Here is a 71,930-nt window from a genome sequence, read left to right on the forward strand (position 1 = left end):
TGATAGAAACCCGATACGTCTCTCAAGATTCTAGTAAAGATAGCAATAGAAATAATCACACAAGTTAATCATCAAATTTAATACTCATTCCCTAAATCTAACCAAGGAGCCCTTCAAATTCAATCAAGTGACCTGAAATAGAAGTCCCCTCCTTATACTTCAAACTTATGACGCTATTCAATAAGAACGATTTATTATTCCCTTATTTATAGGCATAGAACTCAGCTTTGCAGAACAAAACACCGGTAAATACAATTTCTTCATACATAGTAAGTTTTTCATCTTGCCCTTTTATAAATGGTAATTAGAATTCAACAACACCATCTTCATATTTGTATTTGACTCCATTATTCAAACAAGTAAAATAGCTCTTAACAAGAGCTCTAATGCCACTCTGATAGGTCATCACAAGGAGCATCCAAGTTGGGTCAAAAGCAACACAAGTGAAAGAGACACCACATAATCACTCAAAACCTTAAGGTGATAGATGTGTGAGTCATCTCACTTATAAAGTGCTCAACCTCCACTTTTTCAAACAATGTGGAACTTATAAGTCATTGTGCATAACAAATTATGCAGACTGGACCATTGATTGGAGGTCAACTACATAGTACGGTACATTTCTCAGAGGAAATTTTGTAGCTTGAAGGAGTAAAAAGTAGAATGGTGTGGCCCGATCCAGTAAATTTTGAGATATGACCACTAGTACAAAAATGTTAATTTACACCCGTTTTTTATTAAATTTACACCCATTATTTTTAATAAAAATCGGGTGTATATCCACAGGGTGAGAAATGTCTAACGCATTTACACCCTATTTTAAAACGGGTGTAAATACGTTCGTAATTACTCCCTATTTTAAGAATATCGGGTGTAAATATGTTCTATGTTACACCCTATTTTAACAAAAATCGGGTGTAATTTGACGTAATTACGTTTTTAATTACACTCTATTTTAACAAAAATCGGGTGTAATTACGTGTTTAATTACACCCTGTTTTAATAAAAATCGGGTGTAATTGGACGTAATTACGTTTTTAATTACACCCTGTTTTAATAAAAATCGGGTGTAATTGGGTATAATTACATTTTTAATTACACCCTGTTTTAATAAAAATTGGGTGTAATTGGGCATAATTACGTTTTTAATTACACCCTGTTTTAGTAAAAATTGGGTGTAATTGAGCGTAATTACGTTTTAATTACACCCTGTTTTAATAAAAATCGGGTGTAATTATGTTTTAATTACACTCTGTTTTAATAAAAATCGGGTGTAGATATGTTCTTAATTACACCCAATTTTAATAAAAATCGGGTGTAAATACGCCATTTATGAATGAACAATTATATCTATTTACACCCGATTTTTTTTATCATCATTAAAAAATTGAGTAAGACAATAAGTAAAGTTTAGCACCTATAGACTAGGATAGAACACCAACTTGACCAACAGATAAATTAGTGACTAATGTTATTAGATCCGCACAATTCACACACAGAGAACAACAAAGAAAAATTGCCTAAAAGTCGTGACTCCAACATAGAGCATTCCCTATTCAACAAAATTATAACAAAGCTTATATTTTAGACACTACTACAACGTATATTACTAATAGACTAGTATGTAACTGCCTGTAACTACCATAATAGCTTGATGGATCATTCTATGGATCATACTAGTATGAATAATTCAAGCTACTCATGAACAACACAGACTCAAATTGGATCACAAGTAACATCAGCTATATCAAATCAAGACATCAAGTAACCAAGCATTCCACACTAAAATTGATATAATAATACCACCGTGTAAGAATACACAAAACTTGTAATTACTGTGAAGTTTCTTAAAGGTACAAATCATACAATTAGTGCAATTAGAAACCCTAAAAACATATCAACATTCTCAATTAATGAATAATTGAGATCTCTGCATACCAAGACCTAATCGATCTGCCTCATCTGGTTCATGCAACCATCTTGCACGAATTCCTGAACTAGAGTTTTGATTATTCAAACTATTTGATTCACTAGAATCTGGACACTTGTGGCTTTGTTCCTCCTCATCACTCAAAGAATCATCGACGTCACTTTCCTCATTCTCTGAATCACAGGTTGATACTAAACTAGATGATCCTCTTCTGTTTAACATGTCACCATTTAATAAGTTAAGATGCAAATCAGCATGTGTTGAACCCAGTATGGTGAAAAAGAACCTGCACTGTTGACGCCATGTAAGTTTCAACTCTGGAAGGAAGATGCTGCATAAATTGCTTTGCAATATCTTGTAGAAAGTCCTCATAGTCACTTCTAACAAACCAAGACAGATGCAATATTATATCATAGGACGATTCTTAAAAACATTCCATTTATAAAAATATGCCTAACAGTGCCGGTGATCAGAAAGGAAACTCAGTGTGTTTAGCAGGGCAAGCAATCCTTCAATTTCTATCAATGGGAAAACTCGTCTCAGGGTAATCTGTCAAGTATGTTTCAAAAAGAAATTATTTACAATGTTATTCACTATGAATATCCAAATGGATTCAAATAATTGATACCTTTATTAGCCTTTTGTAGTTCTATGGCAGAGAATCGCAATAAATTGTACTTTTTTGACAAATATATGTGCGACCCTTTTTCCGAATAATGATTGCGGATCTTCCTATGACCTCGACACAACATGCATCTAGTTCTGCCATTTGACCTGCTCTCAGAAAAACTTTTGTCTTTCCTATCTGCAAAGAAAAAGGTTCATCGAAGGTGTTTCTCTTTCTTTTCTATGCAAAAGTATTATGAAGGTGAGACCATTTTCTGACCCATGCCTTAATAGAATTTATCATACCTTGATTAGGAAGAGATATTGTAGCATCAGTAAAGCGAAATGCAAAGGTGAGACCCTTTTCTGATCCATCCCTGCAATCAATAAGAAACATTTATCATCAATTAAATGATACAATTTTGACTCAAGAGATAAATATTTGTATTGGCATAGAAAAATAAAATTTCTAAATTATTTTCTCCTGGCAGTTGTGAACCTGACTCATCTTTTTATCTGTATCTACCATTGTAAATATCATCTACCCTAATTTTTAATATTAAATTATGAAAGAAGCTTTCATGAATTTTTGTTTATTAAATATTAGTTAAGAAAGATATTTCATTATACATTTTTAATGTACTTGTACCTTTGTTTTTTCTATATAATTACTAGAAGCTCCATAAGATTCTCATTCGCAGGGGGACATGTGGGCTGCACAAGAAACACATCACACCCTCTGACACTCTCTTGCAGTTGGACATATATTTCACCATCAGCAAAACGCTTTATCTTAATTTTTCCCAAATCCAGGCCCATATAGCATGCAATTTCCTATTTAAGTACATATCAGAAATTTTAGTAAACAAACATATATTATCTAGTGTTATAACATAAATTTTTAAATATTATTAGTAAACAAGAAACGTTTATGTATTCACAAGTTCGTTACACATTCTTTATTAACCAAAATCATATTACATCATGATTCAGTTTAGAATCCAAACATCTCTACGAGGACATGGTATTTTTCTGGCCTTATCTACTAGTATAAGCACTTGATAGGGAATTTGGGAGACCTTATGGAAATAAAACTAATGGCTTATTCACAAGCTATTTTCAATAGGCTAGGTTATATAACAGCTTGACCACATTTTATTGGATATAGAAATAGCTTGGACATAAGCACTTATTTGATAAGTGATTAACCTAGAAGTGTTTAATTTAATTTGTTGTTAGATATCGAAAATTTTCCTAGAATCAAAATTGAAGTACAAGAGTGACAAAATTGGAATTATAGATATAGATACCTGAGCGAGTGCGGGATTGGCGGTACCGGAGAATATGCGAAGACGATTTATGTTAACGAGATCATGGATACGAGTGTTAGGCGCCACGAGAAAACTCGGAATGGAAGTTGAACCGTTAGCTGAAAGTTCAGCGGAACGATATGGAATTCCGTTCGCCGAGTTCAAAAAGACTACGGCATTATTGCATCTCTGAAAATGAAAATGAAAATGAAAATTCAGTTAAATCAAAGAAAAGCGGAGGGAGAGAGTGGAGAGAGAAGGTTGCTTACGACGGCGTTACGGAGGGAGACTTTCCAGGGTTTGAACCCTAGACTTCCTTCTTAAAACTCATTCAATGTCCGTTAGAAAACAAAGAAGGTTTAGTTGGTTATGAACAACTCACAATTCGTCTATATTAGGATGGTAAATTTTGTTGACAAAACCAATAGAAGGAGACTTATAAGGATAACCATCAGGTAACTCCACTCTTATCTTCCACACACCTTCTTGATAAATACCTGCAACAAGTCCCAACAAAAGTGAGTCAAAAAACAGAAGAAGAAAAACCCACTTCAGTTCCACCATTAAAATTACAAATGTGATATTCAAACATCAAAATCTCTTTTTTTTTACCGTTTACAACTTGCACACATATTAAAAGTAAACAGAAAAACCAACAATAGACCCTAATGCAATTCATCCTCATTGAGGAAAATGAGCAAACAATTGAGCTACAAAATTGAAGCACAACTGCAAGACCCTCATAATCCATATATCAGAAGCACACAGTACTCAGTAGCAACTGTTGAATACTGATCCAAACACATTGAATTCAAACACATACAATCTAAAGAAAAACATTTCAATCATTCAATGGTGAGACAAAAAAGATTGAAAAATTGATACAAAGATGCAAAAGAAAAGAACTTTACTGTCTTTAGGTCCGTGAAATTCAACAAAGAATTCTTGCATGCCATCATTGATGGTCTCCACTTTGTAATCAGTCATCATCCTGATTCATACAAATTCATCACACACCCATTAGAAAATCAGACAAAAAAAAACTGTGTAAGAAATCAGAAAAAGAAAACAAAAGAATACAGACAGCTTCATGACATCCATGTCTCGGCGTTTGCTTGACGGAGCCGCTGAAACGTTTATCCTTTTGTGGATCGTAGTTCTTGAGGCCAATTTGAAGCTCAATAGTTTCAACAAACTTCCTTCCTTTGTCCTTGGATTCACCATTCTGCGAGTTCGGTGTACCGGTAGCATCGGTCGAAGGGATCTTTTTGACAGTTAAAATTCCAAATAGTGTCTCAAATTCAATAACATTGTTATGGACCAAACCAGATGAAAAAAGTGTGTGTGAAGCTGCTAATGTGGCATGACCACAAAGTTTAACTTGGAATATAATAGGATCCAAATGATATTAATAATAGTAATAAGCCATGTTTAAGAGAATTGAAAAGTTTATAATGAAAAGCTAGATCCTAACCTCAGTAGTAGGAGTGAACCATCTGAGACCAAAACGAGGAACAGAAGTACCATGAATTGGAGTTAAAAAACATGTTTCAGAAATATTGAATTCATCAGCTAATGATTGCAACCATTCCTCGTCTCTGTCTTGTTCTTATAAACACACTGCTGCTGGGTTTCCTTTGAAAGCTGAATCTATGATACCAAAAATAATAAATAATATCAAATCGAAGAACATGAATCGAAATCTACAATCTACATATTGTATCCAAAACTTGCAAAATGAAATGCCATGATACGATCTTAAGTGAATTACGAAAAACAAATGAAAGAAGAAGGTGACAGAATGAGATTACATACCATAAGAGAAGCTTCTGTGTAAGACAGAGTTCCTGAGGTATGATGCAGCTCTTGAAGCCCATAACTGCCAGCAAGCCATCTTTTTTTTTGAACCAATAAAAATATGTTGATTAATTCAAAAAACAGTTGAGGTACAAGGTGACCAAAGGTCCAACCTAACAACACACCTAAAGCATCAATTATGCAACATCAAGTGTGCGGTATACTCACGGTATTTACGACTATGCCAACTCCTATGTATGATGGCCTCTATAATATTATTTACAATGTCTGTAGTATTTCTATCTATTCTATTACCAAAACAAATAGCATTTCTAAACAGCCAACAATGGTATATTGTCTCAGCAATTGCTATCTTCATAATCCATGCTTTCTTCCCTTTCCCACTACAATAGGTGGCGAGCCATTGAATCTCCACATTCCAAGTAGAAGGAAGGTGATCAACACAAAGCCAATGTAAAACATCTTTCCAAATCTGGTTGAGCTTGCTACATTCAAAGAAAAGGTGATCTATATTCTCAACACCATGGCAGAGGCAGCACTGCACATCATTGATGATCCCCCACTGATCAGTGCATTTTAATGCACGTTCTTCCATGTTTGTACTCAAGCATTTATTTGTTTTGTTTTATTTATTTTTATGTTTTAATATGTTTTTATATTTTATTTTATTTTTGCACTTATTTGTTTTTCGTATTAATTTTTCAGCAATAACAGTCTGCACGGAAACGATCATATCTGGAGTTCCAGGAGTCCGATTGAGGCGTTCTAATAATCGCCGGAAAGCTAAGAGAAAGAGCTACAATTCTTATGTTTGAGTCGAAGTCAGAATCGGACTGTAGAAGGGCCAGAATATTCGTTGAAGTTGCAGCACTAGTTTTAGTTAAGTTTCGGGTCAATTGGTTTTGGGCCTGGGTCGTATGTTTGACCCAGTTGGATTGTAAAACGGGTCATTCTCTTTCCCCTTAGGTTAGGCAGCCGCGGACTGTAGCATAGACATCACCATTCACGAATTTTGAAAGCTTGTACGAATTGATCCATGGCGAACTAATCCCTTCGAGTTAATCTTCCGTATTCAGGTTCCAAAAACTATGAGATTATCATAATTTTGCAATAAAACTTCCTTCAATTATATATGTTGTTTATCTTTTGCTTAATTTGATATTCATAATATATATTGTTTGGTTCGATTGATTATGTTTTCCAATTTATCTGCGTGTTTATCGTATGCTTAATCGTTAACCCGCTTATCGCTTAACCGAATGCTTAATTCGGCAAACGGGAAATATAATTGGTATAATATTGTTGCGCTTGTTGATCATATTATAATCGAACGGGAACGGAATCCGCTTAGGATAGTGAAATTATAATAGTCGATGATTAGTAGGAACCGGATTGGTAGATTGACTTATTTCATAATCACTTTTTCAAAACAGCTTATTTCAATAATCGCTTTTTGTTAATCAGAAACCACCAACCCCCCAATTTGATTCCAGTTAATAATAACTAAGAATCCTTGAGAGACGATATTCGAGTCACTTGTCGCTATCTACAGTTTTATTCAAAACAACTCGTTTTTGATTCGCGCGCGACAGCGGATCAAATTGGCGCCGTTGCCGGGGATTCTTGTTAATATTAACTGATTTTAGAGTCTTAGGTTTAGTGTTTGTGCGTTTAGGCCGTAGATTCCTCGCAGTTTCGGCCATAACGGCTTTTTGAGTCGAAAAATCGGTTTTTTTGGAAAATTGAGTCTGATCGATAATCTGTTTTTGCCTACTGGGAGCACAAAAATCGTGGGATCAGTACTCCCTTACTCTAAAAGAGTAAGGGAATTCGACCTCAAATCTCCAAATTCATCATTTTTCTATTTTTAATTAATTATTTACTGTTTTTGCTGTTTCGAAAAAATCTAAAAAAATTTCCATAATTCTTATTTCGTCTAATTAGATGAAATTTTATGTTTTTATAATTTTATGAATTTATTTTAATCATTTTTCTTCTTTCTATTTGTTTCTGCCTGTTTGGGACATTGTTGGTATTTATGTGTTTGTTGATAACATGGATGAACAAAGAACTTTAAGGCAGTTGGCTGCCCCTGATGCGAACTATAATGGTTTATGCATTGAGTATCCTGATGGTTATGTACCTTTTGAATTGAAATATGGTTCAATACATTTGTTGCATAGGTTTAGTGGTTTTGCAGGTGAGGATCCGCATAAGCATTTGAGTGAATTCCAGGTTGTCTGCTCTGCACCTTCTGAACCTTCACTAGAGGATATTGTCAAACAAATGGCTGCAAATAATCTTCAGTATCAACAACAAATAGATTATACTCTTCAGAATTTGCAAACACAGATTGGACAGCTTGCCACTTTATTGAATGCCATGCAGCAAGCTCAAGGATCAAACCAACAACCCTTGGAAGAGCATTCTGTTTTTCAAATAGAGTTGCTTTCTGAAACTGTTGATGATACTTGTACTGATTTGCTTGCATCTGATTTTCCATCACTGTCTGATTTTGATGATGTTTACTCATGTTCTGATTGTACTGACACTAACGTTTGTGTTGTATGTGCTGAGATTGATGCTGCCTTGCAGGGTAACATATTTACTACAGGTGAAGTTGTTATCGATGAAGCTGTTCATGCAACTGATACTCTTGACATCCCGGCAACCCCAAACACTCCTTCCATTGAGCAGCCACCTTCCCCCGAGCTGAAGCAACTTCCTGAAAATTTGAAATACGCTTATTTAGAGATGAAGGAAAAGCTACCAGTTATAATTTCTTCTAACCTTGATTTTGATCACAAAAATAAGATTTTGCAGGTTTTGAAGAAGCATAAGAAGGCGATTGGGTGGACATCGGCCGACATTCTTGATATTAGCCCGTCCATGATTTTGCGTAGTATCTCAATTGAAGTGGAAGGTGAAACAAAAGTAGTGAGGCATCCCATCAATCTTTTGATCTCTGAGGTTGTGGAAAAGAAGATCACATGCCCATTCGACACTTTCACTTATCGAAGATTCTTCTTTGATCCTGGAATAAACGGCAAAGACACTAATATAAATTCCAAGTTCAGTGGACATTACCCAAAGCTACTCCATGAGAGCCCCACTTTGGAAGAAGAGAATGTAGAAGATCTCTCTTTGGGAAAGTCTGCTTATGTGATCACCTATCCTCCTTGACTACTCGGGTGTGTTCTTTCCTTTCTCTCCCTCTTACTTTAATAATTATGTCCTTTCATTGAGGACAATGCTTGTTTTAGTGTGGGGGAGGGAATTCTTTGTTTTATTTTCTTTTGTTTTCTTGTTTTGTTTTTCAGTTTAAAATAATAAAAATAAATATGCATCGTTTTGAAAGTTTTAGGCTATAGACTGAATTGAGTCGAGTTTGCGGAGACTTGGAAAAATTCATAAGATCGGTATCGTTCTAACACCGTGAGTCTCCTGCATATGGAAATTGATTTAAATTTGTTATTATGTTTTAGCCTTAATTCTCATTCTCAGACAGCTCTTGAGTAGTTTATTTCAGCAGTCGGCACCATCTCTCACACACTTTACGCAGGGAAGCCGATGAATATAAGTGAATGTTCCGGAAAAAAAAAAAGATAATACACCTTCTAAGTTTGGTGACCCTCACCCGGTCACTTAACCCAACAGTTGTGTAATCTTCAAAAAAAAAAGATTTCAAAACTCTTTGTTAGTTGGTTTAGCGGTTTCTGGTGCTGAACTTGGTAGGGAGGATTACGGTCCGATCCCCCGCAACTACATCTGAGTAAGCAAAAGGGTTATGCCACGTAAGTACCAGAACCCCATGCAAAAAAGGGATCAGAGTCACTAACCGGTAGCCTTGCTATAAGTGTGTGGAGATAACGGGCTTAATGTGATTGCGCCTGAATGAAAAAGAGCAAAAAGGATGAGTAAGTTAGGCTATGGTATAATAATATGATTTGAATTGGTTTGTGTATTTAGGAGCCTTATGTCTGCATCTTTGTGGTTAGTGTTCTTACGATGTCCTTAGTGTGCAAGATTAGTACCTGTCGATGCAAACTCACCCGAAGAAGATCTGTAGCCTAGGATGAGTAACTGTTGATGTTTTTCTGCTTTCTTTTCATTTTGCTCGGAGTGCAAAAGTTCAAGCGTGGGGGAATTTGATCAGTGCATTTTAATGCACGTTCTTCCATGTTTGTACTCAAGCATTTCTTCGTTTTGTTTTATTTATTTTTATGTTTTAATATGTTTTTATATTTTATTTTATTTTTGCACTTATTTGTTTTTCGTATTAATTTTTCAGCAATAACAGTCTGCACGGAAACGATCATATCTGGAGTTCCAGGAGTCCGATTGAGGCGTTCTAATAATCGCCGGAAAGCTAAGAGAAAGAGCTACAATTCTTATGTTTGAGTCGAAGTCAGAATCGGACTGTAGAAGGGCCAGAATATTCGTTGAAGTTGCAGCACTAGTTTTAGTTAAGTTTCGGGTCAATTGGTTTTGGGCCTGGGTCGTATGTTTGACCCAGTTGGATTGTAAAACGGGTCATTCTCTTTCCCCTTAGGTTAGGCAGCCGCGGACTGTAGCATAGACATCACCATTCACGAATTTTGAAAGCTTGTACGAATTGATCCATGGCGAACTAATCCCTTCGAGTTAATCTTCCGTATTCAGGTTCCAAAAACTATGAGATTATCATAATTTTGCAATAAAACTTCCTTCAATTATATATGTTGTTTATCTTTTGCTTAATTTGATATTCATAATATATATTGTTTGGTTCGATTGATTATGTTTTCCAATTTATCTGCGTGTTTATCGTATGCTTAATCGTTAACCCGCTTATCGCTTAACCGAATGCTTAATTCGGCAAACGGGAAATATAATTGGTATAATATTGTTGCGCTTGTTGATCATATTATAATCGAACGGGAACGGAATCCGCTTAGGATAGTGAAATTATAATAGTCGATGATTAGTAGGAACCGGATCGGTAGATTGACTTATTTCATAATCACTTTTTCAAAACAGCTTATTTCAATAATCGCTTTTTGTTAATCAGAAACCACCAACCCCCCAATTTGATTCCAGTTAATAATAACTAAGAATCCTTGAGAGACGATATTCGAGTCACTTGTCGCTATCTACAGTTTTATTCAAAACAACTCGTTTTTGATCCGCGCGCGACAGCGGATCACCCACTTTGTCAGTCGATCCTTTGTTGCCAGCCGACGATGACACGCTAGCCAAAGATAGGTGACAGCCCTTGGTCTAGCCATGTTCCCTGCAATCAAATCATACCAGATAACAGTAGAAAGCTCACTATAACTCATTTTATATGCATTCCCCAAACTGAATTTCTGAGAGGCAGAGCTACTGTTCCAGTAGTTTTGAATATTGTCAATGCAGTCTCTAGCTTTCATAACACCTTTGATGATCCACGAAGCACCCATGGTCACTTCAATGCTCATAAGATTTCGCTCCTTGATGAAATACGAGTGCATCCACTTCAACCCAAAGGCAGAGTCCTGTTTGTTACTCAGATTCCATAAAAGCTTGAGCATGGTAACTTGATTCCACATCTCCAGATTGGTAACTCCCAGCCCTCCATATTTGATTGGCTTGCACACAGTGTCCCAAGCCACAGGGCTCTTCCTGCTATGAGTTTCACCACCTGTCCAGATAAAAGAGCGGCAAAGAGAATGAATTTTATGTATAACACATTTGGGAATCAAGAAACATTGCATCCAATAGCTAGCAATAGTCGTGCAGACAGACTTTACAAGTTGTATCCTTCCAGCCATGCTAAGCAGTTTGGCACTCCAGTGATGAACTTTACTGAGGATCCTTTCAATTAGGGGCAGATAGTGATTCAAGGACATCTTCTTACTAGTGAGAGGAACACCAAGGTAGCGGAAGGGTAGCTGTCCTTCATTGAAACCAGTGCTCTCAAGAATATTCTGTTTCTCCTCATCACTGACAGCTCCAAAATAAACATTGCATTTAGTGGGATTAACCCCTAAACCTGTAGACTTGTAGAAAGTGTGCATAGTATTCATCATCATATCAACAGAACTCTTCTCTCCTCTAGCAAAGAGCAAAATGTCATCAGCAAAGGTAAGGTGGGTCAAGGCTAGCTTTGCACATCTGGAGTGGTGGTTGAAATTAGGATTTTGTTGCATTCTTTGGAGCAATCTACTCATGTATTCCATGACAAGCACAAAAAGGTAAGGGGAGATAGGGTCCCCTTGCCTTATACCTCTCTTAGCCATCATGAGCTTGGAAGACCAGCAAGCCATCTTTCTCTGTGAATAACGAGAGTGGTCTATCAATGAATAATTTTAAAGTTAATTTAGCTCTTAGTTATAAAAGAGATGGAGGAGAAATAAGCTTGAGTATTGAGAAGAAGTTAATACCTGTTACTATAGAGAACAGATCCGAAATTGAAGGCATTTCATAAATGAGCTCAAGTACTGAACCTAACCACTCAGTCCATTCCCACTCCCTAACTTTTCTCTGGCTTCACACGTACAAGTTGCGGTTCCTTTCACTGTATAATTGACCCGACAACACAGAGAACATGGAGATTTTTTCATCTGCAGCAAATAACCCATTTCACACCCTTGCAGAACCGAGATTCACACGCTGCAAAACCCACAATAATAACTTCTATTCTCACCCTGCAGAAAACCGCAAAACAACACGAAATCACACTACAAGACAACCCAAAATCTGACTCTGTAAAAATGATCCCTAAGACTCAAGAAAAGCTCACTCAAAACAATTTCACTTCCTGAATAACTAGTAATGCTTAAATTTACTAAAATAATCATACACAACACAAGACATTCAAACAATAGGAACTAATTTCTGAACCAACAGTCCATTTTCAGGAGTATAAAACCCTAATTCTTCAGCTACCAATGCATGTGCTCAAAGTATAAAACCCTACCTTCGTTTTACCAATGCGATGTCGTCCTGTGAAATGAGCGATGGTGAACATTCTTCAGCTTCGTTGTCGTCACTGCGATGGTGAAAAGGGTTTGGTGAAATGCGATGAAACTGGGTTTTGATTCTCTATGAGAAGAACTCAGAAATTCGTTGAAAATTCTGATGCGACTTTCTTCTTCGATTCTGTTTTCGGTGAAATTGGTTGAAAACTGGGGTTTAGAACGAGAGTTTCTGAAAACTGGGTTTAGAATGAAATTAGATTATTATATTCAATTTATTATACCATTAATATTCATAATAATGTTTAAATTATCTTATAAATTTAAATTTTCATTAATTTGTTAATAATATTTAAATTATTTGTTAACATGTAACATAGATTAAAATAAATAGATTACATATTTTAAGTTATAAAATTAAATAAAAATTTGTAGTTTATTTAAATTTACACCTTTTTTTCAATTAAAGGGAGTAATTGAAATTTGATTATAATAATATTTTTAATTTAAACCCGTTTTTAGAAAATAGGGTGTATATTGTCATATGATAATACTTAAAATGATACTTTATTTACAAAATTGTCATTGCGTTTTTCATTTACACCCGTTTTTAATATAATGAGTGTAAATTTAAAAATTATATTAATCTTTTTGCACTAGTGGACACAAGGTATTTGTGAATTACTTTGGTTGAAGATTATTTTGTAAGATTTGAAGATTAAATGAGATGAACATATGAAGCTCTTTTGTGATAATAAGTCAACAATTAGTATAACTCATGTTCAGTTCAACATGACGAAATAAAACTCATATTCAGTTCAAACAATGACGAAAGATAAGCTTGATTGCGGTTCGATTTGCACTCTTTATGTTTCTTCACAAGGTCAACTTTATGAAGTCTTCACCAAAGGATTGAGCTGCCTAGTTTTTAAAAAGATTGTATCCAAACTAAAAATGAAGAATACCTGGCTTAAGGGGGAGTGTTGGAAATTAAAATAACTTAATTATGCATTTTCTAAATAGTTAACTCATTGCATACAAAGTTTTATGTATGTTAGTTAATTGTAGGGTTAAATATGTTTGTGGTCCTTATAAATATAGTGGTTTTCAACTTTAGTCCCTCTAAAATTTTCCTTCAAACAATGGTCCTTATAAAGTTTTCCATCCACAATTTTGGTCCTTGCCGTCAACTTTCATTAACGGAAGCTGACGTGGCATGCCACGTGGAAGACAGCTTGGCAAAAATTTGAAAACACTAGAAATTGCGGGGGTTTTAAACCTCCTCTAAACAAACCCATAAAATTTTAGGAACAAAGTTCTATCAGACATTTCATCAAATACCTTAGATGCAACATTTTAAATTACAACATTCACGTTTTCTACCGATTCAATTGTTTCAACAAACATTAATACACACATCCTCAACATAAAATCTGCTTCACACGCTTATTGAATATTTGTTTTGTCTTCAACAGTCTGAAAAGTTGTGAGCCTGAGTTTCTCATTGCTACTCCAGAGAGGCTCTTGGAGCTTGTTTCAATGAAAGCAATTGATATTTCTCACGTTTCTATAGAAAGTGACATTCTTTATTATTCAAATTAGTTATTATGTAGATGCTCGTTGTTTTTCTCTAAGCTTATTGACAGTTGTTAAATGACTTCGTGCATGCCTTGTTTATTTTCATGTTAAAACAAGTTCTATTTTGGAAAATTTGGTTAAATGAATTTTTGTAAATTAAGTTATAACTTTTGTTGTTTCAGTTATGTATTTAACTAGGCGCTAACAAATATTTTTTCCCTGACAGAACCAAGATGTAACTGATGCAATTCAGAAGGTTGCAGCTGCCTATGATTGTAGGATTGTTGAGGGTGCTCTTAGCCACCAAATGAAGCAATTTGTGATTGATGCAAATAAGGTTGTGCTAAATCTAAATGTATCTAATCCGGATTAGAAGCTTGATGATGTAGAGTTTGAAGAGAATGAAGTTTACCTAATTGATATTGTAGCTAGCACTGAATTCCTCTTGAACAACCAATTGTATTCCTTCTTATTACCCATCTCACACAAACAAGATATGATTCATATTTTCCTGCTCCCAGCTCCATGTGAAAATCTTCTAGTTTGTTTGCATGATATGAAGCAACTTTAACCAATGCTTGATCTATTATTCTACTACTATGTTTGAATTTTACCAAATGATTTTATTTTCAGAACTTTCACAATTTCATCTTTCATAACCCTATGTTTAAATGTTTATAATATTTAAAAGCATACATGCTCATTATTCTTTTGCCATATCCACCCTTAAACTATATTTTCATTTAGTGTTTATGGTCAATACTGCTAAGGAAAATGCTTGCACGTAGCTATGCATTTTTATTTGGATGTCAAGTTTTAAAAGCGTTTGTTATTACTATTATTCTTACAAAGCATTGATGTCCTATGTCAATTTTGGAGCAGCCAGAATCATAACTCAAACCTTCTATATATTTTGAGGAAGGATGTCAAGTGCAATAAATTGGTCAAGACTCTCAAATCCATGGGCTGTTCCACGTCCCTTGAATCTGCAGCTACTATTAATGATAGGTAACACCAAATAAATACCTTTGTGCACATTTTGGTTTAATTTTTTTATTATGATATTTTGGTCAATACAGCTTTAAGAAACCTCTTGCAGATGTGTCATTGGGTTCATTTTATTGTTTTGGTACTTCGACTGTCTAAATGACAATTCTGTAGCAAACTCATTTTCATACCAGTATCACAAAGAGAGGTATTTCATATACCTGCAAAGAGAGGTCACACAATGGAGGTATATTCATATACCATTTCACGATATGTGTCCTTTTCTTTTCCAAGTGGTTCGAGATTTTATAGCCTGTCTAATTTTAATGTTTTTTATGAAGGTTGGAGCTCAAAATGATGGTGGAGAAAGGAGTGATGAAATGATGTTGGAGATTTTATAGCCTTTCTAGTTTATAGTTACTGCTATTGATGTTGCTATTGATGTTGTCGTTGGTGAAACAAATTTGATTGTGATTGGGAATAATGTTGCAATTTTAAATGGTGCATCTAAAGTGTTTGATGAAATGTCTGCTAGAACTTTGCTCCTAAATTTTTTTGGGTTTATTTAGCGGCGGTTTAAAACCCCCGCAATTTTTAGTGTTTTTAGATTTTTGGCAAGCTGTCTTCCACGTGGCGTGCCACGTCAGCTTCCGTTAATGAAAGTTGACGGCAGGGACCAAAATTGTGGATGGAAAACTTTATAAAGACCATTGTTTGAAGGAAAATTTTAGAGGGACTAAAGTTGAAAACTGCTATATTTATAAGGACCACAAACATATTTAACCCTTAATTGTATTAATTTAATTTCTTTGTTGTAAATTGCACAAATTATTTATTACCCTTATAAGTTGTAAGTTGTAACTACCATCGTGATCGTAAATTAAGCCTTGTCAAGTTGATAGTAATGTACCTCAAGCTCATAAAAAAATTTCTTTATGTTTTTTCACATGTTTTACCCTCAACTCTTGAGACTCTTATCCTCTCAAACATTGAATTAACTACATCAATATCCAATGACTACATTTATTTACAAATTGTTGCTCAAATCAAGTAGATTTTGAATTTCAACAGTTTGTTAAACATGGTAGAGAGAGTGATAGATAGCACATCTTTTACTACAAGTCCTCAACTAACAAAACATGCCACTCTTGATCATCATGATGCCACTCTTGGTTGAGCTAACACAATGTTTACTTGAATATCTGAATCAGGACTCCTTGAACTGTTGAACTTAGAAGAAGAAGAAAATGAATTCTCTAAAAGTGTCACCTCTTCACCTTGGTGTAACGAACTAGTCGTGCTATGGAAAGATGACCTTGAACTTGCATGTCCAATTGACGCAAAGCTCACGGTGGAAGCGGTTCGGTTATCTCGAGTATGCCTAGTATAATTGATGAATGGTTGTTGTATTGGGATGGGAATATTGTAGTCTTTTTTTGTTAGCATTTGAACTACTTCTGACATTGATGGTCTAAGAGGAGGAGAAGATTGTGTACAAAGAAGTGAAACTTGGAGAGCATTTGATGCCTCTTCTGCCACAAAATTTCCAAGTAGAGCAGGATCAACTGATGTTGTAATGTTGTTTGCCTTGTAATTCTTCCACGCCTGATCAAGATTGTGCAAGGTTATCAGATACAAAGTTCATGTGTTGAAAATAGTAAACAATAGACTATACCTATGTTTTCTGAATTCATTAATTATCCCTCCGGAGAAAATTTACTTTTTAGATTCATTGAACTGTCAATTTATCTGGTCTATATATAATCCAGATAGATACATTGATTATTCAATTAATCTTAAATTTTCTCTTATAGTAAGGACCAGATGAAATATCAAGTAAGGATGTTAAGTTACAAGGGAATGCAAATCTTACACATTGGAGTACTGAATTTGAGCTTTGTGGGAAAGCACTGTTCTTTTTACCACTAACAATTTCAGTAACCATCACACCAAAAGCATATACATCTGCCTTCTCTGTTAATTCTCCTTTGTTGAGACACTCTGGAGCCTTATATGTGATTCTAGTGTTAAGATGAGATGTATTTTCAGCACTACCAAGAGAAAAACCAAAATCAACAATTTTTGGATTTAGAGCCTCATCGAGTAGAATGTTGCTAGGCTTTATGTCTCTGTGAATGATCTTTGTTCCGGATCCTTCATGAAGATATGCTAAGCCCTCGGCTATCCCGCATATGATTTGAAACCGTTTCTCCCAAGGTAGCGCATGTTCTGAGTCCTTATCTGTATATCAATAAGAGAGATTTATCATCTGCAACGAAGATTACCATTTACCGTAACAATTAATATACTAACATTTGGACGAGCTAGTACTTACCGAAAAGGATTTGATCAAGACTTTTCCAGGGAAGAAATTCATAAACCAAGAGGCTTTCAAGGCCATCAATGCTGCAACCCAAAAGTTTCACCACATTCTTATGTTGAGTTCCGTTTATCAAATTGACCTCGTTGAACAACACGTCTGTCCACTGTCTTGTATCGAAAAACAAACGTTTGACAGCAACCATTCTTCCTGAGGGGAGTGTTCCTTTGAACACAGAACCCTCGCCTCCACTTAGGCCTAATTTGTTTGCAGGATCGAAATAACTTGTCGCCCTTTCTAGCACGTCGTACCTAAAACTAAAACCAGTTACGTTGGCAAAACTAGGCGACGCGCCAAAATTGTTGTTTCCTGAAGAATGCGCGAGAGGAAGATTAGATTGATTGTATCATTTAAAGATACTTTATAAAAATTACCATGGTTTCAATTTAGATGAAGTATTACTTACTTTTTTCATGCGGTGTTGTACTCTTCTTGCGCCTAAATATGAGTGGGACGATAAATAAGATTACCACAATTACTGACATTATGCATGCAGCGATTATCCATACGCCCTTTTTTTCTGTAAAGAACATGATAAGAGAGAGTAAACATGATCAAAAACTATACCAGCATAATCAAGTCTTCTAATTTATGTATCCGATGAGAGGTACTCATCGGATACATAAATTATAATGATTGAATTGAAGTGATGGTTACTAGTTACTACCTCGAGGAGGAAGAGGAGGAGGAGGAATACCAGTCCAAGTATCATTCCGCACAAAGATGCCGTTATAGAATTTACGCGTTGAATACCTCATAAAACAACCGGTAAACAAGCTTGTACCCTCAGAACTAGGAATACATTCCTGCACTCTCTTCCCTGCTTCTCTCAAACACCTCTGGCAACTCCATTTATCAACCGTCTCCCAACACTGCGCCAATCCGAAAACACCACCCTCCTCGTTCACCGCGAACATATGTTCCCCGGCACCTTTACTCACATTCCCAATCACCACTCCAACATGTATCGGACCAACCGTCCCCCCCTTTTCCGCCGAACACGTTGTGGTATCATGCGTGAAGTCCACACCCTCATCAAAGAAAGTATAGTTATCATAACGAAGAAAACAACCGTCGAGGTAAATTCTACCCGAAACCTTCGGCATGCACCTCGATAACAACTGTCTTGCTTGTATGAAACAAGTGTAGCATTGCGCTGGATTGAGATCGCGACGACATTCGCCTAACGCGTACATCGGATGCCAATTTCCGACTAATGTTTGTGCTCCCCATCCATGTTGTTTCACCTGGAAGGATAACGCGTCCATTGTAACCATCAAGCTTTGCATTAAGCTGATGCCAGCACTATCACCAGGGTATTGATAAGAACCACAGGTGAGACCAGCTTCGTGCACCGCAGCGTCATTGTAGAAGCAAGTTATACATGACAACAATGAGGATATTATGATGATTCCGCGTAAAATGTTGATATTTTGCATTTCTTCTTATTAGGAAAAGAATGAATGGATTTTCTTTTTTCTATGTTAGAGAAATGAAAAATGAAGATATTGGCTATTTGGTTTCAATGAAGGGATTGTGAATCCACCATTGTGGCGGGAGTGATCCACCATAGAGGTAGATTGGGAGAGACCGTTACGGTTACCGGTACTCGGGTAAATGGTTTTGTTTGTTGAATTTGTAACAGACATAATGATCTTTTTAGATTCTTGTTATTTGCAGTTAGGTAAGAGAGAAAAATGATTGTAAATATTATTATTATGATTATTAACGGTGAAACTAATGAACTGGCTTAAATTTAATTTTATTCCTTATTTGGGTTACCGGTATATAGCAGTTACAGTTAATGCCGCATAGCAATAGCATGCCATATTAATTTGTTATAGTTAGATAACCAATTTCATGTCTAAAATAGTCAAATAAATTTGAGTATTTTTTTTTATTTCAATGCATTAATTTGGGGACTATGGTGCACCAAATATGTCACTGTGTTGTAATATATATAGGTAATGTGTGAAATAACCCTACGGTTAGAGAACGACACTTCACACGGTCACTGTGATGTAGACTTTACAATTGAAATCAAATGGTGCAAATTTAAAATTCAATTAACATATTAAAATTATAATGACATTTTAATGGTTGGACACTATGTTCTCAACTCCGTTATCATTTGCATGTAAATCAAGGAATATGGTTAAAGTTCAACTAAACTAATAATTGTCATATACATGAGCTTTTGAATAAAAACTAAGCCAGTCTTTCATAGGGAAATAGGAAATACAAATCAAAACTCTCTTCACACTCATTATATTAGTATATATGTGCATGTTCTTCATACTTTTCAAATCCAGCTGGCTGTCATCCATGCTAGCAAATAGGTCAAAAATCCTGCCCAAAAGGAAAAGTTACATTCAACACAATTACTCTACAAATCTTATTTGATATGCTAAAATGGGCAAGATGGAAAATTGTTCTTCACTTGAATACTTATTAGTTTGTCTAAATTACTATGAAGCACTAACACAAACATGTCACCAACACTGACATGTCGTCACTAGTAATAATTTGAAAAAAAAAAAGAATAAATTGAACATGATTGCGTGTTTTGATGTCGTAACAGTGTCAGACACGTGTCAGACATCAGACACAAATTTGTTCAGATGTGTCGACGCTACATGGTTAAATTTTAATAATATCACAATTCGTAATCAATTTATCATATTTCAGTTAATAAAAAGGACACACAAGCCACTAGCTAGGATCATCTATGGATTCAATGCCACTTTGAAAATATAATAACTGTCAGCACCAGCAAGCCTAACTCAATTTACAGAGAAATGAATTAGTAAAGCACACACCTGCAAACATTTTCAGCTTCATAGACCTCGCTCCCGACGATACTAAGCCCACTATAAAACATGTAGAGAAACAGCAACTTATAGATCAACTTAGAAAACCAAATATCAAAGCCAACAAATCTTTCATTCATCACACCAAAGATTTGACTCATGTGACGTGAATAGCAAGAAAATGGAGGAAAACAAATGTTGATATGTAGTTACTAACCTGAATCACAATTTGAAGTTGAATTGAAGCTCCCACACATACAAACTTGTCTAATCCCATCAGAACCATACCCACAACTTCCACCAGTAGCCTGACATGCCCCACAAAACTCACCACTCCCTTGAACAGAATACCTCACACGAATCCCATACGCCCAATCACCAGGCCCATCAACCTTCAACGGCGCAACACTATAAGCACTACTATAACCCTCACACTCCAGCTTACTTAGATTAATCCCCTTAATAGACTCATACGGAACCGCGCAGCACTCTGGGGGACCAGACCCGAAAAACGACGACGAGCCTATCTTTTTATGGCCCATTATATCCCAAGCAGGACAACCATAATACTCTTCACAGCCCATACCAGAAACATTTCTACAAGGCAAGTGTTTACCAGGGAAGCCTTGAAACAATGGTGAGCTAGGAGAACATGAAATGAGCATGAATACGTTGTCGGATGTCGGGTTCATGTATGGCGCCCGCCATGGTTCGACTGAGAAACCGTTACCTTTGGTTCCTAGGAAGATTGTTTCGCATGTTGACATATGTGGCTCGTGAAGTGTGAGAGCTTGATACGCGTAATCGATTTGTAGGACTCTGTAGGAACCCGAGGTTATATGGAACATGAGAACATTGTTTATGCAGAAGAGTAAATCACGAAAGCCTGGGTGGCCGCATCCGTTTTGCAAGGCGAATGGGTAATCTATAGTTATGTTTCCGCAATATGATCGACATGTGTTGTTGGAACAATGTGAAGGGATAATAAGATAGGCTAGTGCTGATGATAGAATGATTAGGTGATGGAATTGGAGGGTAGGGAGCAATTTGGACATTGTTGTGTTTGTTATCTGATGATGTTTTGTTTGGTTACTTGATGAATGTGAGGATTTATTGCTATGAGAATTGTCTTTTAATTGGAGTAGCTTTATTCACATGAATGGTTACTTTGTTCAGGAATCTAGTTTGATTGTGTAAGGGTTTTCCTTCACTTTTTGTTGGGAGCTTTTGAATCATTAGTGTTTTCTTTTTCTTCTATTTTAGTGGACACTTAGACAGCTTTTGGAATTCTGTTTCACTTTAGTGTGCTTTTTTGGTTGATAAGGTGAATGATAGTTTGCTTTAGAATCAATGTCATATATATATATATATATATATATATATATATATATATATATATATATATATATATATATATATATATATATATATATATATATATATATATATATATATATATATATATATATATATATATATATATATATATATATATATATATATATAAAATAACAGCACGTATTGTATATATAAGTGGTTGTTTTAATTATAAACCTTGGTTTTTAACTAATTAAGGAAACAGTCCTTAAAATTAAAATTTAGTATCATATGTTTTTTAAAGTTTGGTTTTAAAATTTAGAAAATCTCGTGCTTGGTGCTGAAGGTTTAGTCTGATGCTGAAGGATAAGCCCAAACAGCTCAACCCATCCACTATCTAACTCTTAAACGACATGAACAATATTTGGATAATAAGTGGCTAGATCACGCGGAGAAACGATGAAGCTCGCCCTATCCCTTATGTGTTTCGTAGAAGAACGTGTCAAGCCACGTGTTAAGCGAGTCAAATGAAACCCTAATAAGTAATTAAATAAATAATTAAGTAACAACGCTAACATTTTCATTCCTCACTTAATCCCATAAAGAATTCCAACTTTAAAGTTTTTGTGAAGTAAATTGATCTTGATAGTTGCAATGCTTTAATTCAAAGTTTGTTTGTTTTGACTTTTTTTTAAAATGATTTTTACGATGTTATATAAGGTCTGTTTCAGCTTTAAAAAATGGATTTTTTTCTTTGTATTTTTTAAAATAGATTTTCCAAATCCGTTTTTCAAAATATTACAAGTTTTTTATATTTGTTTTTTCTAAAATGAAACACTAATTTTGACATCCTAGAACATAAACATAGATTATTTAAGACCAAAACTTAGTCAAAATCGCATTTTTTTCAAAAAGTCATATTTCAAAAATGATTTTTATGAAAATCTATTTGAAATAGCTTCAAAATTAAGTGATTTTTTGAAATTTTGATATCCAAAATTTTTCTCCATAAATAGATGAAATACCTAAAATCACATTTTAAGAATAATTATTCAAACAAAAATTTTTTTCACAAAATTTTGTAACACTGTAAAAATCATTTTAAAAAAAGGCCAAAACAAACGGGCCCATAATTTTGTGTAAATTTTTTTTAATAAAAATTTGATTTGAATAACTATTTTAAAATGTTATTTTAAGTATTTTTATCATTTTATTGAAACTTTTTTAGATATCAAAAATATTTAATTTTGAAGTTATTTCAAATAGTCTTTCATGAAAATCATTTTTAAGATACAACTTTTTTTTAAAAATTACGATTTCGACTATGTTATAATTTTTAATAATGTATATTTATGTTACAGGACGTCAAAATTACTCTTTCAATTTAGAAAAACAAATATAAAAAACTTGTAATATTTTGAATTTTTTTATAAAATTCATTTTTAAAATTCAAAGAAAAAATCTATTTTTTTAAAGATAAAACAAAAAGGCTCAATCCCCCTCCTTCCCTAATAAGGTATGTTAGAAAGTGATATCAATGTGCTTGCATTTTGCATGCATGATTGAATTCTTTGACAAGTTAACTGAGAAATTGTTACCACATAAGATTATTATTCTTTCTTTTGAGTTATAAGTGAGCCAATACATTTCTTAACCAAACTCTTTGGAAAGCATATGAAGCACGAGCCACAAACTCTGCTTCTATGATAAATAGTGCTATGATAAATAGTGTGACTATTAGTTGTTTTTTAAGGATCACGAAATTGAACCAAAACAAATTTTGAACACACGTTATGAAGTGATTTTTCTATCATCACTATCACCTCCATAATATGATTCAGTTCATCCCAACAAGTGCAGACCATTTTCTATCATCACTATCACCTTAGGATTCTTTTAATAGTTGCTACATGCATTTTAGTATGTCTCTATCTAGCTACTAAAAAATTGAATAGGCCATGTTAGACCAGATATCTAGGAAATACATTAGACTTTCTACCATTTATTTTTAGTGAAATATTGTGGTGAGCATCATTTTATTTTAATGTTTTGTTTAAATTTAATTTGTGTGTGAAATTTGATTTATCGCTTGTTTATAATTCATCTGTAATTTGATAATCTTAATTATTTTATTAATCTTGTATCTTGAGACACTCTTACATTAAATGTATTAGATTTAAACTCATGTCAATATATTTTGTAGCTTATGCAATTTAATGTAAGTCAAAATATTGAGTGTGTTAGGTGAGAATATGGACTATATTAGCGGTCTAGAGAGGAGGGGTGAATAGACCTACCAAGTTAAAAAGTCATTTGAAAAGGTTTTTATCAAGGTTTCTAGAGTAGAATTTATTTTGCACGGCGAAAGCAAAATTAGCGTAAAATAGATTATGCTTATGAAATCTTAAACAAATCTTTAAAAAATGTTTAAAAAAATGTTAAATTCAAAACAAATCTCGTCAATCAATCACGAATCTTCAAAAATAAGATTCAGATCCATATAATAATGGATAAAGAATGAGATAGAAGATGAAAGAAATCATTTGCAAGTTCAAGAAAGATTCAAAACTATTTTAAAAATGAAAGAACCCTTAGTTTATGAGTTTTCAAATCATCAATGGAAGTGTGTGTTTTCTAACATTCTAAAAGGTTTAAGAGAGAAAATGATTTATAGGTGCTCGAGATGAAGCACAAAAATGAGTAAAAAACCATGTTTGATTCTAGTCATGAACACTTGGTGATTTGAGTCAAGTGGAAAAGTAATGTGGAACAAGATTTGCACTTAAAGAGAAACTCATTTTGTTATGATCCGAGTCAAGCATATATTGTGATTCGAGTCATGCAAGTTGTAAGTCGAGTCATGAAGAAGCCATGATTCGACTCAAACAAGACGAAGAAGCCATGATTCGACTCAAACAAGACAATGGATGACATGAACTTTGTGATTCGACTTATGTAAAAGTTGTGATTCGAGTCCTTGGATTCCATGATTCATGTCATATTTAATATATCATTCGAATCTTGTTTTACCAAACCAAACGAATCAGTTTGGTTCAATTTTGATTTGTTCGGTTGATCGGTTTATAATTTTTTTCAAACATTATATTCATCTGTGTATTCTCCATTATCGTGTTTTTTCAATGCATTTTATGCTTCTTTTTTTTTAAATAATACATTTCATGCAATTTATTTCATGCTCTATTTTTTTCAAACAAATTACAAGTTGCTCTTAATCAATACGAACAGTGACATAATTTCCATTGCATCATGAAATAAGTTCGCTATCAAATATAATAGTTGACACTTGGCATCAAAAGGTTGGGAATGGATTTGAAAGCTTAACAAACAAAACACAACAAAACACACTTCAATTAACAAGTTTTTGTGACTTATGGTTTTTACTTTCTATGTTTTTGAGCTTGGTTATATATACGTGTTTTGCAGGAAGGAAGAAAGTGTAAACAAATATGGAGAATGGTTGGACTTTTCCATGGGCTTAATGATGGGTGGAATAAAAGATTTAGAGCGTAATTATATCCATTGGTTCAGTTCATTGATTGGGTGGGTCCAAAAAAACTAAAATTGAGAACGGAACCAAACAACATCGATTTTTATTTGTTCAGTTTGGTTTTAGAATCAAATTAGAAATAATCGATTTTATTTCGATTTGGTTTTGTTTAGATTGTTGGTTCAATTGGTTTGTTCTGATCCGCTTACATCCCTAGTCACCGGTCTAATTTGACTGTTGGATCGAGTAAGCTATTGAACCAATAGGAATAAGACAGAACCGACCAAAACGAATAGAAAAAGATAAATCGACGATTTTAGAAAATCGACACGTTAAATGTTTATTTGTTTTTCCTTAAACAAAACGATGTCGTTTTGATAAGTTTTAAAAAAATTAAAATTAAAATATAATTTGATTTTGTTCAAAACTTAATTGGAATAACTTTCACTCCTTGGAATTAAATTTATTAGACAGTACAATTATTTTGTTATGGAAAATACTAACGAGTGCCCCATGGACACTGGTTGTGCCCAGGGGACACTGGTTAAGAGTTTAAAAAAGGTATGTTTTGTTAAATATACTTGTATTTAATACATTAAAAATAGAAATAATTGACTTCCTTTAAGGAGCAAAAATACATGTTTCACTGAAAAAACTTGTATTCAATGCATTGAAAATTGAATTGTTTGATTTATTTAGAAAATATTTTCTTTATATGGAAACTTTAAAGAGTGTCCCGGGCACTCGTTAGCATGACCCTTTTGTTATTTAGTTTATATTGTAATTAGATTTTGTTTAAAATTTATTTGAATTTGTATTATGTACTATTTTGCTGTGTGTGATGGCTATGTTTAAATTTTGAATTTATAGAATGAACAAGTCAGATACACGTGCGACCGCGCAGATAAATTTATTTGATACAATATAAATAGTATTTAAATTTAAAATTATCTATTAATTTTAAAATGAACAATGATTATATAAAGTTAATTATATTAAATTATAATGGAAAAAAAAAGGACTTATGAGATGAAAGGAAAAAAATTAATATTTGAAAATAAAATAATTTTCAATTAAGATAATTATTAATTAAAAAATATATATTATGATGATATTGACTCGTAAAATAGAAAGTTTATTTGATACAATATATATATATATATATATATATATATATATATATATATATATATATATATATATATATATATATATATATATATATATATACACGAAATAAGTTACTTAATTGCAAAATTTAAAATAATTATATAAACTCAATTATATTAAATAATCATGAAAAAAAGAAGAAAAAAATTACTCGTAAGAAGAAGAAAGAAAAAAAGAGAAAATTTTGATATTTTAAAATAAAGATTTCGTCTTCCAAATCAATGCATCTTGATTAAAATAAAATAAACATTGTGTTGATAATGATCATGAAATAAAAAAAATTATTTGATAAGATATATGTTGTGAAAAGGATGCCTCGAACAGAGTATAATAGGGAACACAATGGGAAACAAGAAGAACAACAAGGATTAGATATAAGTTATAACTACTATTCTTTACTTTCTCTTTCAATCAAGATTACAAGTTACAAGAGTAACAAATAACCCTCTCACCCTAAATTAGGATTTGCACTATGCAATTATGAGAGACTAGTATGTTATTTATAATAAACCTAACATACTGGGCTTTTTTACAAATACCCATTACAAGCCAACTTAGGGTACAAATTAACTTAAACAATTGGACATAACAAATAGGCCTAATTCGAAATACTAACAACCCTAGCATTTTGACACGCACATACTAGAACACACTTCGACTACAGTATTTAGGTCTTCGACATATTCTATGTCGAAACAGGAAGCTACTCTTCGACCCACTAGAGTTCGATCTAATTCTCACAAATCTCCACCTTGGAACAAACTCTGTAACATCAAAGAACAAACTAGATTTCTTCATGCAGCTTTATCAACTGCATATAGTAGAAAAACTTGCAACGGGGCAATGTCTTGGTGATCATATTTGCATTATTGTGATCTGTCGAAAAACCTTCAGCACTTAGACTTCTCCATGCTCGATTACCCCTCTGATGAAATGCAACCTCACATCTATATGCTTGGTTCGCTCATGATATGCTGAGTTTTTTGACAGGTGTATAGCACTTTACCTATCACATTTAACAGTCATACCTGGACCTTGAAGTTTCAGCTCCTTAGCAAAACCTTCAAGCCACAATTTTTCTTTCACAGCTTTAGTTAGGGCAATATACTCCGCCCCAGTGGTTGGTAAAGCAACAACCTTTCGAAGTGTTGCTTTCCAACTAATTGATGTGCCAAACATAGTGAAAACATATCCAGAAATAGATTTTATGGAATCCATACAACCTACATAGTCAGAATCGACATATCCTTCGATTACTCCTTTACTATCATTACCCAAGGCTCCACCATAAATTAGGACTCTATTTCGAGACCCATTTATGTACCTTAGAATCCACTTCAATGCTTGCTAGTGAGCCTTTCCAGGATTCGCCATGTACCTGCTTACAAGACTTACTGCATATGCTATGTTGGGTCTAGTACAGAACATAGCATACATCAAAGAACCTACTATATTAGCATATGGAATGCTATCTATATAAGCTCTTTCAACATCAGTACTGGGACACTGACCTATACTCATCTTGAATTGAGGGTTTTTCGGAGTCACAACAGGCTTTGAATTTGACATACCAAACTTTTCGATAATCTTTCATAGGAATGCCTCTTGAGATAAGCATAATTTTGACTACTTTCTAACTCTTTGAATGTCAATCCCAAGAATCCTGGATGCAGCTCCCAGATCCTTCATATCAAACTCCTTATTAAGTTCAGCCTTCACCCACATTACATCTTCGACATTGTTGTTTTCTATGAGAATATCATCCACATAAAACAACAAAATAAAAATGAATTACCAGGTCGAAATCGGAAGTAAACACGGTGGTCGAACTGACTTCTAATAAAACTTATGCATGCCATGAATTTGTCGAATATCCTATTCCACTGTTGAGGAGATTGTTTTAGTCCATATAAAAATCTCTTTAGTTTGCACACATAATCTTCCTTTCCCTTTTCGACATACCCTTCAGGTTGTCTCATCAGGATTGTTTCATCTAGATCACCATACAAAGACGCAGTCTTCACATCCATCTGTTCCAATTCAAGATCGAATTGTGTCACAATGGCAAGCAACATTCGAATGGACATATGCTTCACAACAAAAGATAACACATCATTAAAGTCGACGTCTTCTCTTGAGTGAAACCCCTTGTGACCAACCTTGCATTGTATCTTTTCGACGCTACTCCTTCGATTCCTTCCTTAACTTTGAAAATCCATTTACGGCTGACTAACCTTGCTCTAGCAGGTTTCTTGATTAGTTCCCAGGTGTGATTATCATGAAGAGATTTCATCTAATCATTCATGGCCTTCAGCCATTCAGTTTTATTTCGAATCCTCATAACTTCCTTATAGTCTCTAGGTTTTTCGTCTAGAACCTCACTTGCAGAGATTAAGGCATAAACTATAAGATATGCATACCCATGTCTCTGAGGTGGCTTGATGACTCTTCTCGACCTATCTATTGACAATAGGTAGTCATCGACAGTTTCCTCAACTTCCTCAACATCTTCTGTTTCTTCTTCGACTTCATCTGGGATATGCAATTCAGCGTCAACATGCTCCACCTCAACAGGAATATCTACCTGTTCTAGCTCTTTGTCAGATATTTCTGCACTTCGACCAACATCATTAGTGTTCTTAAAAGCTATTTCAGCTTCATTGAACACTATATCTCGACTGATGATACTCCTCTTGTGACCTTGATCTAGGCATCATAGCCTATAAGTTGTGAATCCTTCAGGATATCCCATGAACATGCATTTCAGAGCTGTAGGTTCGACCTTGTCTTACCTAATTTGAGCATAGGCTACGCAGCCAAATACTCTCAGTTTGTCGAGATCTAGTGGATGTCCCGACAGAACTTCTTCAGGTGTCTTCATATATAACGCAATCAAAGGACATATGTTTATCTCATAACTCTGATATCGTCGTCTCCTTTGATATCTGTTGAAGAACCTTATCACCAAGGCTCAACAAAATTGCATTATGGGCTTTCTCTATCATGGTCGTCTTTCCTCTTTCCATTAACGCAATGTCCATAGCCGTCGCTCCCTTCAACGCTTCCAAACAACCCTGTTGAACCAGTATGGCTTTCATCTTCAAGCGCCACAGAACGAAATTGTTCACACCGGTGAAGTTTTCAATCTCATACTTTGTTGAAGGCATCTTCTCCTCGAACAAAGTATAATATGGAACACAATGGGAAGCACGAAGAACAACAAGGATTGGTTATAACTGTTATTCTTTACTTTCTCTTTCAATCAAGATTACAAGTTACAAGAATAACAAATAACCCGCTCACCCTAAATTAGGATTTGTAGTATGCAATGAGGAGAGACTAGTATGCTATTTATAACAAACCTAACATACTAAACTAATGGGCTTTTTTCACAAATACCCATTACAAGCCAACTTAGGGTACAAGTTAACTTAAACAGTTGGACATAACAAACAGGCCAAATTCAAAATACTAACAACCCTAGCATTTCGACACCCACATACTAGAACACACTTCGACTACAGTATGTAGATCTTCGACACATTCTTTGTCGAAACAGGAAGCTACTCTTCGACCTACTAGAGTTTGATCCAATTCTCGCAATATAAAATATATTTAGACATGCATGCAAAATTTAAAATAATTTATTTAATTGTAAAATGAACAATATTCATATAAATTTAATAATATTAAATAATCATAAAAAAAAATGAACCATGAGATAAAAAAGAAACAAAATTAATATTTAATAATAAGAATTTTATCTCTCAAATTAAAAAATAATTTATTAAAATAAAATTGATATTGTTTTGACAACGACTCGTGAGATATTGTGATATTTTGAACTTTGTAAGTGTCGTGATTTATTTTAGTAATAGGAATGAATTAGTGATGTGATACATTTACCGACTTGATTTTTAAAACATTGATCCAAGCACATCCTTAATATTTGCATTTTTTTTTGGTTGCAAATTTTAAAGATTTTCAAAATTGGTTTGTAGTATTTATTTAAATATATATTTAACATTCAATCATATAATAAACTTTTTTACACCTACATCGAATTTATTTATAAAAAAAACGATTTTTACTATGCCAAAGATATCACTACGAATTTAAAAATAATAAAAAAAAAAACAAAAAAAAAACTAGTAGTACTACAATCCAACGCTCGGCAAAACAATCTGAGTGACTGAGAAAGATTCCACGGCGGTGCAAGTGACTTCACCACCATACACACCGAAGCTATTCTGCAAATCCATTTTCCCTTAACGGTCCCAATTTTCAATCGGCTCCTAATTTCTCAGCTTAATTTCATTTCCATTTGGTGGATTTTGCCGCGCCTCCATCCATGGAAGCCACCGATAACTCATCAGAATCCACCGTTACAAATGTACAAAATAATTTCATATATTCATTCAATTCGTTTTTATTGTTCATTTTCTTTTCAATTTATGATTGTTTACATAGCTTACCATTATCTATCAGTAGAACAAACAATTGTTAATGGTTTCTTTTCGTTAATTAGGGTTCTCAAAGACTACCTGGTATGGTTAATTGGGGCACAGCAACGGTTATTGCAATGTTTGCAGGCATGTTATATGGTGGTAGCAGAGAGGCGTCTTCTTCTGTTGTAAGTTTATGACCTAATGTTCCAAAACTCTGCTTCAGTAGCAATCTCACTGTATTTGAAAGTAAAGACAATAGTTCAAGCAGAGGTCCTTTTTTAAGGACAGAATTATATATTATGTAGTTTTGTATGAGTTTGGGAGCCCAAAATAATATCGGCCGATATTTTTAGTGTTGTGGTGAGCCCCCGCCATGGCCGATATGCTATAACACTTGGTACAAGAGAAATGAACAGATAACTAACATAGACTTTTTGCTTAATCCTTATTTCTTGTTGAGAATTTTGTAGACTAGTAACTTAAGAAAGAAGATACAAACCCATTAAGTGAAGACCATGAGGATGTCACATCCTTTAACAGATGATTTGGATTAAATTTATGCTTGATGCTTGTATAGTTTAAGAATCTAAAATAAATTAGACATGGGTTGTTTTGATTGGTAGGTTGGAAATACAGTATATCATAAACTTATATTTTGTGTATGGTTATTGGTTTTACTTTGTTATCCCTTACTCTGCTTCCATTTTCTCCCATGTTTGGAGGAAAGTTTCTTCTTAGAAAGGCATGACTAAGTCAATTCTTTTCTTTAAATTGCTTTGTTCTTCTGTCCCGTGTAAGCGTTATAGATCTTCAAACCATCTAGTGTAAAGTTTTTTAAAAAAATCTGCCACCTTCATGAACTACACATTTTAATTGTTTTCATTATGCCTGCTCCTGCATGTAGAGTCGTGGTGAAACTCAAATATGTTTAAGCTTTACATCTAATGCCAAAATGTTTATCATTTTATTTGTTTTCTTTATGAAGTATTGTTGTTTAGCCTAGGACTAGGAGCTATTTACTCTGCTTCTTAGTAATTGTGCAGTGATTACTATTTCTAAAAGTCCATTCTTAAAGAGAAAAACAAACACTAAGAATGATTTTGTATGGGAGTTTCGAGGGGAGGGGAAGGAAAATATTTGACATTTTTTATAAGAATGATTTTGTCTAGAATGATAAAAGAGTGTTAATCATTACTATATTTTTAATTTTCTTGATACTATAGCAACAAAAAATATATTTAGAAAATTCATGTCAGCCCTCCAAAACCCTCTTTCAATACAAATTTTGAGTTCCACCAAATTAGAGGGTTTTTGGTGTTATGAATGAAAGCAAACCCTCCAAAATCCTTCAATTCTTTCCATTCAATCCTTCCCTTTTTTTCAAAGCCCTCCACTCCTTTCCCCTCCAAACTCCCGAACACACCCTAAATGTTCTTGCCCTCCAATGGAAGGGCACTTGATTGATGGAAATCTCCACTCGTGCATGTAGAGTCGCAGTGAAACTAAAATATGTTTATACTTTACATCTAATGCTATGAAACCTCTCTCAGCCTTTGCAAACATTTGTTTAGAAATAAATATAACTACCCTCACAAACACTATTGTTGATTATACATTCTGTTTCTTGCCAACTATGTAAATATCAACACTGCATGTCTATATATTATCACATACAACTGCAATCCTATGTTTTGCCAGAGCAAGGATGCAGAAGTGATGTTGAAACTTGGGAGCACAGAAGATAAACGAGCCCAATATCGATTGATGAGAGATGCAATGGAGAAACGGTTCATTCGAGTTACACGAGGCGCACTGGTTGGAGGGGTACGGCTTGGAATGTTCACTGCTGCATTTTATAACATACAAAATCTTCTTGCAGAGAAGCGAGGAGTGCATGATGTTTTCAATGTTGTGGGAGCTGGATCAGCCACTGCATCAGCTTTTGGTTTAATAAGTAAGAAATCACACCGAATATGGATTGTCTAATGTTACTTATTTGATATTCTAATATGCCAATTCTATTTTAACTTGTGAAAGAATTCTTTAGGTTATATAAAGGGAAAATGGTTTCTTTGTTAATGCATTGTTTTCTCTTTATGTTAGTGCCAGGATCTTTTCGTTGGCGCGCAAGGAATATGGCACTAGGATCAGTACTGGGAGCAGCATTTTGTTTTCCTCTTGGTAACTATATTATCTCTGAGTATTTCTCATTGCTAATCAGTAATAGGAGAATGCCCTGTTAGAGTTTTATTGCCATTATTACTCTTGTAGTGACCTGCCACCAATTTAATAAAAAACAGCTTTTGATTGTCTTTGCTAATACTAATACTGATAGGAGAAAGTCCTGTTATGAGAAGAGTTTTGTTGCCATTGTTACTTTTGTAGTGACCCACCGCCAATTTAATAAAAATCAGTTTTTGAATTTTGACTATCTCTCTGGTAACAGGATTTTCTCTCCTGTTAACAGATAAAAAGAGAAGATCCAAAATTGTTATTCAAGTGTTTAACAGATTTATGCATTATGGATATGTGGCTATTTAAAGTTGGGTTTCCATTAATTGTTTGGTAGGTTGGATCCATTTGAAGATGGTAGAAATAGCTAATGAAGGGGAGGCACATTCAGATCAGAGAGAAGTAAAGAGTGGGGTTAGTGCTGCAATTGAGAGACTTGAAGGAAATTTAAGAAAATGAAAGAAAGCTGTTGTTATGTGTGACATCATACCCCTTGCACCTCTTGCCATTTTTATTTTCTCAGAGAAGGGTGTAATATATAGTGCTGGGCAATGGGGAAAGCATTTCAAATGCTACTCATATCCTCTTCGTAGGAAAGTTAGTTCTAATTCAGGAATTTAGCGTCGGGTTTTTTGAGTTGAGATTGGCCATCTGTTAGGTTTTTTCATATATTCTTGTGGCTCACAACCAAAAAGAGAAGGAAAACTCTATTACAACTGGCATTATGAGAAAACAAAATCAATGCATAAGCAGATTGAGCAATGCACTTTAAGGGCATTTGAAAGAGTATCCTATGCTTTTTTTTTAATAATAATGTAAACACTTGTGGAAGAGTATGGTGAAAGAGCTTGTGATATTAAGTACAAACGTTTACTTAGAGCTTATGTGACATTTTTCAATGAATAACTAATTTATAGAATTTGTTTTGGCAATATTCAGGTATTGAAAAAAAAAAATACATCAATAACCATGTTCCGGAGAAAATTCCCAAAATAATCAGGTTTCAGAAACGTCCCAAATGTGTATCTCATTTCAAATGGCGCATGCACCTAAATTTAGTGAGGAGCCGCCAGATGACTTGGCGCGCGCATGCAAGCCAAGTCAAATGGCGCATGCATGAAATCCTGAAGAGGACGCGCCATATGACTTGGCGCACGGATGTAATTCAATTATTTTTAAAAAAAAATTAATAATATTAATTTAAATAAGCGATTACATAATCGATAATATAAACGATTACAACAAGATCTAATTTTCTTGTTTCCATCATCTCTTATTAACCTGTTGTCTAGGAATTTCTTGATGTGGTTGGGTTGAGGGTCCCGCGAAGTCAATGCGATTTGAGTCCATGAAAACTGTCAGGTCAGCATATCTAGAAGACCCGCTTTCAAAAAATCGGTTATCCATGTTCTCAAAGTTTGATTGTGGTGGTGGTGGGGATATGGGCTCCATGGGTGGTCGGTAGCACTGGTCGTTTGAATAATTGGGGTAAAATGGAAATTGGTCTTGTGGGGTCTGGTAGCCATATGTGTGTTGGGTGTGTTAGTGTGTTGGGTGCTACGATGAATGGATGGTTCCGTGTAAGTTGGGTTGGTTAGGGAACATTTTGGATGTTCGTATAGGTCGGGGTTTAGGTAACTAGTGCATGGACCCACACGGGGTTGTTGGTTGTATGGTATATATTCTTGGTTGAGTTTGAGTATGTGGCATTTGTTGGTCTCGGTATTCGTCATGGTGACGTGGTTGTGTGCTTGTGGATCAATGGCGTCGATGTTTTGGTTGAGTGGTGGAAGTGTGTTAGGTTTGTTATTGAGGTGTATGTTTGTTGGTAATGTTGTGTATTCGATAACGACGCAGCTCAAGTGCGTGGGTCGATCAAATACCTCATGTGGGACAAAAACGTTTGACACGTAGTAACCAATTTGAACCAACTCATATATTCAGTCGTGTGTCGCATTATTTGGCTCTCGGGTGCAACGGGAAAATGTAGGACGTGGAGTTCATGTCTCTTTCACATCCGACATCATTCTGAAGCGTAATCTTTCCAATTGGGATAACCTCGTATTGTTACTAGATTCGACCATCATAACCGTAAGTTCATTGTCAAAGAGACGATTGACCACAACGAGGGTCGATCAAGTCTTTCGCATGTCATGCTCCATTGTCATTGCGGCATGTGTGTATGCTCATCAATATGCATTATCACTTCTATCTCCCGCTTACAAGGCCGAGACTTTGCTCAGCGTATACAAAAATAACTTTCCAATGGTAGCAAAAGAGGATTATTTATTGGCCTACATATGAATGAGAATTTTTTTGACACAACGATCAAATGCGAAGGAATAAAAAGGGTCGCCCAAAAGCAAGCGTATTACAACTGAAATGGATACGACTGATAACCTAGAAAGAAAATGTAGTGTATGTCGTCAAGTCAGACACAACCGGAAAAATTGTCCCGATCTTGCTAGAAGCTCAACAGCATAAAAATTTTACTCACACTATGTAATTTATTTTTAGATCTGAACGGAACTTTTTTTCATTAATCATCTTGGTTACAACAAATCGAAATCTTAACATAAAATTAAACTACTGAATCACACAACATCATATCGAAGAAATTACAACTGTCAAAATAATTTTATGGGTTAATACCTATTTTGCCCCCTGCCATATAGGCGACATTTGAAAAACCCCCCTGCAAAAAAAAAAGTTGGAAGAATTCCCCTAAGATTTGAAGATTCTCTCATTTTAAACCTTCGTCAGATCCAGTCATCCAAAAAGCTTACGTGGCATGTATTTTTTTGATTTTTTTAATTTTTTTCGTTGACTGGATAGCCCATGTGACTTTTTATATTATTTATTTATTTTTTTTATTGCCAAGTAAGCATTTTTTATTATATAAATTTTTAGTAAGCATGTTAATGTCCAAAAATTTGTCTTGGGTGGGAGTTGAACCCAACCCCTTCCACTTAAGATATGCTTCGCCTGACCACTAGGCTGGATATTTAAACTTGTTATATATTTGCTTTTAATTTTTCTTATACTATACTTACGGTATATATATATATATATATATATATATTATACTTACGTTATATATATATATATAATAATATATATACTATACTTACGTTAAATATTTATGTTTTATATATAATAATAATATATTTACGTTAAATAATAATAATAATAATATATATACTAAACCAATCCTGTAGCTATTTAAATAAATTAAAATAAACTAAACTAATTATATTAATACATATTAATTAATTTAAAAATATTTAAATACATTTTTAAATACATATTAAAAATATTAAAATACATTTTTATTTAATAATTAAAATGTATGTTTTTATTTAATATTTAAATACATTTTATTTAATTTAATACGTTTTAATTGTATTTGTTTAATAAGTTTAAATATTAAATAAAAAATATTTAAATACATTTTTATTTAATAATTAAAATGTATGTTTTTATTTAATATTTAAATACATTTTATTGAATTTAATACGTTTTAATTGTATTTGTTTAATAAGTTTAAACATTAAATAAAAAATATTTAAATACATTTTTATTTAATAATTAAAACGTATGTTAGAAAATAAATAACCTCAAAACTAATAATTAAATACATTTTTATTTAACATTTAAATAGTAAAAAGATTACAGAAAAAATAAATAAAAAAAACAGAAAAATGAAAAAATGACGTTAATATAACAAAAATGAAAAAACGTTATTGTTTAAATTAAAATATAACAAAAATGAAAAAACAGAAAAATGAAAAAACAGTAAAATATAAACTAAAATAGTAATAATTATAACAAAAATATAACGTTATTGTTTAAATTAATATAAAATGATTAAATTAAATTAATTAACTTAAATATAACATTAACAGTAAAATAATGTTAAATTAAATTAAACTAATATTAATTAGAAAATATAAACTAAATTAAATTAATATAACTTGTATATAATTAGTTGTATATAATTATTAATTAAATGCAAATAATAAGTTGAATACTATAAGAATAATTAAATGTAAACATATATCAGCTTTGAACTTGCAGTCTAGTGGTTAGGTACCACATCTTGTAGTGGAAGGGAGTGGGTTCAATTCCTACCTCCAACAAATTTTTAACATGTTCAAAAAATAAAAACAAAATAAAATACATGTGGCATTAAAATTAATAAATAAATAAAATAAAAAGCCACCTGGACATCCACGTCATTAGAAACAATTAAAAAAATCAAAAAAATACATGCCACGTAGTCATTTTGGATGACTGGATCTGACGAAGGTTTAAAATGAGAGAATCTTCAAATGTTAGGGGAATTCTTGCAACTTTTTTTTTTGCAGGGGGGTTTTTCAAATGTCGCCTATATGGCAGGGGGGAAAATAGGTATTAACCCTATTTTTTGTAATACCTAGTTATTGCCAAAAAAAAATTCTAATGTATAAGTATTTATTTAGTTGTTTTATAAAATGAATAACGATAATTTTAAATTTAAGGGTATGTTTGATTTGGTTTTGTAAAATTGTTTTTGTTTTTAAAATTTGAAAACATGTTTTGTAGCTTAATTTTAAAAAATTCTTTTTAAAAATTATTCTTTATTTAATAGTTTTAAAAACTAAACCATATTTTAGAGGTTTTGGTTTTTAATTTTTAATTTTAAAAGTTAACAAGAAAAAATAAAAAAAATTGGTACACCGACAAATTAGAATAATTTTACATAAGTAGTTTTAGATCATTAACTCGATGTGATTGTTAATACACTCTCCATCTCATAATAGGTGTTTTCTTTGAGATTTTCACATTTTTTAAGATAATGATTGATTTTGTTGATTTAAATGATAAAACGGATGTCATTTATTCAAATATCCTTATTATTGTTAATACCCTCTCCATTTTATAATAGGTGTTTTCTTTGAGATTTTCACATTTTTTAAGATAATGATTGATTTTGTTGATTTAAATGATAAAATGAATGTCATTTATTCAAATATTCTTATTAATAATAGATAATGGAGTAGTTACATGATTAAAAATACAATAAAGGTAATCTAGAGGAAAGAAATAATAAATATCATGTGAGTATTTAAAGAACAAATAATTTAAAACAAATAAAAATAAGAAATATAACACCTATTATGTGACAAAAAGAATATATAATAAAGAATTCTTTACAACCAAAAAAATTTGGACTAATATAATGGAATAGTATAACAATTTTGAATCAAAATTCAATTAGGAGAACTCTGCATTTAAATTCTGACAGTATCTTAAATAAATAGGATTAATTTTTATGAAGAAACTTGCATCAAAGTGAAACAACACAATAAAAACTCTTCAGAAACTAAACTTTTTTACTAATGTGCCAGATATCTCGTAGGAGCAAGAACTTACATTATTTTATAATAAAGCAAATATGAAATACAAGCTACAACTAAATTCAATACTAAATTATTCATTTGATTTTTATTGTATATTTGGATAATAGTTTATGCTACAATTTTAGTATCAATAATAATTTAAACTTTCAAAATAATTTTTATAATTATATCAAATTTATTTATCATTGGTATCATTGACAAAAGATATATTGATCTGATTGCATTAGAAAGCAACATTAATATCTTCACCCTTGTCTCCATATTCCTCCAGACAAAATTATTGATACCTCACTGTGTAGAGCATTATTTTAACATAATGTTAAACTTTATTTTTTTTACCAGAATTTCTTATAAATAAATAAGTGGGGAAGGAAATTGAGGCAGCTACAATGCTTTTCCAGCAAAGCTACTACTAAAAATAATACAAATCAACTAAGAATAAAATTAAAGAATACAAAACTTGCAGAGTAAAGTAGCTGCTATAAACTTGTAATCTTTGGTGGCAGTAAGTATCAATAAACAGTGAATTTCCTACCAATACTTTGATACTAACTATAAATTATAGGAACGGAAACAGCCAACATAGAGAGCATTCTAACTACTCATTTGTCATGGTTGACTCCCAAAAATCCACCCTTTCTATTTTACTTTCTCATGCCACGGAATTCCAGTGAACTTAACATTGTTGACTATGCAGCTTCCGTAGCTACTTCAGTGAAATATGACATGGTCTTAGCCTGCAAAGATCCAGGAAGATTAAGGTAAGAAGCTGCAATATTATATTTAGAAACATTCTTTATACTATACCATCAAGCTAGACTTATTCAACAGTTTGTATCCACATCATATCCAAACATAGAGGAGTTGTACTCTGACAACTAACATGACCCTCCCAACCTCGTGCTAAAAGTAAACAGTCATGTTCAGGCAATAGTGTGACTGCATTTAAGAATTCAGAATACAACAGTTGCTTTATTTTCTTTACAAAATGTGATTGATAACCAAAAGAAATTAACATGTGACAAATTTAACAGAATGAAATTAATGTGGCATTTCTTATGTTCAATAAGAAAGGGTATATACAGAAACTACCGTTAACTTGTCCAGAAATTGCATTGTCAGGCTTCTTTTCTGACTTTGCCTTCTTTTCTGACCTTTTTACTGCCTCGGCTGAAACCATAAAAGTTTGTTTATTAATAATGGAAAGTGAATGAAGAGATCTTGCCTGAGTGCTATGAAGAAAATGCTGCGTAATATTCCTCATATAATTAGCATAAATATGCTATGCAACTTTGCATAAAAACATGTCTGGAAGTATTGAAGACCATAATCAATATGCCGCCACAGGCTAGACATCAAGCAGATACTTCCTTTGTCTAACCAATCGTACCTTTAAATTTTCTTTTCTTATTAGCTCTCCTCCTTTTCCTTTCTGCCTGTGTAAGTTCTGCTTCTTCTTTAACATCACCCTTACCATCAAAAACCTCCTCAGGGGCTAGCATAGCAGCATCTGAAACAGCCACAGGAGCAATCTACACATAGAAAGTAAAGTGCATTGTAAGTAACTGTAAAGTAGATGCAGAAACATAATTTTGAGAAAAGAATAGCTTTTTACTTCTTCCATTGCCAGAGCAGGTACATTGGTTTGAAAAGACATGTCCTCTATAACCTGTGAAATTCATTTAAGGAAAATAAAAAAACAAAAAAATTAGATGTTTGAACATATTGTATATTGAGAGAAGATAGGAATGTTAATGTCATACAGGTTTTGGAGCATTGCTGAAATGAGAAAGGGCGTCCAGTTTCAAACTGATCTTTTTAAAGAGGATGCTAGCCTGATCACAAGTAAAGGCACAATATTAAGTGTGTAGCAAAATTCAAAAAGGCTAACTACACAGCCTGATTGAGAGCCACTCCAAGGATACTACAAGTACATAAGAAATAAAACACAACCAAAAGATGAAGAGATTAAACAGTGGTAGAAATGAAACAAAGAAATTAAGTGTTGTACCTGATTTTTTAGTTTATCATTGGCTGACAATGGAGCAGAAGTGGGGTCAATCTTCTGAACATATTCTTGCTGTAAAATCAAATAACAGAAAACATTTGAGGAAAATCACACCAAAACAAAAAAAAAAACAAAATGTATGATAAGGAACTGGAGGTCAAATACAATTTGCAGTATTGAACACAGTCAAGAAATACGAACCTCATAAATCTCTGCAAGACCCTGCTTGCTTTTATTATCATCCTGCATTACATGGAAATGTTTTACACAAATTAGTAACATAAAATATAGCTAGTGAGTTGAACTTCAAATTCTATTTATTCAGTTAAACAAGGCTTACCAATTCTTTGACTTCCCGAGGCACTTTCGATGACAATTTAGGAGCTCTTTGGACATCATCAAATCTCCCCTAAAGAAACACGCAGAAAGAAACATGTACATAAATAAGAAACAACAGATAGTGTGTTCTTTGTTTGAGCATGTTTGCATGGGTCTCTTGCATAACTTGCTAGTAATGCTATAATTATATTAATACATAATGTGTTCTTTGTTTGTGCATGTTATGCACGGGTCTCTTGCATAACTTGATAGTACTAATGATATAATTATACTAACACCCTGATAACTATATTGCTAGTTTTCACAAATTAATTAGGCAGGTTAATTAGAATAACTAAATATTATGTTTCCTATAAATTGAAAGGGGGTTAGTGAATGAGCATCTTGGTAATGGGGTGATTTAGGGCCTTTTGACCTTGGGAGGTCGGCAAACCCGTTAAAGAGCTGCCATTGTTCTTTTCTCTCATTTCCGACAATATGATACCACATACTATTGTTGGTGTCACAGCTCCATTGAATACAAAAACGGTTTAAAATCCAACAAAAATGAGGGATCCACTACTTATTCTTGATGAGCTCATCATGAAAGGTTTAGAGATTGAAGAAGAAGATGCTTGTGGATAGCTATTCAAGGTTGACGAATATTTTAACGCATCAGGCATATGTGAAGAAGAGCATATACCAGAAGTTGTGCAGGACATGAGTGACCAAACACTCCACAGTATCTAATATGGAGAGTTAGATTTTATCAGACCCTTAAAGAGCAGGGTTGGATTTTAATCAGATCCTTCAAGAGCTGTCATAGTTTTGATTATCTCCCTTTTACCCATTTTCTAGTAATAGGACACAGATTCTACTGACACCCAATTTTGTATAGAAATAGAAATTTAACATGATGTCATACATATATAGTTTCCACACTTGTGTAAATAACAAGGGTAACACAATGCATTATGGTAGAAGCCTAAATCATGTCATCATGGAACCATAACTTACCTCAATAATCCTTTTCTTGATCATTTCCTCTATTGAAGAATTCATGTCCTCAGTGATTACAGGAGGAGGTCTCACGTTATGCTGAAAGTCAAGATCAACTTCCAAAGCACTATTCACGGGTCTCTTTGCAGCAGTTACCTGTTATAAAATCAATATAGAAGAATACAATAACTGATTAACAGAAATGTTCTACATATGTAACTTATAAAAGGACAGATACAAAAAAGGGGAATGTGATATTACCTCGCCCAGCATAGTCCAAGTTTTTGGCTCTATGTTAGCTTTCTCCATCAGTTTTATGTTTGATTGAATTTTTTCCAGCTGCTTTTCATGGGTAGAAGCAGTCCTTGTCTTCTACATACACGAGTAAAATAACATAACATGAAATTTTAGTTTTAAAAATAAACATCTTCACATCACAATCATGTGTGTATAAACACTGAGACACACCGAAATACCTGTTCATCAGATTCCATGTCATCTTCAACATCAAAATCTTCAGTTTTTTCAAGCAATTGTTCTTTTCTTTTTGAGCCCTTTTCTTTTTTATTCTCAAACAATTGTTCTTCTCTTTTTGAGCGCAATTGTTCTTTTCTTTTTGAGCCCTTTTCTTTTTTACCTCCAAAGAAGTCATCGTACCTGAAAGCAGCAAATGAAAAAATAAACCCCACATACAGATACAATTAAAACATCTAAATAAATAATAAATTCCAAGGAGTTATATAATTATGCAGTGGCATCCAGCCAGTTTCATAACATATGGCTGGAGTTAACATTTACACGAATAATACATAAGCAAATATTTCCCCACAGCACACAACATACAGAATAATAAATAAATAGTAGTAAAATAAATATCGTTAAGCTTAAAGAAAGAGGAAATACCACTTAAATACAGTACTCAAGAAAAAAGAAGCTAGAAAAGAAATTCAAAACTAGAGGAAAAATAATAACAATATAAACACTATCACAAGCTCTTTGATTTCTACAAAGCTTGGACATTAAAAGTAAATGACAAACAGTTGTCAACTTGATTTCCTTCAGTTTTTTCAACCTGTAATAGAGATTAAATAATTACAATAATAAAGACAAAAGTCTTTCATCAGAGTGGTACCAGCTACATCGATCAAACTGATGATATTGTTATAAAATATTAATAAGGTTTAAGTAATTTTAACACTCAATATTGGTAAGTAGTGACTTATCAGCTTGTATCATTGTTTGAACATGGGACATAGAAGAAAGAAGGGATTTTATTGTATTTGAAAGTCTTTTAGGTATATTCAATATTAGTTTAAACTTTAAACGCCATAAATATTCTTTATTCCTTAACTTGATAATTACTTCAATCATCATTCTATTTTCTTGATTTTTTAGGATATGCTGATGGATCCTTTGACAGTGGAGGATAGCTTTCAATTTCATTGGCTGCTGACTCCTGTCTAACTAGACTAGTTAGAGTTAGCTATGAAAGCAATGTTACGTGGAAGATAGAAGACAATAACTCTTACACCAGATTATGGTAATTTGAGTCATTGAATTTGTTAACTATAATGGACTAGTGTTTTCGTAACTATAACCCTCGGCGGTTCTGGTTCTGCTCCAAACATACTTGAGACTAGAGCACCTTAAAAATTAGACACTTTCGGGGAATCGAATTCCAACTAGATCAACTTACAGCATGTTGTTTAAGTTTTATTCCAAACAAACTGAGAAAAAAAAACATTGGCATTTTCCATTGCCATAACACCACATTCGATCAAAAACAACCATATGGATAGCTTTCAACTTTTTTAAAGGCATGTATAGGTAGTTAAACTGGAGTGAAGCAGTTTACAGCATTGATTAAGTTGCAAGCTTGAAATCAACATTCAAATATATTTTGTGTTCGTTTGTGGGAAACTAAATATATAAATACCTTGCATATATGGCTTCTGCTTCTACATCTTCTACATCTTCTTCATCATTATCATCCTCATCCTCATCAATCTCAAACTCACCGGCCTATATAAATATAATGAAAGTGTCTCAAAACCAGAAATATGGAAATAACAACTTAACAAGCATTGAACCATATCAATATGACATATGATGAAAAAAAGTGTCCAATAATAACCCAGCAAAGATCAATGAATTTTACCTTCTCGAGGTCATCATCAGCTTCACTGTCTTGATCTCCCTCCTCACCCTTCTCATAATTATCTTCCTCTTTCTGTAAATAATCATTCAATTCATCTATTTTCAGAAATTTATCTCCAATCCCACCACCTTCACCTTTCTCTTCTTCCTCATCATCCTCGTCGTCTTCTTCTCCTTCTCCTTCAGTTTCTTCAAAATCATCCTCGTCTTCATCAGCTTCATCCAATTCCTCATCAAAACCGTCAAATTCTTCTCCCCACTGGTCTTGCTCCTTTGGCTCCGCCTTGTTAGCAACATCCGAAGGAACCTTCTTCAGCTCCGCAATTTCTTCAGGGTTTTTGGCCAACTGATTCAATCGGCGGCGAAGAGTGGACAATAGCGGCTGTGATTGGAGATCAATTTGATGCCAAATCTGCTCAGCATCGTAGCCGTCAACAAGGAGTTGGTCCAGTGGCGATTTGAGGGAGAAGGGTCTGAGAGAAGAGAATAGGTATTTGGATGCAGCACGAGCAGTTTCCGATACCGTTGAATTCGGTACAAGCAACGAAGGTGGTTCTACTTCTTTCAGGAGCCGTAGGGCTTCCACGCCGGAATCGTTAACGCTCGCCATAAATTGGTGTTCTGTATCTCTCTCTCCTTTCAGGTATAAGGAGGGTTTAGGGTTTTAGTTCCGCGATAATTTGCCGGATTAAACTCTGCGTTTCAAACTCCTTATTTATTTACTTTTTTTTGGAACAAATAAAATCTTTATTTATTTTCTTATTTATGTTACAAACTTTTATATTAAGAGTGAAACCCCAACTTAGTTTTTTTATTTTTGAATACTCTTTCACAAACAATTTTGAAATTCAATTTCTTTATACAACTTAAATAGATTAATCTAGTAAATATAAAAAACTTTTTTAATCTTGATGGAAGTCATATTTAAATTTCTTTTACATTTCATTTTCCCACACTTTCTTACTTTCATTTTAATTTTTCTTAATTTATTTATTATCACAAAAAATATTAATAATCTATTTTTAAATTTTAATCTTACTAAAAAATTTCAAATTTCTTTCGCATTTCATTTTTCCATACTTTCATTTTAATTTTTCAACATTTATCTATTATCGCAAAAAATATTAATAATCAATCATTTAATTATTATTCCCAGAAATATTTAATTATTTCACAGGCCATTATCAACTCAATATTTAATTTTTTTTAATCGATCATTACACATTTTCTCTATCTTAATTAAAATTTCAAATTTCTCTCACATTTTTTCACACTTTCTTACTTCCATTTTAATTTTTTTCTCTATTTATTTATTTATTATCTCACGGGTCACTATCAACATAATGTCTATTTTATTTTAATCAATCATTGTCTTTATTTGAGAGATAATATATTTTTTTTATTTTTTTCTCCATCTCACGATTTTTTATCATTATTTAATACAATTAAATTTCCATGATTATTGTTTATTTTACATTTGTTTTTAAATATATTTTATATCGCATCAAATTATTTTTTTATTTCACGGGTCATTATCAACATAGTAGCTATTTTATTTTAATCAACAATTACTATTAATTGAGAGATAATTTTTATTTTTAAATGTTAATATTTCATTTTTATTATCTCCATCTTATAGTATTTTTTATATGATTATTTAATATAATTGAATTTATATGATCATTTTTCATTTAGTTGGACCGTCAATTATTAAATTACCTGACCCAATTTTGCTATTGTGTTCCTAACCTATCTTAAACATTTTTTTGTGGATCATTGTTTTCTATATAATTATTGTTAAATTTACAATTAAGTAAATTATTTCATATTTTTAATTTATATTTAAAATTTTACATTTGCATTTGTTAAAATTTTATTTTTTTTCTCCAACTCACATGTCCTTTTTTATATGGTTCTTTATTACACACAAAATTAGCACATGTCCTTTTTTATATGGTTCTTTATTACACACAAAATTAGCACATGAATAAGATAATAATGTTTAATCTTAAGGGCCAATTTCAATACAATGCCTATTTTATTTTAAACAATAATGACTTTTATTTGAAAACTAAAGTATTTATTTTCAAATTTCAAAACGATTCCTATGGATATTAGGTTTTCAAAGAATTGGGAGTATAACAGAGCAATCAATAAAACTCTAACTCTATTCAAATAAAACAATTCTTTTTAATTATGCATATTGCTTATAATTCCTTTTATTTATATTATTCATATCATTACAAAAATACTACACCAGGAAAAAAATCACCCGTGCGGAAGCACGGGTCTCTGACTAGTTTATATTAAGAGTGAAACCCCAACTTAGTTTTTTTATTTTTGAATACTCTTTCACAAACAATTTTGAAATTCAATTTCTTTATACAACTTAAATAGATTAATCTAGTAAATATAAAAAACTTTTTTAATCTAGTGTTGGTTTTTTAACTTAAAATATTTAAGAGCATCTAATCCACATGACCACATCCATCATCCTCTTATGAGTTTTTTATAGACAGCGGGTCGTGTCGGGTGCAAGTTTTACACTACCCAAATTCATATTCGAAATCAGCACTCGAACCCAAATCCAAAAGTTGTTCGGGTGACAAAATAACATCCACGTCCACACCTGTTGAGTTCGGATTTTTTTCACCCAAACCCGAACCCGCAACAAAATACATAAAATACATTTTTCATACAATTTTCCGATAACTTTCCACAATATATATATATATATATATATATATATATATATATATATATATATATAAGCGGAGTGATTTCGGGTTTCAGATGTGGGTTTCACACTACCCAAACCCGCACCCGAAATATCGGGTGGCACCCGAACCCGAACTCAAACCCAGACAATTCGAATTTTCACCCGTTGACTCAGATTCGGGTGCGGATGGGCCTCGCGGGTTTGAGTCTGCTTGCCATCTCTAGTTCTTTAAATAGGACCTATTTAATATTTTATACTATATTACACTTTCACATTTTCTAAACAACTCAATTACACTTTTTAAATATTCATACAACCCATCAAAATTTTAAAATGGGTCTCACCAAATCTTACAATATATTTCACTTTTATATTACTAAAAATATATAATTCAAACAATTTAATTCAAATATGTCAAAATACATTTAAAATAAATAAAATTTAAATAAATAAATAAGTATATATATATATATATATATATATATATATTAAAAAACATAATACATGACACAAATAATTTACTAACAAATACGTTAAAAAACATAAACGTTAAAATAAATTACTTAGAAAATACATTAAAAAAACATAAACATTAAAATAAATTACTAGCATAAAATACAAGAAAATGATATATTTAAAACATGTTTCAATTGTTACTATTCTCCTGCCCATAACGTTGTCATATATGTTCTATCAAGTCTTGTTAAAAGTGTCGATGAATTTGTTTATCACGAACATCAAATCTTTTACGTAGGAACTCTTGAAAATCAATATTAGAATCATTCGGCAATGTTGTCGCGTCATTGCTCAAATGATCATAAGAAAAATCAAATTTTCCACCATATGTGAAACGTTCATCTTCAACAATCATGTTGTGTAATATTATGCATGTATTCATTATGTGTTGAATTGTGTCTAAGTACTACAATCGTGTTGGGTTACGTATGATCGCAAATCGAGATTGGAGAACTCTAAATGCTCGTTCAATATCCTTTCTTTTGGCTTCTTGATGTTGGGCAAACAATTTTCTCTTATCCGCTTGTGGCATCGGAATACTTTTCACAAATGTGGCCCATTTAGGATAAATATCATCTGACAGATAATAACCCTTGTTGTATTCAGTATGATTGATTATATAGTGAACCTCGGGAGCTCGTCCTTTCAAAACATCATTGAAGACATTTGATTGGTTCAACACATTAATATCGTTGTTTGAACCCACTACCCTAAAGAATGCATGACAAACCCACAAGTCTTTTGAAGCCACTGCTTCAAGCATAACAATTAGTTTCCCATGATCGCCTCGAACATACCGCCCTTTCAATGCAACTGGATAATTTTTTCATTCTCAATGCAATCAATGCTCCCTAACATACCTGGAAATCCTCGTGCCTCTCACATTCGCACTAGGTGTTCAATGTCTTCAACGTTTGGCCTTCGCAAATATCGTGCCCCAAAGATGTTGATCACCCATCTTGTAAACTTATAAACACATTTTAGTGTTGTGGTTTCACTAGTGATGTTCCATATGCCGACATACGGATAATATCAGTGCATTTTTGTAATGGTGAGATACTTGACCTACCGGTTGCATCAACCATCATTCAAAAATACTCATCATGCTGACCAAGAGCTTCAACAATACGAAGAAACTCATGTTTATGCATTTGTTACCTTTGACGAAACTGCTCATTTGTGTATACTGGATTTTGTGAAAAATAATCATTAAATAATCGATCATGTCCCTCTTCACGATTCCTCTATATATTCCTTCTTTGAAGTGCAGGCCTTTTAGAGCTCGAGGCTCCTTCTTCCATAAACAACCTCATGTTGAGGCGGTAAAGCGGCAAGCAACAAAAGTTTTGGAAATATTTATCCGGGAATTATCGTGTCCACAGAGATTGGTGAGAAGAACTGCCGTTCGACTATCTCGCGTTCTAAGTTTCATGATTTGGGTGCGGAAAGGTAAATGCTGGAAAAGTAAATAAAAGCAGATAAACAATCTCAATAGTCTAAGAGAAAGAGTTATGGAATTGTATTTCGTTCTACCCGTCTAATACTTAAATCTGAATATCTTATCGCTCGACACTCACAATACGCATCAAAATCACCGGGCATCATTCGAGATGCCACATCGGTGTCCATGTATGCAACACCAACGAAAGCTCAACCGTACTATTCACATCAGCGATTTCTCCACTGACACAAACAACACGGAGGCATTAGACTCGATACCCATTACGATTATTAGTCCTAAATCCATTTATGCAATCCAGAAACTAACAGTTATCATTCCTAATCAAGATCTATGGTGTCCATGTCTGCAACAACACAAATCCAAAGCATTTAAGCAAAAAGATCAAGAACAACAACAATGATGATTTGTAAAGCAAATATATAAACGATCCCAAGATCGACAAATATACATACAAGAGAGGAAAAATATACATACAAACCCCACCATTGGAATGAAACATAGGGAAGAAAGAAGATGAATCAGAAACTCTCACCGTCACAATGAAATCGAGACAAATCCACGATCAATCCACATGATGTAGCATCCAATGGTGTTTCCTAAACCTCTAAACTACCAAAAATGGATCAGAGCTCAACTTGTAAAAGAAGAGATGATAAAAAAACTAGAAAAATTTGTTCTAAGCTATTTATACAAAACTGATTTACGCACAGCGCGCGACGCGCCCTCCAGCGCGCGTAGCGCGCTCTCACTTATGTACCAAACCGCCCTATCGCGCGAAGCGCCCTAAAAACCGCGTGACGCGCCCAATCTTCTGCTAGCTTTTGTTCTTCAACCTCAAAGAGCGCGCTGCACCAGAACAGCAGAATTATTTCCTTTTTGCTCTCGCAGCCGTGTCTTCAACACTTTATTCTTCAAGGCTCCGAAAACGCAAGAATACCTATAAAAATACAACAAAACTATCAAACGGTATAAAAGTGTATGAAAATACAAGTATTCGTAAAGTAAACGTAATTACACAAAAATGGGAAATTATTCAAACGGAGCAAAAAGCGTCGATAAGTGCCACTATTTACATACACAAAATAACTACAATTTGGCACTTAACACCTCACAAGTTCTTCATCCATATCATCATTCATATAATCCATGAACATTTTTGTGATATGTGAAGGATTGGAAGGATCCATGTGAAAAGAAGTTTGATATTGAGTGGAAAATGATAACAAATTCTAGAGAATGAAAAAGGTTGAGAAATACTATGAAGCTTAGTGTGCATGTTAATGATATTTATAAGACTAGTTTATAACAGCTAGTTTGACTTTGAATAACGACTAGTTTGAATAACGACTAGTTTGAATAACGACTAGTTTGAATAATGACTAGTTCGACTAGCGACTTGTTTGAATAACGACTAGTTTGAATAACGGCTACTTTGAATAATCAAAATTTAAAAATATGTAATCATACTAATTAAGTCCATATCAATTAAGTTCAAAATACATACTCATACTAATTATGCCTACAATACATAATCATACTAATTAATTTCATATTTTTCTCTAATCATGTCGCACAATATTTCATGAGCTTGTAGTTGTCTTGTATCCATATTTGATGCATCTTTTGAGAGTATTTGCAGATCATTCATCTTCAATCTTTCCTCCGCACTCTCAGCCTTCTTAATCTTTGCATCAACCTTTTTATTTTTATCTCGACTTTTTCACCCTCAATACGTGCATAGTCTCGTGCAAACGTTGACATCAAATCAATTTTTTTCGAAGTCATCTTTCAAAGAATCATATTTGACATTAGCAGTAGTAGACATTTCCACAAACTTTTCCTTCTCTTTCATTTTGGTTGCCTTTTGACCGATTGGACGACGTGACAAAGTATGTGATGGTGGATTGTATTCGCTACTCGTTAGTGTCGGTGGATTGGAAGATGAAGAATATGCTCCTGAAGCTGAATTCTTTGTTCTTTTTGTAAAAGATTCTGATGAACCTGCGAGCCATTTAGGTTCATCTTTCAATAATCTCCATGCAACCTCAAATATAAACTTTTCACCTTCATCTTGGAAATAAATTTTATATGCAGCTTGCATGATATTGCTCTCGGAGCTCCCACTTTGTTGTGTAGACACGGCTTATTTGTAGCATCCAACAAACTTTTGAACAGATGGATTAATTGTGTGTCATCGACCTTTAAGTGCCATCGGTTTTCTCTCTTTGTAATTGGTGTCATGATACTTGTTGTAAGCTTCGCAAATCCTATTCCAAAAACTATCTCTTTTTTATCAACCCCAACAATTAAATCCTTTGAAATATTGAGTCATGATTGAATGAAAACTTCATCCTCTTTTTGTTGGAACCTTTGTTTAGGCGTTTTCGCAACCGGTGCAGATGCAACTTCTTCACCAAGGTTAATAGTTTATACGCTACCTTGAGTGCAAAATTATTGTGTTTCATGTTCTTGATCATTTGATTGCACGCCACTGCTGCTTATTTGAGCCACATGAGGAATAATGGGGTTAGTTGGTTGAGATGTAAATTGTTGATATTGATATGGATAAGGTGGTGTATGATATGAGTAATTTCCAAAGTGTGGATTATTTTGTGAATTTGGGATAAAATGAGAGTTTTGAAAATTTGGGTTATGGTGTGAATATGAGATAAGAGGTACGTTTCCGATGTATGAATTGCTTTGTTGATTTGGAATAGAAGGAGGAATACCACCATTTTGCATAAAATTAGACCAAGAGTTGTGTTGATTGGGATACATTGACAAATGGATGTGTAAGAAGAAAAAAAATAAAATGATATAAAATAAAGGGTTAATACTACTTTACCCCCTGCCATATAGGCGAGATTCGGTTTACCCCCCTCTAAAAAAAATTTATTGGACAAACCTTGCAAAACAAAGATTCGATCAAATTTGACCCTGATCAATTTTTTTGGCCAAGATTCTTAGAATCTTGCCTACATGGCATTTTTGGTAGTGCTGACTGTACATCACATAAGCAATGTGGCACAGTCAGCACTGCCACGTGGAATTTTTTTTTTAAATTTTTTTTTTAAATTTTTTTATTGATTTTTTTTAATTTTTTTTTTAAAAAAATTTTATTGATTTTTTTTATTTTATTTTTTTAAAATTTAATATTTTTTTCCAATTTTTTTAATTATTATTTAAAATTTATTTTTATTATATATAAATTCGCAGGTATTTTCAAATCCGTAGGTAAATCCGCAGGTATTGTCAAATTCGCAGGTAAATCTGCATATATTTTTAAAGGTAAATCCGCAAGTAAATTCGTATGTAAATCCGCAGGTATTGTCAAATCCGTAGGTAAATCCGCAGGTATTTTTAAATCCGTAGGTAAATTCGCAGGTATTGTCAAATTCGTAGGTAAATCCGCAGGTAAATTCTCAGGTAAATCCGCAGGTATTGTCAAATTCGCAGGTATTTTTAAAGGTAAATCCCCAGGTATCGTCAAATTTGTAGGTAAATCCGCAGGTAAATTCGCAGGTATTGTCAAATTCGCAGGTATTTTTAAAGGTAAATCCCCAGGTATTGTCAAATTTGTAGGTAAATCCGCAGGTATTGTCAAATCCGTAGGTGAATCCGCAGGTATTTTTAAATCCGTAGGTAAATTCGCGGGTATTGTCAAATTCGTATGTAAATCCGCAGGTACTGTCAAATATTTTTTTAAAAAAATAATAAAAAAAAATTAAAGAAAATCAACAAAAAAAATATTAATTTTTTTTAAAAAAAAATTTAAAAAAATCAACAAAAAAAATTTAAAAAATCAATAAAAAATTTTAAAAAAAATAAATTAAATTCCACGTGGCAGTGCTGACTGTGCCACATTGCTTATGTGCTGTACAGTCAGCACTACCAAAAAATGCCATGTAGGCAAGATTCTAAGAATCTTGGTCAAAAAAATTGATCAGGGTCAAATTTGATGGAATCTTTATTTTGCAAGGTTTGTCCAATAAATTTTTTTTAGAGGGGGGTAAACCGAATCTCGCATATATGGCAGGGGGGGTAAAGTAGTATTAACCCTAAAATAAATAGTTGAAAATTAAACTAGTTGTGAATCAAATTTGTAATAAAATGAGTGACTACTTTTATGTTAAAAATTATTACCGTTGTGAAATTATTACCGTTGCATATATTGTCAAATACTCCAAGGTTCAATTTGAAATTAATATATATTGGCTTCTTATTATTTCTAGTCGTTGCATTAATGATATTACCATTGACTTTCTACACGTTGCACTAAATGCCAGTTAAAGAGCGTGGTTAAATATGAGAGCGTGCTCAAACGTAGTAACATTTTTTCCCTCGATTATCCAAGTATTTGAAAACAACAGTCTTAGTAAATGTGTAGAAACGCCTATGTGTCAGCCGATATGTATGCTCTAAGAAACATCTAAACATTATTAGACGGTGATTCTTTAAATTAATGTGATGTATTTTTATTCCCTAATTGGACCGAGCGACATTAGGTTGAGTATTCAAGTATGGACTTCGATTTTACATTAATTTTTAATATAAATAAAACAAATAATAAATAAAATAATTAAATAAAATTAATTCAAAATAAGTGAGATTGCTTAATTAACTTTAAAATAGTTTAAACAAATCGTTGATGTTTTGCAATTTTTGAATTCTTTAAATGAGATGAATTTTTTTAAATAAATAAAAATAAAAATAAAAAATTTCAAACAAATTAATAGTTTTAATTAATTGACAGTGTAAAATATTTTACGCGGATAAAAAATAACTAAATACTGAATAAGTGAATTACTTAATTAACTTAAATTTTTGGCGCATATGTAAGAAAAGATGATAAGATGATACATATTTTTTCTCACTTTTTTAATTAATATTTTTTAATATTTTTTATATAAATATATTCATAAAATTGTACTCTTAATTTAATTAAAAAAATTGGAACAATAATATGTTATTCAAAATCAATTATCTAAACTTTAACTTTCAAGTATATTTTTTGTTATTATGATCAATTGATGCATAATCTCTTATTATTGAAATGTTTAGCTCTACTCCCAACACATCACCCTAGGTATGCATGTCGAAGAATGATTCTCCTACTTAGGGTACTTGAGTGTTTTCGGCTCTTCGATATGTTTGATGGGACAGTGAACTTGTTGTCTTTGGATCTGGATTGTTGATTTTTGACTGATTTCCTTATTAAAAGAGGATTTTACCCCCCCCCCCCAAAGCTTCTTTCACCTTCTTAATGCTCTCCGCTTATCTTTTCTTTCTAGGGTTGGTTGTCGACTCTCTTGCTCCTTACAGGTATGTCATTGTTGTCGGTCCGCACATAATAATGGTTGATTTGGGGAATGTGCCAGAGGACGATGCTTTTAAGCACCAAGGGAGAACCTTTATAATCAGCTGGAATCAGGTTGCTTCACTCAGTCACTACTACAATAATATATTTTATGACAATATTTTCACCTCACGTAACAAAACATTGAGGTATAAATATAATACCTTAACATGTTATTATGTTTCTTTTTAAAATGAACAAACTAATATGTCGGTTTTGCGAGAAAATCGAGGAGTAAACTAATTCAGGTAATCCCAGCAACTTCAATTTATGTTTCAAATTAGTTTGCTCATCGATATTGCAAGATAATCGAGGGGTAAACTAATTCAGAGTACATGCTTTGAATCCCAGTAACTTCTTATTTTGCTTTTAATCCAAAAATAAGTCACTTGTCACCTTGGTCTTATTTACCAACTGTGTGTGTGTATAGCTTGTAGTGTTCAGTTCACTTACCTAAAAAACATATATCAAAACAGCACCTACAGAACCCTAACAAAAAGCTCAAACAATGGCAGTCCTAAACACATATCATCCTTTAACTAGCTTTAGAACAACTTAAATTATAAGGAGACTTCTTTTGCCTGACTGTGACAAAAGTCACAAATATCTTTATTATCATTCACAATTTAAGGGTACAATTGAGACATTTTAGAGAGCCTCTCATGAGATAAGTGACCCAGTCTAAAATGTCACATAGCTTGGTTGAGAATTGTAACACCCCATAAAATTCTTTATTTAATTTAATTAATTTTTGGATTAAATATTAGAATTATTTGAGTTAACTGAGAATAATGGAAATAATGAGGCTAATGGGCCAGGGTCGCGTGTAGTAGAAGGGGGGGTGTCAGTGGTGAAGCCCATTACTAATGATAAGCTTATTTTCATAAAATAGAAGGAGTTGTGGAATAGAGAGAATTACAGCGTTTTGGGAAAAGAAGTCTGAACGTGAAAAGAGGAGAAGAGCGAAGAAGTGCGACGCGAAGAAGAGCGAAGAATCAACCTTCAGGTAAGGGGGGACTCTTCCGTTTATCTTCTATTATGGGATTATAGGTAGTATGATAGAATTTGATCGTGTTATTCGGATCAATTGGGTTATGCCTAGGTTGTAGAAATGTTAGGTTTTTGGGGGAATTGATTTATAATGAATTGTATTGATCGTGTGTGGTGATAATTGGATGGTTGAATGTATTATAAATGTGTTATAATATGTGTTATTTCACTGTATGCGAAATCTGGTTGGAGTGAGTTTGGTTTGGTAGTGATTCGGTGAAAGAGGGACGAAATCGCAGGCTGTTTTCTGCTATTCGGAGCGCTGGAAATCGCCAGTTGGCGCCGCGTCCAGGAGTTGGCGCCGCGAACTGCTTGGCAGAAGGCCAGGAAGTTTTTGTTGTGCTCAGTACGCGCCGCGAGAGTATGGCCGCGCCGCGAAGGCGTAGTTTCTTCTCGTTCCGCGCCGCGAAACCTTGGTTGCGCCGCGAAGGCGTTGTTCCGATTCGTTCCGCGCCGCGAATGTGTGTGGCGCCGCGTGCTGTTAGTTGTTGCGACAGGTCGTTTTGAAAAGTTTAAAAATGTGTAACTTTTAAACCGTAAGCCGGATTTCGGTGCCGTTTCGAGTACAGTGAAGCTAATCAAATAATTTGTATACTCAAATGGTGTTTTGAGTTGTGGCTTGAATTATTTTTAAAACACTCGATCTTATTTGTTGTGGTGGGATATGCTTATAGGTTCACTAGTGAATGTCTTACCTGTATGATGACGTGGTTATAACTGGTGTTTATTATACATGTATTGTTGGTATGAAATATGTGTTTTATTGATGATTATGACATTGATCGATGTATGTGGGTGATGAGCATGTTATGGTTGATGCATGCATTCATAATCATTTGGTGGCTGGTCCTTGACGATGGTGGATCAGTGGTAGCTAAATCCCGTTGTGTGGAATTAGTGAGTGGGTGTTACCGTATCCTTGACGATGGTGGGTCGGTGAGTTGGGTTATCCCAGATTTTGGTACCACATGCATGTAGTTGCATTGCATTAGGCTGTTTTGCTATTATAACATGAATGGAAGATTGTCCAATGTTATAATATGTGTTAATTTGGTTGTTTGCTTGCTGATTATATGGTTTGAATCTGATCATAACTGTGATTGGGTGAATGGCATGTGAAATGATATTTTATTATCTATATCTTATAACATTAGTTAAATGTGAATGAGACTCACCCTTACTGTTGTTATTTTTCAGATTGAGGAGTAGCTCTCGTACTTGGTGAGGATTAGCTCGTCAAGTAGTTCGTTAGAGTCAGTTGGGTCCGTGTCATGCTCTGGTCGTGTAACACTGGGGGCGTCGTTTAGAGTTACTTGTTAAACTTTTATTTTGGATGGATTTTATGTTAACGTCTTAAGTCTGTGACTTGGCTGTTTGTTATTCAGATGTTAAAGATAATTCCGCTGTGTTAAACATGATGATCTGAATAAATTTGGTTGACGTTCTCTTTTATGGCATGACATGAGTATTATTGTTTAATTATTTGGAAGTTGTAATGCCCTTTTTCATGTTTACTCTGATTATTATTTATTATTTATGCGGGGTATTAGAAGGGTGTTACAATAGTGGTATCAGAGCATAGTCGGTCGTTTGAGTCAGAGTCTTAGTGTCGGTTTATCCCTCGTATGCGATTAGTGTAAGATTGACACTGTCGATACTTCTTGTTCTAATAAATATTGTTTGATATTTAGCAGAACAATGGCCGGAAGAGGAGGAAGGAACGACGACGCGATTGCTGAGGCTCTCGGTATGATTGCTGGTGTGTTGGGGGGGAATGCCAATGGAGCTGGAATTGGTGCTGACAGGCAGCTGAATAGTTTTCAGGGGAACAACCCTCCGTTGTTCAAAGGCACTCACGATCCCGAAGGCGCCAAGAAGTGGCTGAAGGAAATTGAAAGGATCTTCCGGGTGATTGATTGTGACGAAAATCTGAAGGTGAGATATGGGACTCACATGCTGTCTGAAGAAGCTGATGATTGGTGGATGGCTAGTAGGGACGAACTGCAAGCTGCAGGTGTTGCAATCACTTGGGCTGTGTTCAAGAGAGAATTCTTGCGGAGGTACTTTCCTGAGGATGTTAGAGGCAGGAAAGAGATTGAATTTTTGGAGCTGACACAAGGTAACATGACTGTGCCAGAGTATGCGTCCAAGTTTGTTGAGCTAGCAAACTATTATGTCCACTACAATAATGATGAGGCTAGTGAATTCTCGAAGTGTGTTAAGTTTGAGAATGGTCTCCGTGATGAGATTAAGCAGGGTATCAGATACCAGAGGATTCGCAGGTTTGTCGATTTGGTTGACTGCAGCCGAATCTTTGAAGAGGACAATATTAAACTGAAGTCGTCACACTCTCGCGAGTTAGTCGACAGGAAAGGGAAAAAGCATATGGATCGTGGTAAGCCATATGGTAAGGGTAATCAGAAAGCTGGAGGCTGGAAGAAGCCTAGTGGGGGAGACTCTAGTGCCCCTATTAAGTGCTTCAAGTGTGGAGAACCTGGACATCGCATTCACGAGTGCAAAAGTGAGGAAAAGAAGTGCTATAGATGTGGAAAGGCAGGTCACATTGCTATTGAGTGCAAGGGGAACACTGTAACTTGTTTCAACTGCGGGGAAGAAGGTCATATTAGTCCTAAGTGTCCTAAGCCGAGGAAGAATCAAGCTGGTGGTAAGGTGTTCGCCTTATCTGGTTCAGAGACTACCCCAGAGGATCGGTTGATTAAAGGTACGTGTTTTATCCATGGCACTCCTTTTAATTGCAATAATAGATACTGGAGCAACTCACTCGTTTATTTCATTGGATTGTGCTAAGCGACTGAAATTGGAAATATCTGAGATTAATGGAAGTATGATCATTGACACTCCTGCGTCGGGTTCAGTGACTACTTCGTTTGCTTGTTTGAACTGTCCAATTGATATTTTTGGTAGAAAATTCGGAATGGACTTAGTGTGCCTTCCGTTGGAACAACTGGATGTTATCCTGGGCATGAATTGGTTGCAATTTAACCGGGTTCATATCAACTGTTTCACGAAAACGGTTATTTTTCCTGATGATGTCAGTGTTGAGGACTTAGAGATGACGGCTAGACAAGTGGATAAAGCAATGAAGGACGGAGCTGCCGTGTTTATGTTGATTGCGTCCATGGAAGTAAAAGAGAAAGCGGTGAGTAGTGACTTACCGGTAGTATGTGAATTTCCGGAAGTTTTCCCAGAAGACGTAAGAGAATTACCGCCAGAGAGGGAGGTGGATTTTGCTATTGAATTAATTCCGGGAACTAGTCCTGTGTCGATGGCACCTTATCGTATGTCGGCATCGGAATTGACTGAGTTGAAGAGTCAATTGGAAGAGTTACTCGAGAAGAAATTTATTCGCCCTAGTGTCTCACCGTGGGGTGCACCGGTGTTACTAGTGAAGAAGAAAGAAGGTTCAATGAGGTTGTGTGTGGATTACAGACAACTAAACAAGGTTACTATCAAGAATCGGAATCCCTTGCCGAGGATTGATGATTTGATGGATCAACTAGTTGGAGCATGTGTGTTCAGCAAAATTGACTTGAGGTCGGGATATCATCAGATTCGGGTGAAGACAGACGATATTTAGAAAACAACATTTAGAACGAGGTATGGTCATTACGAATATACAGTGATTCCATTTGGAGTAACCAATGCGCCGGGGGTTTTCATGGAGTATATGAATAGGATCTTCCATCCTTTTCTGGATCAGTTCGTAGTAGTATTTATTGATGATATTTTAATATATTCTAAGAATGAAAAAGAGCATGCGGATCATCTTAGAGTGGTATTGGAACTATTGAAGGAAAAGAAACTTTATGCAAAACTGTCAAAGTGTGAGTTCTGGTTAAAGGAAGTGAGCTTTCTTGGGCATGTAATTTCTAAGGATGGTATTGCCGTTGACCCAACGAAAGTAGAAGCAGTGTCTCAGTGGGAAGCTCCGAAGTCAGTTTCCGAGATCCGTAGTTTCCTTGGTCTTGCGGGTTACTATAGAAAGTTCATTGAAGGTTTTTCAAAGTTAACGTTGCCGTTAACTAAGTTGACTAGGAAGGGTCAAGCTTTCGTCTGGGATTCGAAATGTGAAGAAGGATTCCAAGAGTTTAAGAAGAGGTTAACTAGTGCGCCGATCTTGATTTTGCCGAATCCGGCGGAATCTTCTGTTGTTTATTGTGATGCTTCGTTGTCAGGATTAGGGGGTGTACTAATGCAGAATCAACAGGTAGTCGCTTATGCATCGAGACAACTCAAAGTGCACGAGAGAAACTATCCGACTCATGACTTAGAATTGGCAGCAGTGGTATTTGTGTTGAAATTGTGGAGGCATTACCTATATGGTTCAAGGTTTGAAGTATTTAGCGATCACAAGAGTTTGAAGTACCTCTTTGACCAAAAAGAGCTGAATATGAGACAAAGAAGATGGTTAGAATTTCTCAAGGATTATGATTTTGGACTGAATTATCATCCGGGTAAAGCAAATGTTGTTGCCGATGCATTGAGTAGGAAGTCCTTGCATATGTCTATGCTTATGGTGAGAGAATTGGATTTAATTGAGCAATTCCGAGATTTGAGTTTAGTATGTGAAGACACTCCTACCAGTGTTAAATTGGGTATGCTGAAGTTGACTAGTAGTATTCTTGAGGAAATTCGAGAAGGTCAGAAGACTGATGTAGAGTTGGTTGATAAGTTGACTCTGATTAACCAAGATAAAGGAGGTGAATTCAGAATCGACGAGAATGGTATAATGAGGTTTGGTAATCGTGTTTGTGTTCCTGATGTTGTCGAATTGAGGAAGAGTATTCTTGAAGAAGGACATCGTAGCGGATTGAGTATTCATCCTGGTGCTACCAAGATGTATAATGACTTAAAGAAGCTGTTTTGGTGGCCTGGAATGAAAAAGGAAATAGCTGAATTTGTCTATGCTTGTTTGACTTGCCAGAAGTCGAAGATTGAGCATCAGAAACCGTATGGAGCTATGCAACCGTTATTTATTCCAGAATGGAAGTGGGATAGTATATCTATGGATTTTGTTTCAGGTTTGCCGAGGACGGTGAAGAATTGTGAAGCTATTTGGGTTATTGTAGACAGGTTGACAAAGTCTGCTCACTTTATACCAATGAGAATGGATTACCCAATGAAGAAGCTGGCTCAATTGTATATTGAAAGGATAGTGAGTTTACATGGTATTCCTTCGAGTATCGTGTCAGATAGAGATCCAAGGTTTACATCCAGATTCTGGGAAGGTTTGCAGAAGGCTTTGGGTACTAAGCTGAGATTGAGTTCTGCTTATCATCCACAGGCGGATGGACAGACAGAAAGAACTATTCAATCACTAGAAGATTTGTTGCGTGCTTGTGTGTTGGAAAAGGGCGGTGCTTGGGATAGTTATCTACCCTTGATCGAATTTACTTACAATAATAGTTTTCACTCAAGTATTGGTATGGCTCCGTTTGAAGCTTTGTATGGTCGGAGGTGTAGAACGCCTTTATGTTGGTACGAATCTGGTGAAAGTGCTGTGATTGGGCCGGAAATTGTTCAGGAGACAACAGAAAGGATTAAGATGATTCAGGAGAAGATGAAGACTTCTCAGAGTCGGCAGAAGAGTTATCATGATAAAAGAAGAAGGACACTGGAATTTCAAGAGGGAGATCATGTGTTCCTGAGGGTGACTCCTACAACTGGTGTTGGTAGAGCACTGAAGTCAAGGAAGTTGACTCCGCGTTTTATTGGTCCGTTTCAAATTACGGAGAGGGTTGGAGAAGTGGCGTATCACATTGCGTTGCCACCGACACTTGCGAATCTGCATGATGTATTCCATGTATCGCAGTTGAGGAAGTACATTGCTGATCCATCTCATGTGATCCAAGTCGATGATGTGCAGGTAAAGGATAATCTGACAGTTGAAACTTTACCTATGAGGATTGAAGATCGGAAGGTGAAACAATTGCGTGGCAAGGAGATAGTCAGAGTAGCTTGGGGAGGACCAGCCGGTGGAAATGTTACGTGGGAGTTGGAGAGCCAGATGAAGGACTCCTACCCAGAACTCTTTGCCTAAGGTATGTTTTCGAGGACGAAAACTTTTCTAGTGGGGGAGAGTTGTAACACCCCATAAAATTCTTTATTTAATTTAATTAATTTTTGGATTAAATATTAGAATTATTTGAGTTAACTGAGAATAATGGAAATAATGAGGCTAATGGGCCAGGGTCGCGTGTAGTAGAAGGGGGGGTGTCAGTGGTGAAGCCCATTACTAATGATAAGCTTATTTTCATAAAATAGAAGGAGTTGTGGAATAGAGAGAATTACAGCGTTTTGGGAAAAGAAGTCTGAACGTGAAAAGAGGAGAAGAGCGAAGAAGTGCGACGCGAAGAAGAACGAAGAATCAACCTTCAGGTAAGGGGGGACTCTTCCGTTTATCTTCTATTATGGGATTATAGGTAGTATGATAGAATTTGATCGTGTTATTCGGATCAATTGGGTTATGCTTAGGTTGTAGAAATGTTAGGTTTTTGGGGGAATTGATTTATAATGAATTGTATTCATCGTGTGTGGTGATAATTGGATGGTTGAATGTATTATAAATGTGTTATAATATGTGTTATTTCACTGTATGCGAAATCTGGTTGGAGTGAGTTTGGTTTGGTAGTGATTCGGTGAAAGAGGGACGAAATCGCAGGCTGTTTTCTGCTATTCGGAGCGCTGGAAATCGCCAGTTCGCGCCGCGTCCAGGAGTTGGCGCCGCGAACTGCTTGGCAGAAGGCCAGGAAGTTTTTGTTGTGCTCAGTACGCGCCGCGAGAGTATGGCCGCGCCGCGAAGGCGTAGTTTCTTCTCGTTCCGCGCCGCGAAACCTTGGTTGCACCGCGAAGGCGTTGTTCCGATTCGTTCCGCGCCGCGAATGTGTGTGGCGCCGCGTGCTGTTAGTTGTTGCGACAGGTCGTTTTGAAAAGTTTAAAAATGTGTAACTTTTAAACCGTAAGCCGGATTTCGGTGCCGTTTCGAGTACAGTGAAGCTAATCAAATAATTTGTATACTCAAATGGTGTTTTGAGTTGTGGCTTGAATTATTTTTAAAACACTCGATCTTATTTGTTGTGGTGAGATATGCTTATAGGTTCACTAATGAATGTCTTACCTGTATGATGACGTGGTTATAACTGGTGTTTATTATACATGTATTGTTGGTATGAAATATGTGTTTTATTGATGATTATGACATTGATCGATGTATGTGGGTGATGAGCATGTTATGGTTGATGCATGCATTCATAATCATTTGGTGGCTGGTCCTTGACGATGGTGGATCAGTGGTAGCTAATTCCCATTGTGTGGAATTAGTGAGTGGGTGTTACCGTATCCTTGACGATGGTGGGTCGGTGAGTTGGGTTATCCCAGATTTTGGTACCACATGCATGTAGTTGCATTGCATTAGGCTGTTTTGCTATTATAACATGAATGGAAGATTGTCCAATGTTATAATATGTGTTAATTTGGTTGTTTGCTTGCTGATTGTATGGTTTGAATCTGATCATAACTGTGATTGGGTGAATGGCATGTGAAATGATATTTTATTATCTATATCTTATAACATTAGTTAAATGTGAATGAGACTCACCCTTACTGTTGTTATTTTTCAGATTGAGGAGTAGCTCTCGTACTTGGTGAGGATTAGCTCGTCAAGTAGTTCGTTAGAGTCAGTTGGGTCCGTGTCATGCTCTGGTCGTGTAACACTGGGGGCGTCGTTTAGACTTACTTGTTAAACTTTTATTTTGGATGGATTTTATGTTAACGTCTTAAGTCTGTGACTTGGCTGTTTGTTATTCAGATGTTAAAGATAATTCCGCTGTGTTAAACATGATGATCTGAATAAATTTGGTTGACGTTCTCTTTTATGGCATGACATGAGTATTATTGTTTAATTATTTGAAAGTTGTAATGCCCTTTTTCATGTTTACTCTGATTATTATTTATTATTTATGCGGGGTATTAGAAGGGTGTTACAAGAATCACTTTACAATTATTAACAGAAGTAGAAGAAAAACATTGTTTAGAAAGGGAAATGTTATGAAAAATAGACTTATAATGAGATGTGTCTTCAACGGGGAAACTACCATCAATCATAAGCTTATCCAAGCCTTCAAGTTAACTAGTCAAACCAATCATCTTATATGATTTCACATCCTGTAGAATACACTTGTTATTAGAGAATTGAAAAACATATTTAATGGAATGACATAATTCGAGACTGGCATAAGATTTAAAGAGAAATAAGGAGTGTAAAGGACATTTGTAAGGCCCAAATATGGTGTGAAATTTATTGTTCATGCATATTTAGCTACAACAACAAATACATTAAGTAAAGAAACATTGACTGGTGTAATCTAATAACATGAGTTGAACTAATGTAAAAATGAACAAACATGGTCATTAGCACCCAAATCAATAATCCAAAATTCTGATTTGGTATTGATGGAAAATGAGATAGTTAATACTTTCGATTTACCTGGATTCTCATTTGATGAATGATCAACATGAGTAGATGTTGTAGAAATGTGATTAGAGCTAGGAGTAAGGTTGAAGATCATGTATGAGGCATCATGTTTGTCTGTTGTAATAAGATAATCAGTTGAGAATATTGTTCTTGAGTTATACTAGCAGCTTTGTGATCCATTGGAAACATTAGATGCATCACCAGAGACTTGTTGTTTGCCAAAATTAGGAGGAAATTCATGCTTTCTATATAAAACATCTATGTTGTGACACAATTGTAGCAACCTGCCCTAAAAAATTAGACTTTTAGAGTCGCCACCTATTCTGAAGGGCGAATAGGAAACCCTACGCAGTTTAAAGATCGGGGTAAGTTATTATAATCAGGTTGAGGGAAGGTGTTAGGCACCCTCAACCCTTTCCTATTGGCTTTGATTCTAAGGGTCAAGTTTTATGGCTAAAAGTTAAGGTTAATAGCTAAGGAATTGAATAGGGGAAAATTGAGATTTTAGGGAGGGGGGTTCGCCTTGGTTATCCAAGTGCCTATGTATCTCCTTAGGGAGAATCAGAGTCAACGTAGTTCGGGCACAGGGTTGTACGCCTTAGAATTAAAATTGGTTGTGGAAGTGTTTGAATGCTTTTTGAATTGCCTGTCGTAGTTTTGAATTTGATTTGAAAGGCATTTTGAATTGCCTAGGATAAAAATCCGTAGTGTCGTGGTTTAGTGTATTTTGAATGTTTGGGCGTACAACCCTGATTTGATATGGCACCGTTAGATGCGATGACCAATAGATTTGGTCAGTATAGCTAACGGATTAAGGGGCATTGCTGGTTACTCAGATCGATAGATTCGATCGTCGCGGGCAGCAAATTAAATGTATTTTAATTTGTATTTTTATCTCTTGCCTAACGCGACTAATAGATTTAGTCGGGTCGAGAAGAGAATTAATGTTAATGTTTTGTTATTTTTATCTCTCGTCTAATGCGACTAATAGCTTTAGTCGGGTTGAGGAGAGAATTAGTTGAGGATTAATATTTCGCCAAATGGCAATGGGATTGGGAAAACCCTAATACTCACACCTTTATAAGGTTTTTTTAGTGATTTTTGATAATTAAAATTAATTAAATCAATTAAATCGAATAGTCGAAATAACTGAATAATCGGGAAAATTATAATCCTAACCCTAATCCTATTTTAATTTTACTATAAATCTATTTATCAAACCTAACAAATTAACTCCTTTATTCTTACTTAAATAAAGCAAATTTTATAAATAATAATAGGATAAAACAATAAAACCTGGGTTCTGATTGTGTGTGGTGCAGCTGATAATCCATATGATGAGCCAACAATCTAGGTGCATCGGATCTGGGGCTTGAGACGATCTGATGGCCTGGAATGGGGAGTGCACCGTGACCATGCGCTGTATGGGTGTATAGAATATGCAATCAAAGAAAATGTTAGAAAAATATACCGGAGGCAGGGATCGAACCCCTGCCCCTGCGTACACCTTGGGACTCTCTCCTTCTCCGTTGCGCCATGTTCATTATGTTGTTCATGTAATTACCAGCATCCAATATGATGTTAAAATAAACGCATCAAAATTTAAAAAAAAACAACGCGCGCCCCAAGACGTCTTCTTCCTCGCTGAACCTTTTTTTCTTCTGCAAACAGAACCACCTTTTACCTACAATTTTTTCCCGCCGTGGCTAAATATGTTCACCCCAAAACCTGCGTATTAACACCAATAAAGGCAATAAAATGATGGAGAACGATTATACGTAGCCTCGCGAATCTAATAAGCTCCTTAATTGGCCATGAAATCGCTGTTATTTGATTCCCCTAAAATCATGGACATGAACCCTAACAATGGCACCACTCCAAACCTGCACTTAATATACAATTAAATTGCCCAGAAAGTATCAACACATCATTGTAAACATGAATATACAATTAAAATCGATTTCCAACGCATGAAAGGGGATCATCGATGTTGGAAAAAAATTGAGAAAAACTGTGGCCTCTAATACGTGATTCCTGACGTGGTATGGCTTTGTGATGATCCAAACTGCCTCAGTGAATACCTATGAAGCAAATTCAAACCTTTGAACGTCTTGAATTCCTATGCAAATTGAAAAAATCGAATCTCCCTTTTCTGAGTTTTGGTGAGTCCGGTTTTTAGTTCTTGGAGGCCGAAAGAAAACCTCCTGCGCTTCTGAATTCATCCAGGTATTTATGGGGAATGCATTAGGTCTAAGAAATCATATCAAATCTCCTAATTTTCAGAAATTGAGACTTGATTTGGAAGGGATATTGCAACTTTCTTATTTTGAATCATCAAATCTCAAATCCCACTTTACACGATTCTGTTAGTTCTAAAAGAAATTCCAAATTTTATTTATGATTTAATTCTCTTATTCTATTTCCATGAGACTTGAACAAACTTGTTTTTTTTGGGTTTTTTATTTTATTTTATTGTTATTTTAACAACCTAATAATTAATAATAATAATAGTTAGTGATAATAATATTTAATAATAATACTAATGATAATCAACAGTAATTAGTTAGTAAGATTAAAAAAGTTATTAATACCAACTAATAATAAAATTAACAATAAAAACCAAGTGTTAGTGAAACACAAATAATATCCCAAAAAATGATAGAACTTTTTTGTAATAATTGAGCCCATTGTTTGGATCCCAGAAATACTTGCTATTCAAACCCCTATTTTATTTTAACCACCCCTATTTTATTTTAACCGATTTATAAGGGAATTTTATAAGAGGTCGAGTTTAACAATAGATATATTAAACCCTATGGCTCTTAATTTTTAACACCCTTAATAAATTGGAAGATGTGGATTATATCGGGTAAATTTTGGGGTATGACAACAATCTATTACAATAAGTGCACAATCTATTATCTTTCTTATAGTTGTTGAAACCACTGAAATGAGTAGGCGATTTACCATGATCTAGTGGTTTTCATGAATCATAAGCATTAATTAATGAATTTGCTTCTTCAAGAACAATATTATTACCAGGATCTAATGGTTATTATCCCGGTATAATGCATTAATCATAAGCATTATACTGGGATAACCAAGAACCTGTGAGATTTTAACATCGGGCTAATCTCGAACCTATGAAAGATTTTAAACGAGATGAGCTTTCAAAGCGAACCATGAGACTTAGAAACTAAATCTCTAAAATCAAGCTTTTAACAAGTTTAGCTTCGAACCCAAATAAATAATCCCTAAATGGATGAATTGTCCAACCAAGGTAAAAAAAACAAAAGTTACTTGGTGAACTTACATATCCACCCTTCCAAAATTACAATTGCCTCATTTGCAAAACGAATTTCCCAAAAGTGCTACAGCTAAATTTTAGTGAGAGAAAGTGAAAAAAATATTTTAGAAAGGGAGTAAGGAGTGAGGAATGATATTGTGGACCTCCGTTTTTCGGGCCATACCTCTGAGCGGGAGAGATACGTGAACTGACTCTTTTTTATCGCTTATGCTTTCGCATTTTTGAAAATTCACAGAGTCGCCACCGACCTTTTATTTTATCCAATTAAGGAAAGGTTTATAAAAGAAACAGAAAAAAGACCTTTAAGAAATTCTGGGTAAGGGGGTAGGTTATACAAAGGGAAGGTGTTAGCACCCTTTGTATCCATGGTTATCCATGGGCTCTTAAGTTTGCTTAGCTCACTTGTTTTTCGATCACTTTTCAATTGCTTTAGAATGCTCATATGTGGTTTCAAATACCTTTGTAAATTGAATTTGTAATGATCCTTGTGCGGATGTATACAAAATGTTTGTTTATCTTTCGAAAGATGTTTTGAAAAGAACGTTAACTTTGTAATGATCCGTGTTTGGATGTATACAAAATATTGTCTTTTTGGAAAGTTTTGTTTTGAAAAACAACAGTGTATGAGAATTTTGTTTGTTTTGATTTGAGCAAGCAGACTAGGAGGTCTACCCTGAGTTGTAAGGTCTTTATCCTATTTCCTTTAAAAATCTATCCTTTCACCGGATACAAACAAAAGGTTTGATTTTGTACTCGAAACAGTAGAATTTTGACTTTGATTTTGAAAAGAATGAGAGGGGATTACCTTAAAAGGTGCAAGTGTGATTGTGATTGGATTCAGATATTTTATCTTTGAAGTTAGTGATCTAACGGTTCAATTTTATCTTTGACATACACGCAGTTTATATTTGCTGGAAATTAAAATGCGGAAATGTAAAGTGCGGAAAGTAAATCTACGCTGTTACATCGATTGTGCAGGAAATGTAAACTAAGCCTATTTACATGATTTTGACATCCTATACATTTATCTAGGAATTTAAATTGCAAGAAAAATAAAAGACATATTTTTGGATTTTTTATGATTGATTTTAATTATAATTAATGCATGATTAATTAAATTAAAATGAAGAAAAAAGATGAAAATAGATTTAAACCTAGAAATTAAGTTTAAAATATGTACAAAATATTTGTCAATTAATTTTAAAACAAAACTAATTTTTTTGGAATTTTTGAAATTGATTTGAAATTGATTAAGCTAATTAATACATAATCATACAAATAATTAAAACTTAAAGAGAAAATTATTCAAAATATGTACAAAATTAGTCTATAATATATAAACAATATTTTATATAAAGAACAATTTTTTTTTATGATTTTTTGATTGGTTAGAATAATTAAAAAGCAAATATATAAATATATACTAATTAATTATGCAAAATATTGAAATTATGAAGAAAAATAAAATATTTTTATTTTAGAAAATAAAATATTATTTTAGAAACTTAAAAATATTTTTTGTGTATTTTTTGGATTTTTGAAACTATTTTTAATTAATTTTGCAAAGAAATTAAAATAAAAATAGAAATATATAATTAATGATCCAGTGTGGTATTTAAATAAAGTCCATGGTATAGGGCTTCATTCTGATGCGTTGGATGAATTAATAAATGAGATCTGATGGCTCAGATTGTGAGGGTCCACCACTTGTGACACGCCTGCAAACACTGAAACCAAAGGTTAATTTAAAAAAACGCGCGCGTGCTGTCCAATGAGGTGAGGACACCTCATCGTCTTCAACCTCTCGCCAGGACCTTTAATAGCGCTTTTATAAAAAAAGCGTTGTAATTGATGAGCTTCAGACCTGCAAAATAGCGAATAGGGGTAAACCTGAAAAGAAATTTGGCGCGATATGTCCATTCGATTCGTCTTGTTCCACTGAATTCAACCATGCTCTTAATTTGTTCTGATTTTGGCTCTAACTAAAAACCCTAAATTTGAGCTGGAAAACCCTAAAATGGTAGATTCGTATACAAGCATCCAAAGCTCAATTAAACTTCCAGAAACGATCTACACACCACACTAAGTTCAAATATATATCTACATCTTGCTAGATATGCGTGTGTTATGAGATATAAGTTGGTTTTAGTTTGAACAAACCGTGAGGTATAATGGATGATTCTGAGTGCTTCAAGGCTTGAAACTGATTGGGATATGTTCAATGATGATTGAGGATTGTATTTAAGTGTTTAGTTTGAACTGAAACAAGTTAGAAATTAAAATTCGAATTTTAAATTTCTTTGAAAAACTCAAGTTGTTACAAATATGTTACACGCATTCTACTGGCTATGAACTCGTGTCTCCTTGATTGCTGAAGTATGATAGCTCTTTTATAGGCCAAGAGCTGCTTGGAAGTGAAGCTAAGAAGCATTCATTAGCTTTGTGGAATCTTGATTTTTTCAACATGAGTAGCTTTGCATTTAAGCCACCATGGCTTGATTTTCCACCCTCCTTCTGTTTGTACTTGGCTTGGGGCAGAGTTGAATGATTCTCTTGATGAGTCATGCTTGGTTTGTAAGCTATTCTTTATCCATCCATTTTTCTTTTTTAATTTAATCTTATATGTGATAAAATTAAACCAAAAATGAATAAAAAATGGAGTGGGCCTTGTCTTGGTCGTGGGAGGCCCATAATAACATGGCAAACATGTTTGAACCATGAAAACTTGGCCCCATTTGGAAAAAATGCATTTTTGAGCAATGTTGGTTTTATGCATTTTCCAAAATTTAGCCAACTTCAACAAGGTGTAAATCCCTCAATTTTTGTCATATGAAGGAGTTCTTGCACTTTTTGGAAACCTCAAAGAGTCCTCTAACCAATGTCTTTGGTCTCATGTCAAAATGATTTTTGATGCTCCTTGTGTGTCCTTTTTGAAAAAAGTGTCTTTTTGTTGACTTTGAAAATGACCTGTAATGTCTTTGGTCATATTTTCAAATGGTGAATGCAATGACCATGGGATCAATTGCATTTGAAAGATAATTGAATTTCCTTCAAAATGAGCTTTGGTTTGAATTTTTTGGATGAAGGATGAGAGAGTTATGATCAGTCAAAGTTGAGTTGACTTTTCAGGCAAAAACCCTAATTTTGAATCTTAGGGTTTTGTTGATTTTTGATCTTTCCTTGATGAATTATGATCATCCAATGATCAAATGATGAATCCTTTGACAAAATATGGACTTTGACAAAAAATTTCATTTTTGACTGTCTGTTGACTTTTTGGTCAAACGGGTCGTCTGTTGACTGTTTGAGCTGCTGACGATGCGTCTGAGTGAATTGAAGTTTGAAAGTTTGTATGATGGTACTTTGAGATATATGGATGTGCATGAAATCCATTTGAGGTCTCAAAAACTTGTTTCTCCTGTAAAAACAAGAAAACCCTAGTCAGGGACTGTTTGTGTAGGAGATAGTTAAGCGTACCTGATTTGTGTAGTGTTGAGTCTCTGCTAATCGCGTGATATTCAGAAGACTTCTAGAACAAAAATCTTGGAATTTTGAATTGTAAAAGATTGATTTGATTGATGGTACAAAACACTGAGAATTGTACTGCCAGCAGTTTGACTGTCGACTGACTGTTACCAGTACAGTCTGAGTTTCCTGATTCTGCGCCTGCAAAAAGATTTAACTCTGTACCAATTGTGTGAGTACTATTTATCTGTAAATAAATAAATAGCATGTGTGAAGTAATAAACAGTATTTGGCGTTTGCGTAAGAATAAATTCAACTGCAAGCCAAATTACTATATAAGAAAAATTCTAAAAAACTAAGTATTTCATATGTCAGGATATTTGTTGAAATAAAAATCCATGATTATATGAGACTCTTAATTTTCAGATTGGAGTTTTCTTGAAAAAAGATGCGGGCAAATTTTGGGGTATAACAGATATCTCACGTTTTCTGGATGTGAAAATATGTGGGAAGAGACGTCTATTTATAGGCTAGAGGTTGACACAAAAAAGGAAATTCTTTTAGGCCAAAAATGGATTAGCCAATCAATTGGCATAATGATCCCATCGATTGGTTGACCTAAAAACAATTCATTAATATACATTTTAAAAGACAAAAAAAGATATATAGTTATGCTTAAATTATATTCCATTTAGGTGTATTCATTAGAGAATCAAAGTTAATAATCCGTATTGATCTGGTTGCATCTTTAACCGTTTTTCATTTGACTTTAGTTATTAAGACTAATTGTCATCATCAAAAACATGTTCATCTTTAAGAGGATCTCCTTGACTAATAACCTGCAAAATGAGATTTCACATGTCGCGCCAGAGGTTTAAAGGGAGATGACAATGTGCGCACAAGAGTTTTTGAATAAAGGGAAACAAAGAGGTTTTGAGAAGGAGAGAACTATATTAGGTGACATGAACTTTAAGGGTCTGTTTGGGAGTTTGAATGGGAAGGGAGGGGAGGTTTCGAAAAAAAGAAAAGGACTAAGTGGAAAGAATTAAAGGATTTTGGTTGGCAATGTTTTGGAGGGTTTGCTCTTACTCATAACATCAAAAACCCCCTAATTGGGAAGAACTCAAAATTTATATCAAAAGATGACTTTGGAGAATTTTGAAGGGCTTACATAAATTTTTCAAATATCTTTTATATTATTATAGTATTCTGAAAATTAAAAATACAGTAATGAGTTTTTAAAAAATGGTTAATATAGCAAGGGCAAAAATAAGTATTAATCCTTAACCAAAAAAAATAAAATATATCATAATTGTATATTTTACCAATATTTATAAAACCAGCCACTTAATTACACTAAATAAAACAACAAAGAGAACTTCAACTATATGAATCAGTCTTTTTACATGGAAGAAAGCTATATAATATTACTCCTAAACAATTCTTTGAAAAACCATTACACATTCCTAAAAAAAAATGAGACGTCAATGTCATTATCAATCAAATAAAATTTTACATTTTGTAGAGCTCTTTGTGCATGAAGATAATAGTGGAAACATTTTGTACTTTGCATGGAAAGTACTCTTGATTTTTATGGTCTCAAGAACTTTTGAATGTTGCATAATATATTTCGCAAATTCAAAGT

General features: G+C 34.0%; 6 protein-coding genes across 7 annotated transcripts; 1 reads left to right on the plus strand and 5 right to left on the minus strand.

Moving 5' to 3' along the window:
* Positions 1 to 3,196: 3,196 nt before the first annotated feature.
* LOC131625147 (ribose-phosphate pyrophosphokinase 1-like) lies at positions 3,197 to 4,177 on the minus strand. Its single transcript, XM_058896070.1, has 4 exons — positions 4,174 to 4,177; positions 4,116 to 4,135; positions 3,847 to 4,035; positions 3,197 to 3,370 (listed from the first exon to the last, which is right to left on the minus strand). Exons 1-4 carry the CDS (start codon positions 4,175 to 4,177, stop codon positions 3,197 to 3,199), a joined length of 387 nt encoding a protein of 128 aa, XP_058752053.1.
* LOC131625239 (ubiquitin-conjugating enzyme E2 4-like) lies at positions 4,158 to 5,070 on the minus strand. The gene is made up of 3 exons (XM_058896149.1): positions 4,931 to 5,070; positions 4,758 to 4,837; positions 4,158 to 4,343 (listed from the first exon to the last, which is right to left on the minus strand). The coding sequence occupies exons 1-3, from the start codon at positions 5,068 to 5,070 to the stop codon at positions 4,225 to 4,227; spliced, it is 339 nt and encodes a 112-aa protein (XP_058752132.1). The 3' UTR covers positions 4,158 to 4,224.
* Positions 5,071 to 16,087: 11,017 nt separating this feature from the next.
* Positions 16,088 to 19,197, minus strand: LOC131605284 (cysteine-rich receptor-like protein kinase 42). Its single transcript, XM_058877661.1, has 5 exons — positions 18,215 to 19,197; positions 17,954 to 18,067; positions 17,503 to 17,856; positions 17,041 to 17,408; positions 16,088 to 16,772 (listed from the first exon to the last, which is right to left on the minus strand). Exons 1-5 carry the CDS (start codon positions 18,984 to 18,986, stop codon positions 16,323 to 16,325), a joined length of 2,058 nt encoding a protein of 685 aa, XP_058733644.1. The 5' UTR covers positions 18,987 to 19,197; the 3' UTR covers positions 16,088 to 16,322.
* Positions 19,198 to 19,600: 403 nt separating this feature from the next.
* LOC131605293 (uncharacterized) lies at positions 19,601 to 21,481 on the minus strand. Its single transcript, XM_058877668.1, has 3 exons — positions 20,575 to 21,481; positions 20,367 to 20,417; positions 19,601 to 19,896 (listed from the first exon to the last, which is right to left on the minus strand). Exons 1-3 carry the CDS (start codon positions 21,410 to 21,412, stop codon positions 19,850 to 19,852), a joined length of 936 nt encoding a protein of 311 aa, XP_058733651.1. The 5' UTR covers positions 21,413 to 21,481; the 3' UTR covers positions 19,601 to 19,849.
* Positions 21,482 to 30,487: 9,006 nt separating this feature from the next.
* LOC131605301 (uncharacterized) lies at positions 30,488 to 33,916 on the plus strand. The gene is made up of 5 exons (XM_058877677.1): positions 30,488 to 30,745; positions 30,881 to 30,985; positions 32,499 to 32,754; positions 32,904 to 32,981; positions 33,370 to 33,916. Exons 1-5 carry the CDS (start codon positions 30,704 to 30,706, stop codon positions 33,489 to 33,491), a joined length of 603 nt encoding a protein of 200 aa, XP_058733660.1. The 5' UTR covers positions 30,488 to 30,703; the 3' UTR covers positions 33,492 to 33,916.
* A 5,013-nt stretch (positions 33,917 to 38,929) lies between these two features.
* On the minus strand, positions 38,930 to 44,614 carry LOC131636198 (M phase phosphoprotein 10-like). Of its 2 annotated transcripts, none has more exons than XM_058906852.1 (13): positions 43,918 to 44,614; positions 43,696 to 43,781; positions 42,236 to 42,416; positions 42,021 to 42,128; positions 41,778 to 41,915; positions 40,783 to 40,851; positions 40,644 to 40,685; positions 40,446 to 40,514; positions 40,198 to 40,269; positions 40,050 to 40,103; positions 39,825 to 39,966; positions 39,527 to 39,604; positions 38,930 to 39,171 (listed from the first exon to the last, which is right to left on the minus strand). In XM_058906852.1, the coding sequence occupies exons 1-13, from the start codon at positions 44,524 to 44,526 to the stop codon at positions 39,167 to 39,169; spliced, it is 1,653 nt and encodes a 550-aa protein (XP_058762835.1). In that variant the 5' UTR covers positions 44,527 to 44,614; the 3' UTR covers positions 38,930 to 39,166. The 2 variants fall into 2 exon arrangements, with proteins under 2 accessions (XP_058762835.1, XP_058762827.1); XM_058906844.1 differs by having other exon boundaries at positions 42,021 to 42,131; positions 43,918 to 44,613.
* Between the last annotated feature and the right edge of the window lie 27,316 nt (positions 44,615 to 71,930).

Source organism: Vicia villosa, linkage group LG1 (assembly GCF_029867415.1).
Source record: "Vicia villosa cultivar HV-30 ecotype Madison, WI linkage group LG1, Vvil1.0, whole genome shotgun sequence".
In the NCBI taxonomy this organism is placed as follows: Eukaryota; Viridiplantae; Streptophyta; class Magnoliopsida; order Fabales; family Fabaceae; genus Vicia; species Vicia villosa.

Excerpts from the sequence above, each read along its gene's own strand:
- LOC131625147 (XM_058896070.1), bottom strand. Across the intron at positions 4,036-4,115 it reads TCTCCCTCCGTAACGCCGTC|AGATGCAATAATGCCGTAGT; the intron begins GTAAGCAACCTT and ends TTTCATTTTCAG. Across the intron at positions 3,371-3,846 it reads CCAATCCCGCACTCGCTCAG|GAAATTGCATGCTATATGGG; the intron begins GTATCTATATCT and ends GTACTTAAATAG.
- LOC131625239 (XM_058896149.1), bottom strand. The coding sequence starts at position 5,070 with ATGGTGAATCCAAGGACAAAGGAAGGAAGTTTGTTGAAACTATTGAGC. Across the intron at positions 4,838-4,930 it reads GACATGGATGTCATGAAGCT|GATGATGACTGATTACAAAG; the intron begins GTCTGTATTCTT and ends TGTATGAATCAG. Across the intron at positions 4,344-4,757 it reads ATTTCACGGACCTAAAGACA|GTATTTATCAAGAAGGTGTG; the intron begins GTAAAGTTCTTT and ends GACTTGTTGCAG.
- LOC131605284 (XM_058877661.1), bottom strand. The coding sequence starts at position 18,986 with ATGCAAAATATCAACATTTTACGCGGAATCATCATAATATCCTCATTG. Across the intron at positions 17,857-17,953 it reads TACAACACCGCATGAAAAAA|GAAACAACAATTTTGGCGCG; the intron begins GTAAGTAATACT and ends CGCATTCTTCAG. Across the intron at positions 17,409-17,502 it reads TCTTGATCAAATCCTTTTCG|ATAAGGACTCAGAACATGCG; the intron begins GTAAGTACTAGC and ends ATTGATATACAG.
- LOC131605293 (XM_058877668.1), bottom strand. The coding sequence starts at position 21,412 with ATGTCCAAATTGCTCCCTACCCTCCAATTCCATCACCTAATCATTCTA. Across the intron at positions 20,418-20,574 it reads AACTTCAAATTGTGATTCAG|TGGGCTTAGTATCGTCGGGA; the intron begins GTTAGTAACTAC and ends CATGTTTTATAG. Across the intron at positions 19,897-20,366 it reads GAAGCTGAAAATGTTTGCAG|GATTTTTGACCTATTTGCTA; the intron begins GTGTGTGCTTTA and ends CCTTTTGGGCAG.
- LOC131605301 (XM_058877677.1), top strand. The coding sequence starts at position 30,704 with ATGGAAGCCACCGATAACTCATCAGAATCCACCGTTACAAAT. Across the intron at positions 30,986-32,498 it reads GAGAGGCGTCTTCTTCTGTT|AGCAAGGATGCAGAAGTGAT; the intron begins GTAAGTTTATGA and ends ATGTTTTGCCAG. Across the intron at positions 32,755-32,903 it reads ATCAGCTTTTGGTTTAATAA|TGCCAGGATCTTTTCGTTGG; the intron begins GTAAGAAATCAC and ends TCTTTATGTTAG.
- LOC131636198 (XM_058906844.1), bottom strand. The coding sequence starts at position 44,526 with ATGGCGAGCGTTAACGATTCCGGCGTGGAAGCCCTACGGCTCCTGAAA. Across the intron at positions 41,916-42,020 it reads CTTGGACTATGCTGGGCGAG|GTAACTGCTGCAAAGAGACC; the intron begins GTAATATCACAT and ends ATTTTATAACAG. Across the intron at positions 40,515-40,643 it reads GTCTTGCAGAGATTTATGAG|CAAGAATATGTTCAGAAGAT; the intron begins GTTCGTATTTCT and ends TTGATTTTACAG.